Raw genomic sequence first — 72,089 nt, forward strand, 5'->3', positions numbered from 1 at the left:
GAGGAGGGGCATTGTCCAAGGAGGGCCTGAGAGAGGTAGAGGACGAGAAAGGAGAAGAGGTGGAGAGTGCAGACAAGATGTCCTGGGTTTTAGTGATAAAATGAGAGGCCAGGGCCATGCAGAGGCCCTGGGTAGGTGTTTAAGTGGAAGATACTGCAATTTGATTTCGCCAGTTCCTTGCAGATTTTTAATAGTTTGGCCATCTTGTTGGAAGCCGCCGCAAAGATACAGGCTTCAATATGGTTCCTCTTTTTTGAGAAGATGGAGTAGGATGCAGGCCAGTTTTTCAGAGGGTGCACCCAAAGCTCCCCATTTCCATTCAGCAACTCTGCACTTGCATTTCACAGCAGCCAGATCAGAGTCGTACCAAGAGTTGCACTTTTTGGCAGGCTTCATGCAGATCCTCATGACAGGGGCAAGGATGTCCAGAGTGTTAGAAATAGAAAGAGGAAGGTTGGAAAGGGCTGTGTCAGGATGGGAGTCAGCCGCAGGAGTAGGTGGTGGAGAGAAAGTGGTGTCAAAGGTGGCCACTGACACTTGCTTCATAGGACAAATTACCGCGAAGGAAGGTGGCAGTGCTGGGTGGGCTTTTGCAAAGTTGACAGAAAGCTTTGAAGGAGAAGAAAGAAGAGAGGGGTCAGTCCAGGAGAGAGGAGTAGTGAGAGAATTTGAGAGGGGCATTTCTGAAGAGATGAGAGCATCCAAGTTGTGCCTGGCAGAGTGAGTCAAACCAGAGGGTAGAATGGAAAGGGACAGAGAGGGAGAGAGGAGTCTGGAGAGTCCAGGTGGACGTTGAGATCCCCAAGGAGGAGAATCTGGGAGGTAGTGGAAAGAAGAATTAAGGTCAGCCCATTCAGAGAGGAGGAGGGCAACCTTGCCAGGTGGCCTGTAGAAGGGGACGGAGGTCAGAGAGAAGCCAGGAGAGACAGGGAGCCTGCTGACCAGGTATTCAAAGGCAGAGTAGGTTTGAGTGGGGATGATAGAGGCAGGAATCCACTCAGGGAAGATCAGAGCCACTCTGCCTCCTGGCCTATTAGGCCTGGGCTCGGAGAGGATCTTGTAGCCCTCAGTGAGGAGTGTGACAAATGTTGTGACAGCGCTGGCCTTATACAGAAACTGCTCTCCTGAACATCTGTGAAGACCTGCTCTCCAACCTTGACTCCAACATCCCCCTGTGTCCTCATCTTACTTGATCGCTCTTCTGTCTTTGACATGGTCAACCATGCCATCCTGCTCAACCGTCTCTGTGATAACCTGGGTATAACCGACCAGGTCCTGGCTTGGCTGACCTCTTTCCTCTCTGATCAACCCTCCAAGGTTCAACTTGGGTCCTTCCTCTCCTCTATCTCTACCTGTGGTGTTCCCCAGGGGTCTAACCTCTCTCCCTGGCTGTTCAACCAATACCTGGTACTTCTTGCCCACCGAATTGCTGCTCTCTGTCCCAACTTTCAGTGCTATGCAGATGACACTCAACTCATTTTCAGGCTCCCTTCAGCCACCTCCTCTCCTTACTCATGTCTAACTGTCTGCTATCCAGGAGTGGTGTGCTGCCAATGATCTCTGCCTTTATGCCAGTAACACTGAGTTTCTGCTCATCGGCACACCTGCTCCCTCCTTTCCTGTCACTCTCCGGCCGGCCTCTCTTGGCCCTCTTCCTGCTCCCACCTGTGAGGCTAAAATCCTTGGGTCATCTTCAACTCCACACTTTCCTTCTCTCCTCACATCTCTGATGTCTCTAAGAAGTCACACTACCAGCTGCATCTCCTCAGAGGTATTCTTCCTTTCCTTTCCTTCCCCCAGAAGCTCACTGTCTCCAGAGCTCTGGTTCTCTCTCGGCTGGACTACTGCAACAGCCTCTTTCTGAATCTGCCTGCCTCTACTCTCCGCCCTCTGCAACTCTTCAAAACAGGACTGCAAGACTTGTCCTTGGCCTCAAACCCAGAGATTGTATCTCTCCAGGACTGAAATCTATACACTGGCTCCCATTGGTGGTGAGGATTAAGTTCAAAACCCTCTGCATTCTCCACAAGGCCTTCTGGTGCTTGGGGCCTAAATACCTTCAACTCTCTCTTCCTAAATATCTTATGTCTCGAGCTCTTCGCTCATCCGCCTCCAACTCCCACAGGGTCAGTCGCTTCTCCAAGCAATGAGTTGGTGGTAGATCTTTTTGTTCTGCTGGGGTCTCCCTCTGGAACAGCCTCCTTGCCTCTCTGAAACTTGAGGTTCCGGAAGCACCTCAAGACCTTCCTCTTTGCTTCTGCTTTCTCTCCTCCTCTCCCCTGCTGATATCCTGAAACTGAAACTGCATTTGGCTACCTGGCTACCCTCTGATATCAGGGGAGGTCTCCTCCCCACCTGTTGCACACCTGCTCTGCCCCCCTGGCAACCTTTGCACTCTGAGACTGTTTCTGTATCCTCATAGCCCCCTACTAGCACTTGACACGTGATGTCTGCACTTACCCTTGCACCTGCCACCAGCTGGCCGCACTTTTTTATTGTCTTTATTTATTTAAATGTTATCCTATGTACTGCACTGCTCCCTCCCCCTTTCCCCTCACACTTTTCCCTTCCCCTGCACTTGCACAATCTCAATGTCACCTGGCCTAGTAAGATCTTGTCTTCCCTCTGTTCCCCCTCCCTTGCCTCATTGCACCTTGGAACAATTTTGCATAGGTGCATTATAAATGCCATATCATATCATATCAAACCATTTCTTGGTAAGAGTGAGTACATCTAGGTCCAGGAGTTCAGGGAGGTGGCAGATGTCAGAGGAGTGTTTGACAGCAGAGCGAGAGTTGAGAGTAGCAATGTGGAGCAGTTTGCCATGTTTGAAAAACTTCTGTGGAGGGGTACAGGGAAGAGAGGTACCCATCAGAAGTGCAGAGGAGTCTGAGAGGTAAAGGGAGGTGGAGGCAGAGGAGTCAAAGAGGTAGTGGATGGCAGGAAGCCGGAGAGGTGGAGGCCAAGGGTGGCAAGGGAGCAAGGAGAGATTCAGGTGGTAAGGGGGACACAGGTGGCAAGGGAGCCAGACGAGCGGCAGATGGCAAGGGAGCCAAAGAGGTAGCAGATGGCAGAGTAGCGGTAATGGCAGAGGATGGAGTTGGAGGAGGAGCCAGAGAACTGGTAGCAGCAATAGCAGGAGAAGGAAGGAAGCTGATGAGTTGAGGGAGGTGCCTATCAAATAGTAGGATGTTGGGTGAGGCCTTTGGACCATGATGGTACCAATTAGATAGACATTAATGATGACTATGGAGGACTGGTAGGAGGCCAAGAGGAACTCCCACCGGGTGCCAGCATTAATGGTTGAAGAGGCAAATAGGATGTCAGTGAGAGTCTCTCTGGAGGAAGCACTGACATAGGTGTCAGCAATGGGAAGACCCTGGTTGGAGATGAGGGTGCCCTTCTTAAGCTTCTTCTTACCAACCCTTAGTGAGAAGAGTGGAATAGGAGATAGAAAAACAGAGCAGATGAGGGAAATAGAGAGCACCATAGTAGGTGTAATAGAGTGTGGAGAGGGCAGGCGAGAGAGGGAGAAGCGAAAGGAACACTGCACAGAGCTACACCTCACAGGGTGCACAGAAAGGGCATATGGAGGGAGGGGGTGGAGAAAAAGGGAAAACAACAGGCTACAACAGAGGGCAAAGAACAAGTAAACAAGGCAGCAGCAGGCAGTGAGAAACAGCGGTGGGAGTCTTCTCAGAATACCCTAGTGAGGAAGAAAGGCATGGACAGCAACAGTGAAAAAGGGGACCTAGAGAAGAGGAGAAAGGCCTAGTGGGCAAAGCATACCAGATGAAGCACACCCAGGAATGCTTGCCTAGGGGAGAATAAATGCAGGTGTATGCAAAAAAGAGACAGAGGCCAATACAATCACCTAGAGGGAAATCATGCAGTAATTGTATGGGAAATGTAGGGACAGCGAGGGGGCAAAGCACTCACCTAGAGGGAAATAACGCAAAGAAATTGAAGAGAATTTTTTTTTTTTTTTTTTTATGTATCATTAGTTTATTACAACAGAAAGAAAAACTTTTTGTTACATTTGCGCCACATCTCCTCAAGGCTTTTACTGACTAAAATCACTAATTATGTATCAAGTGTTTAACTGTAGTGCGTCCATGAAGTTTATTATTGCGCAGGTTAACTGAGTATTTAGACCTGCGATCAGGTAACACCACCAGGAATCCATGTTTCCTGACGAGGGGGCAAAACGATCCAAATGCAGACTACGCTGCGCTGCAATGGCACCACAGTCCAATATTAGATGTCTCACTGATTCTTGGCCAAATTTGCAGAATCTACATTTTGCCGTCTGCACCAGTGCGTCATTTCTCAGGAGCTGTAACTCCCTAGTTTTGTATAAATTAAGTCTCATCCGCAGGAACATGTTACGATGGTATTGTCATGGGAATTTCTCCAAGTATCTTGGAATTGCATCCAGTTTATTTAGCGCAGATCCAAGGTCTAAGGAAGTTATCATTTTGTTCCGGCGTTCTTCATTTCTTAGCCAATTATGATGACGAATTTTTTTCTTCGCAATTTGGGGGCGAAGTAGTACAGTTTCTACAGAAACTCCAGCATCTTCTAATACAAGAAGTAGTTTTTTCTCCCACTCCTTTATTAACAGTGCAAATGAATGTTCAGAAAAAGTGTGTAGAATTTCATAAGGTTTTACTACCGTCTCCATCCGCATTTTCCTAAACATGGACATTGATTTCCACAGAACAGTTCCATATAAGGCCTCAATACATAGCTCATATCGTATTGCCACAATTGATGAGTTATTTGGTAGTCTCAACACTTTACGCCAAAAGCTACCTTCGAGCTTGTCCCATAGGTCTTTTGGAAGATTCCAACATGTTTCACTCCCAAAAGTTATTGCGGGAACTACTTTTTGAAGGTAAAATGATAAAACCGGTTTTAGAGTAAATTTGCCGTAAGCTGCATGCAATTTTGCTCCTTGTAGTGCAAACATTTTCATTCGGGTCACCAAGTCTTGGCTCCACTCCCATTCTCGAATTGAGTTATTAAACAGAACACCTAAGTATCTTATATTGTCAGTTGTCGCAAGAGGTTCATTGTTTATCTTCCATTCAAAGTTACCTGGCTTCTTTGATATACTTTGACCCACCTCGATGATTTTTGATTTTTTGATATTGATTTGTAGGTCATTTTGTATGCAATACAGCTGAAATTCATTTAGCAACCGCTGCAGTCCAATAGGAGTAGAGTCCATAAACACAATATCGTCGGCATAAACAGCCCAACTCAGTTCATGACCATTCACCAACGGAGGAAAAACTCTTAGTTCACTTAATGTTAAAGGTAGATCAGAGATGAAGAGCTTAAACAGCTGGGCTGCCAAAGGGCAACCCTGTTTAACTCCTCGTTTTGTCAGTATCTCATCAGATAAGTCACCTTGTTCGTTTAGCCGGACTCTAATTGATGTATTTGAATGTAACGCAATCAGCGGGGCCAGCAGCTCATTTGGACATTTCCAAGCACAAAGTTTTTTCCACAGCAGGTTGCGATTTATACTGTCGAAGCCTGGCTCAGATCTATAAAGGCGATATATAGTTTCCTCTTACGCCTTAGTGCGTCAAGTTTTATGCAATTCAGGAGCATCAAGTTAAGCTCAACTCCCACACCTCTTGTGAATCCGGTATGACGTCCATCAACAGCTGCTACTTCTTCGGCCCAGAGAGCAAGACGTTTCTGAAGAAAGGACCCAAATACTTTTCCGATTGTATCCAAGAGGGCAATTGGGCGATAGTTGTTAGGATCGTCTCGATTGCCCCTTTTGAATATCGGAACAACCACCGCCTTGGACCAAGAATCAGGCAGCACTCTTTCCAGAGCAATTCTTTTGAATAGGATACTCATCAGATTTGCCCATATAGAGCTGTGGTTTTTTAGCATCATGTTTGAAATACCATCAGGGCCGACTGCTCTGGAAGAGTTGAACTTCTGAATTGCCTGTTTAATATCTTCCTCTGAGTCTGCCACATTCCATCTCACATCAGGGAGTTCTGGTAGTGAGATCTTGATACAGTTGCAAACATCAAATATTGTAGTAAAATGCGCCACCCAGCTTGCTCCACTTACACCATTTGACATTGCATAGGTATGTTTAAACCCACCGGTGTTTATTATTTCCCAAATGTGTCGACTATCTTTTTGCAAAATAAGTTTCAACATCTGTTCTGCTTGAGCTTGGACTCGACTCAGATTGAAAGATTTCATCCAGTTTCGGTAACGCTGTTTTCTTTTTTGAATTAGTATGTTATTACAGGAGTTAGGATCCCTTCTTAAGATCCTGATGTCGTTTCGAAGATTTTGCTTCTCTTGTTTTATAATTGGGTCAAAAGTATGTTTTGGTTCGACATCATGCCCTTTTCGTTTGTTGGGCCTTGTTTTGTATTGATGTAATAACAATGTATAATTTATTTTTGCCGATATGTCGGTCGCGTTAGTAAAACGGGATTTTATCTTAGCCAGCTTTGGTACATTCAGACGTAGCCTGTTGGCTCCATTGTTTATGGTAATTCTCTCCGGGTATTTTATCGAGGTTGTTTGTTGAACTTTCAACCATTTCAGCATTAGTGCGTCATGGTCGCTTTTTTCTGTCTCAGTAACTTTGAGAGTGATTATTTGGTCCAAAAAGTTCCTAGATACCCAGATATAATCGAGCGTCTTCACGGAGTCTCCTCTCTTCCAGGTAAATCCTGGGGGGATGTCGCCACGAGTGCATCCATTCAGCATAGAGCAATCTCTAAGGGCCAGTTCATTTGCCCATCTTTCACCCCGATCCATCACATGTTCGATGCTCCTTGATGTGGTTGTTATGTTTTTTGTCAGTGGTTTATTTACCCAAGAATAGTTGAAATCCCCACATATTATAATTGCAGGATCAGTATATAAGAGCAGACATTCGTCGATTGCAGACATAACCTCAGAAATGAATCTAGCTTGTGATATCATTGCTGGGTTCCAATAGATATTCACTACCAGAATCACCTTGCCTTTGGAATTTAAGGGCCTGGAGTTTTGAATTGTCGTAACTTGTGCGAACATGTTTGGATTTTTAGTTGACAGAATCTTCCAGTCCTCACTGATATTTATCATGGTGATCAACCCAGAGAAAGGGCGGCCAAACAAGTTCTTTCCTGCCGGATTAAGAAACACAGTATATCCATTGCACACTGGGCATTCACGTAGCTATGTTTCTTGTAAGCATATAATTGAGGTTTTATGTGCTAATTGCCATTGACCTTCAAAAAGGTGGGAAAAGCCTCGTGTATTCCATGACATTAATTGGTTATTAATGTCAAAATCCTCCACGCTAAGCTACTGTCTAATTTGATTTGCGTGACTTTGGCACGGTAATCGCTGTATCCTCATGTGGTCCCAAATTTCTTTCCTTCTTTTTTCATTCTGTGTTAGTTCCATAGTAGAATGTGGGGATTTTGCTTCGTCCTGAGCATCATCACATATAATTTCAAAGCCGAAGAATAGTAAGTCGGCAGCAGCATCCTTTACGGCTTCCTTTAACATGCTTGAATTAAGATGCAGGTTTACCGAGTCCAGATGGTCTTCAGAAATATACTCAACGACCGCTATGTCGTCTGATTTGATAGCTCAGAGAGTAGGTATGCAGTGTAGAAGTGTTAATATGTTCCGACGATTCAGATTTACTTCTGTTTGTTCTGACAGGACATTTTTAATTTGTATTTTCCAGATACCTCTCACAGATGGAGCATTCAACTCAGTGTTTTTCCAATTAGACTTTCTGCCAAGTTTTTCGATTTGTGCTCTTGTTAATTTCGGATTTAATTTAGCGCACATGTCATTTTGTTGGTCATGGGCAGCTGTCAATTTACTACTCTGCTCTTTTGTTTCCATGCCTATTGGCAAAGGCAGAAGCACCTTTTTGTTGTTTTTGTTTGCTTGCCCACTTACTTGTGGTGGAGTGACCATTCGAAGGCTTGGTCTATGCTGAATCTCTTTTGCCTTACTCGAGTCACCCGAAAATTCTTCCACCATAGTGGCAGCCACTTCTTTCTCTTCGTCATCGTCAATTGAATAGGTTGAAAGGTCACATAAGTCAATAGATGACTCAGATATTTCGACATCATTACATACTGAACTGTCTCTTGTTCTTTTCAAGCACCGTTTAGGCACTCTCGTTGATTCAATTTCTTTTATAGCATTAACAGGCTCCTTTAGTTGTTTCGCCTGAAGTTGAAACATAGACAGGCGTGGTGGTGTTGATAAATTCCGTATGAATTTTTTGCTGCCCGTTTTTCGCGCACGTTTGGCCACTTGCCTCTGGGTGGATCGCGTCTGTAGATTTTTTCCCCCTCTCTTTTTCTCCATGGATTGGTTTTTGCTCACTTTCTCTGCTGTTGTAGATTTATTGAAGATCCCAAATGATAGTATTTCAGATAAGTTTCCTGGGACTGCTCTTTCCATGTCAGTCTCTGATGACCGTTCTCCTTGTACTAGCTCCGGCTCCGCCGGTGCTATGATCACGGCACCCTTATTAGTGTTGACAGGTGCCTTTTGCTGGGACAGTGGGTTGAGCTGAGCACGCAACGTTTGCTTTTTGCTTACATCATTTAATTTCAAGCCCTTATCACTTTCGTCTGTGACATTATTCTCAATATTCGTTTGCACCTTAGCTGGACATGCATAGCCCATTTTACAGCTAGCTAGTCCTGAGGGCTTGAAACAAGGGTTTAAAGTCGCGCCGGTCTTACCATTTGATGAATCAGTCAATAAAGATAGTCTAGGTAAGTCGTCGATTCCTGCGCTTCCTGTCCGACTATTGCTTGGATTATTATGACGCATCCATTTTGTGCACTCAATTACTGCATCAATCAAGCCCGCTTTATCACCATTTGCCTGGCGAGCAAGTTCGCATAGTCTGCTTTGCCATTTTAAAGATGTTTCAGCTTCATAATCCATTCTGTGCGTTATTGCTTGCGAAAATGTTTCTAATGATGAGATCTTGGCATTTACAGCAGCCAAAAGCGTCAATTGGTCATTCACAGCATCATGGAGGGATTCATACAATTTCATGAATGGTAATAAGGCTATTGATGTTGCAGCTAACACATTATTGTGAATTTGTATTCCAGCCGCTGTGGATAGCGAGTTTTTAGAGGGGGGATCTGACCTTTCTTGTTCAGAAACATCTTGGTTCTCTACAGGCGGGACTCTTATTTCCTTGCTCCGACCAGACAACTTGGAATTACTCATGATAGCTCTGGCCTCAACGTCCTTTGAGCCTACTGATTCGATGTTTACATCTGATTTTTGAAGTATCAAGTTGTCTATAGCTGACATGGACCCCTCAGACCTGAATGATGTGTTCCAAGATGAATTCCGTACTAATTCATTGTCTGCTGGTTCTTTTCTAGATGAGTGTGGCGATTGATTATGTCGAAAGCTGTCATTCAAACGCTCGTAGGTTGCTAAAAAGTCGGCTTTTAGCCTTGTGGCCAGCCTGGCTTCGCGTCCTGATAGTTCAGTCGATGGTACTGCTGTAGGTATCTTTCCTCTAGAGGGGTCTTGTGAATTTTGTCTCTGAAGTGTCTGTGTTTTATTTGTGCTCACAGCCTCAGGGCAGATCCTTTGTCTAGGGTATTTCTCCGCCGCTGTGGTAGTTCCAGATGACATTGCATTCGGCAATTCAGTCGTCATAGGATCAGAACTCGCCCCCCCACCTGAGCTTATTTCATTTGCTGGAATAGAACCAACTACCTTCATAGTACTGGAAGGTGTTGCTGGCATAGGTGAGTTTTTTGTGCTAAGTGGAAATATTGGAAAGAAGGGTGCAGACTGCATTCCTGCTCTTCTATAATCTGCCAAGGGGGTAGGCTGTGAGACTTCAGACTGAGATAGGACATTTGGAATGTTAATACCCAATAAGTCGAGATCAGTTGGTTCAAAGGGAGAGATTTGTGGGGTTTCATAAGCGTCAATATAGACCGAGGGCGAAAAGGGTTTTTCCGGTTCAACACTGCTGCACTTAAGATTCTCTGTCTGCATATTTTGACAAAGTGCTATGGCATCATTTTTACCATTTCTCGTGCAAGCAGTCTCTGTCTGCTGAAGACCCACAACTGTTTGTGACAGATATGCTAAGGAAGGCACTGTGCCTTTCGACGGTCGACTGATTTCCGATCTGTCCACCATTATAATAGACCCAGTTGATACATTTTGTACAGACAAATCCACCAGGCTTACCTCCTTGTTTTGCCTCAACGGTGGCTTCCTTCGATGTAGCAGTGATTTCTGTCGGGTCTGCGGTCCCTCTTTCAATGTTGTGGTCATCATTTGTGCTATGATATATTTGCAACTCAGCCGTTACCAGGATGTAATCCAAAAAATGAAACTTGTGGGAAGCGTATATGTTCAAGCGTGTGATTCTAGCTCCAGATGCTACAGCGCCAAACAGCCGCACAACAGCCGTTGGCCTTTACCCCTGTCGGGCTTAACGCCGCGAGGGTGGTAGCCTCGGTCTTTTGTGGGCGGCCTGTGTCACGTGATGAGTCACGTGCCTGCCGTGGCCCCGCCTCCTCCAGGAAGCGCAGGAAAGCCGACAGGAGCTTTGTTCTTACTCGCAGTGCCGGGTAGATGAGAATAAGCTATCCGCTTCAACAGGTACACTCCTTCAATTTGCCAGAGCACATCGCTCGGGCGGTAGCCTCGGTCTTTTGTGGGCGGCCTGTGTCACGTGATGAGTCACGTGCCTGCCGTGGCCCCGCCTCCTCCAGGAAGCGCAGGAAAGCCGACAGGAGCTTTGTTCTTACACGCAGTGCCGGGTAGATGAGAATAAGCTATCCGCTTCAACAGGTACACTCCTTCAATTCGCCAGAGCACAGCGCTCGGGCGGTAGCCTCGGTCTTTTGTGGGCGGCCTGTGTCACGTGATAAGTCACGTGCCTGCCGTGGCCCCACCTCCTCCAGGAAGCGCAGGAAAGCCGACAGGAGCTTTGTTCTTACTCGCAGTGCCGGGTAGATGAGAATAAGCTATCCGCTTCAACAGGTACACTCCTTCAATTCGCCAGAGCACAGCGCTCGGGCGGTAGCCTCGGTCTTTTGTGGGCGGCCTGTGTCACGTGATGAGTCACGTGCCTGCCGTGGCCCCGCCTCCTCCAGGAAGCGCAGGAAAGCCGACAGGAGCTTTGTTCTTACTCGCAGTGCCGGGTAGATGAGAATAAGCTATCCGCTTCAACAGGTACACTCCTTCAATTCGCCAGAGCACAGCGCTCGGGCGGTAGCCTCGGTCTTTTGTGGGCGGCCTGTGTCACGTGATGAGTCACGTGCCTGCCGTGGCCCCGCCTCCTCCAGGAAGCGCAGGAAAGCCGACAGGAGCTTTGTTCTTACTCGCAGTGCCGGGTAGATGAGAATAAGCTATCCGCTTCAACAGGTACACTCCTTCAATTCGCCAGAGCACCTTTGAAGAGAAATACAAAGAAAACAGTTAGGAGATGCAGAAAACAGCATACGGCTACCCAGGAGAGGGACGCCTAATGGATGCGTGGGAACAGTGCAGGGTAAGAATCGTATTAAAAAGGAAGTACGTACGAGGTAGGGAAGTTTAGTAGGAGGCATTAATGTCTGCACCACCTGCCCACACCTTTCTTACCTTGTAGTAGCTAGCTGCTGGTTGACGCCTACACTGCAAGCTGAGACTTTCTATTCCGACCCCTTCGTCACCAAACACCTTTTGAAGAAAGACCTTTGCTTTACCAAGCAGGAGACTTTCCACCATTTTTCAAAGTTCTGTTTTTCTTGGCGATGCAGCAGTCTGCATAGTGGCTCCCTCAGTGGCTTGTCTCAGTGTAAATCGCTAATTTTATCTTAATCTGCTGGCAGTCTGGTACTCTTTGGTTCCATTAATCGTTCATGCTGGGCCACTGGGTCACACAGAGCAACTTAGTCGTCCCAAAAACCTGGAAAGCAGCTTAATATCAGAGATTGGTTTCTAAGCGCGGGATCGGAATTCAGACCTGAGTTGCGCTGCGTTGTCTTACTTCCAAGACAATTGTGTTGCCCCTGAACTATCCCGCCTCACCCTTGGAGCCTAAATTCCATATTTTCTGATTGTGAAAAAGAAGAAAACATGTATTAATTTGTATAACACAAAGTTGGAGCAGTATTATACAAGAGGTATACATGTGATAAGACACCAGCAAGATGAAGACGTATTGGCAAAGCCAATAGGTGCTGGCTGGCATATGTCAAGTGAAGACTCAAATGCCATATTAATGACACAATAAGCCTTGTATATTCACCATATGCCAATATATAACCCCATAAGTTGAGGTCCTGCTAAAGTATGCTAAGTGTGGGGTTTATTGCCCCAATAATGTCAAAATAAGGAAAAAGGGGCATTCACTAGGCCCACAGGTTGAGTTACACAATTACGTTCACAGATACATGAGTTCTCAGCAGACTTTAAAGTAGGAGTGAAATAACTGTCCCAGCAATTGGCAAGAACATTTTTTTTTAAATACGGTTAGTTTAATTTGACCTAATGATTGCATAATTCGTTTTCAGTAAGTAATCCAAGGGATACATTAAACAAATAACGACACACAAGGCCGCTAATTATCTTTGTTTATTTAGTATTGGTGTTGTTTAGAGTACACTTTTCAAAGGAAGCACAGCTCACACTGTTGCCTCCTCTCCCGCATCTCAAATATCCGTCTACCATGCCTTTCTTTAGGTCACAAGTTCAGCGGGGTGCAAAATGGAGGATGCTAAATATTATTTAAAAAAACATGTATAATCATCAGATGTATACATTGATATAACTGGTGTATACAACTGGCTGAAAGATGTCTCCATTTTACATCTTCTCATTAAAAAATTACTAATCTTAATAACACCTTGCCTTTATGCAGTGCCAGTAATGGAAGCCATGTGGGGGTCTCCTGCAAGGATAAGTCAATGATACTAAGAGCAGAACATGAAATGGTGCATGCTAGCGGGATACATTGGAATGGTGAGCTATGGAAACATTTGCCTGCAGGTGACGGGGTGGGGTGGAGATGGCAGACAGGGTGGTACAGAGATGTGAATAGTTAAAAGCTCAAAAGACCCCACTACCAAAAAAGAGGAATGGTTTGCCCCAGACATGAATCTTAAACAAAGACATTGCTTTCTTTGTTTAGCATGGTTTGGGGCAGTATAAGTGACTATTATAGCATGCTAATACATCAGACTGTTCTTTGCTTTCTTGGGCAACACTGAACGTTACTGGGGCAGCATTGGGAGTACAGTGTGGTTTCCCCTTGCAGGTCGCATATGGGACATTGATGGAACAACCCTTCATATTCTCTTTACTTGTGTTCAGACACTGATGAAATCACATAAACACATGTCAGAGTGAGGGCAATACCATGACAGAAATTTTTGGAGGCAGTAGTAGGCAGGAAATTACATTCATTGTACATATCTGAGTGTGAATGTTTTTGACAAGCCCAAATACTTGTTGAAGATGAAGTAATGCATACAAAGTCTTCAAATTCTTTTTGCGAATGAAACATTATAGAATTAATTTCTGTGAATGAAATGTCATCGAAACATTCAGTGTATGTGATTGAGTGCATTGTTTTTTGTAACCAGTCCACATACTTTTTGGTTGCATATAGATGCCTTAAATTCTTCAGAGGCAGGAGATTACATGCAGTAGTTGTAGCCGAGAGTGCCATGTTTGTACTCCTACAACTGCTGCCACCAGCTGTCATTCGACTCACTTTGGAGTCAAAAGAGCTTTTGTAGGACCCGCATCAGAAACAGAAAATGCTGGTTCCCATATATACAGATGCAAGTTAATGCAGCTCTGGTTTGGCAGATGAAGAAGCCCTGCAGCAGATTCTGCAAACACAGGACCCATGCGCCCGGAAATGCAGAGGTTGTGTAAGCCACTAAAAAGCATGTGTGGGACAGCCTGACCACAGGAGCCCCTGGAGTCTTGCAACCAGTCTATTATGATCATAAAAGGAAATAGAAATCCAAGAAGGCAAACATCGTGATGCGGGATTGCTCTACTAGACCACAGGTGGTGGCAGGAACAAATAAAATCAGCAAATGTCCCACATTTGAATTTGAAGAAACAATCCTGAGGCTCAGAATTGTGGAAACAGCTGAGTAGATTTCATCAATTATGGGCCCCAAGGTGTGGGTCATTCATAACAACCTCCAGAGTGTCAAATAGGGGGCCCCAATGTGTGGGTCATTCATAACAACCTCCATAGTGTCAAAGAGGGTGCGGTTTGAATGTAGGGTGAGAGAGATGGCAGGTTGGTGTGGTGAGGAGGTGGCAGAATGCATCAATGACTAGAGGCGGAAGCTGGATAGGAAGGATACGTAAATGGTGAATCAGAGCATGGGGGACGAGGTGGGAGAGCAGGAGAAAATCAGAGGGCGCAGAGGAGGGTGTGAGAGATCAGGAATGGGCAAAGAAGAAAAAGAAGGATGAGTACAAGAGCAAAGAAGTTTGGGAAGATCAGGAGACTATGGATCAGAACAGAAAAGGATGGGGTGGAGCAATGAGGGGGAGCAATCGTAGGGAATCTATGTGAAGGAAAGTATGCAAAGAAAGAAAATTGTCAGTTTAATAACTAGACATGGGAGCTGCAGTCTGTGCACAGCATCGGAAAAACACATATGTGAAGAAATGTGTAAGGTTTGCAGCCCATCTGTAATCAGAATACATGCCCAATGTAAGACAAAGCACGAAAACTAATATTTTCAGTCACATGGAAGAAACCAGCAAACCTTATTAAAATGGAGGTCTGTCCAATCTAGGATGGAAAACATAGTTTGTTGCAGCAAAGGCACAAACCTGAATTTGGTATTGAGGAGCAAGATGTGCCAGGAGAAACCGCAGCCATAAAATATATTACATCTGAGAATAATGATGATGATGAAGCAAATAAGGATTATGAGCCATCCAGGTACATTCTTCAGCAGCACGTGATGCTGGAAACAACCGATACAGAAGATGAAGAGGACAATGCCACAGTTACAGAGATGGAAGGGAAAGTCAAAGTTACTCACCCACCTACCAGAAGGGTCTTTAAAAAACAAATGGTACTGTCCGAAAGTGCAAAATATATATGTGTCGTAGTCATACCACCAAAGCCACAACACAACCAAAAGCACCAACTTTGTACCCACTAGCTACAGATGGAATAACCTTGCTGACCTACAAATTAGGGTATATGATAAGTCATTTATATTGCGCTTGTAAACAAGTGTTTCCAAACGCAAGAACAGGCATGGGCTTTAACTTGCAATGAAATGTTTCATCAGCAATGGCCAGCCAAGGATGGACAAAATTACCTCGGCCCTGAAGATCATTGCAGACGTTTGAGGGGCTAACAGTGAACGAAGCATGCCACACTAATTGTAGGTGCACCAAGAGATTCCACAATACTACTTGAAGGTCCAATAGCCACACCCAGGAATTGTACTTTGCATATGTTAGACTAGCTACCTGAACAATAAAGTGGCATCCAAGAATATTGCCACTGTCAAAGGCAAGTTTTAAAGAGCTGATGGTTTACTCTAATACAGCGTAAGCGCCAGGATGATATCTGTTGAATGCTAAAGCCTTTTATTGAGTCCATGAAGTGTATTTGTCGGCACAGTGCGTTACTTAGAGAGGTACTGTCACTGGTGCAACTGAAATAACTCAACCTATTCAAAGTGCTAATGGCCCATGATTTGACTGCCAAGATGAATACAGTGCAGTTGGCGACAGATCTGGTCTCAACCTTGAGTGGGAATACACACATTGCCTCAAAGAAAGATAACTCTGAATGCCTCATTGGCATATTTCTTGACCTTCGTTTTAAGGTCAATCTGGACACTTTTCATCAACATAATAAGTGTGAGAACCCATCTGAAAGACATTGATGTAGCATGAAAAATAAAATTCCACAAGGAACAGTCATGAAGAAATACATGAGCCCCTGTGCTCAGCACATCATCATCAGATCTGTCAAGAACACTGCCTTCTTCATTATCAAGGACTACCTTGATGTCTACACCATGTAACCCATCACTTATGAACACTAGTGATAGTGATAGACTGGAGATGGAGCATCAGTGGGATAAACTACTCTCTCACTTGGGAACCCTCTATGGATATGTGTCTTGATGAACACACAGTGGCCCTTTAGCAACTCAGAAGGTGGATGCATATCTACTTGACACACTTCACATGAGTAGTGATGGTGATTTACTAAAGTATAGGTCCAGTAAACTGTGCATCTGGCCAGTACCACTTGCGAGATACACAGTATAATCCTTAAGCTGCCTCCCTGCCAGAGAACAGACTGAGCAAGCCTTCTGTGCTACCAGAGCTACTGCATCTAACTTCAGGAAAACCCTGACAAGCTAATTGTTAAATAATTAACATTAGTACCCGGCGGTCCATGCGCCATACATGCCTGCGTTTGTTCCTGGCGGGGGGCGTGGCAGCAATGAGGAGGCTCGAAAAGGGGCAATCCCTGCTCCGAGCCCCACCAGGGACTCGGGTACTTTTTTTTCCTCCTCCCCCTTCCCCTGCAAACTATCCCCTCCCCGCCCTTCCAACACCACTTACCTTCTTTTTTCTTTTTCTCGGGAGCGAACACACTGGAAACACTTCTGTTCCCAGTAAGTCCGCTCCTGATGCCTGCCATGGAAAGGGAAAACGGACTGCGTTTTCCCTTTCCTGGCGGTCATTTTATTTGACTCTATTTGTTTTCTGTTTCGAAACGCGCCAGCATTTCAGAACAGAAAAAAATGCCAGTAGTACCCTGGTCTAAGGGGCCGGGGTACTAATGGCTATAAGACCCTCGGCGGCGGGCCAGTACCGCCCACGGTAATGCCCCCGGGGCCTCGTAAAGAAGCGGCCCGGGGTCATTACCTAGGGCGGTATTGGCCCGCTGCCTCGGGTCTTATTGCCACATTAATAAGAAATGAACCAGCAATACAATGAGGAAGACTGTACCAAGAAACCTACAATCATTGGACCAGCTTTGGTGATAAAGACGTTGTGTCTGCTTCAAGTCAAATATTCAAAAGTGGAGTTGGGGGTTTAATGGGGATTGTGGTTGTGTAAAAGAACACTCTAGTAGTGACTACTAGTGTGGGTGAGGTGCGACTCTCATTGCATAAGGAAATGCCATGAACCTTTTTGTTACTACTCTGTTCTTAGGTTCTGCTCCCAAGTGTCTAATGTTATTTTAAATCTTCCAACAGGGTTGAAAGCTGTCAACAAAATAATTCTTCATGCTCTCTACATAACCTGCCAGTCACCGACATGAGAATGATTCTGATATTCCCTGCTACCTGAGGGCAACCAACATGAGATTTTGTTTGTTTCATCTAGCTTCATGTGAGCCACCAATATGAGCATTTTTGTAGGTTTCCCCCTGCTACCTGTACACCACCAGCAAGAGAATCCGTTGGCATTACCTGACACATGGCGATCTCCAACATGAGCCTTTCTCCTGATGCTAGATTAGAGGGTAGGGCTTCCACTGGGAACTGAGAACAGACCAACAGCGGAAAATAGAAGAATATGTACATTGACACGCCCAGCAAGCATATACATGGGGTTGGTTGGGAGCCTCTTCCAAGTATAAGAAATTGGGTTGGAGAGGCAATTTAAAAGAAGATATGTTGGTGTTTTGATGTCAGGAGAGGGTTAAAATGGTGTTTTAGGACGGAGGAGGGGAGAAGAAGCAGAAACCAGAGGATTTCCATGTTAGGTGTGGGCCAGAGAGATGGGTGAGGGCACCAGATTGGAGGGTACCAGGAGGGCAGAGGCAAGAACGAATAGATGTCAGTTGAGGGATCTAGTCCATTTAAAAACATGCAATGCTTGTCAGTCTTCCTCATCTTGCACCATTTTGAGGCGGATGTTGGCATGATGAAGGCAAATGTGAGCCTCCACAGTATCTTATGTGGCATTTTGTTTCAGCTCCCATGGCTGACAACCACCCCACAAAGCTTGCCAGTCTGTGCTTGATTGCCATAAAAGATTATAAAACTGTCTGCTCCTTTATGTAGGTGCAGCCAATCTTTTTTCGAAATTGGGGCAGTGGGCCAAATAAGACAATGGGCCTCATTACGAGCAGTGTGGTAGGGGTTAAAGGCGCCGGTAGAGCTGCTGGCTCTGTTAACCCCCTACCACACTATTACGAGGTCCACTCGTGGGACCCGCTAAGGACGCCTGGCTTTACCAGACGTCCTTAGCGGGTCTCGCGAATGGACCAGCATGCTAACAACGGGCCCATAATTAACGGGCTCGTTGTTAGCATGCTATCCATTCCCATTGAGCCCTATGCTGGCAGAAGCTTCTAGCACACCACTGGTGATGGTTACTGTGGCAGTGGAGGCAGTAGATACCACATGCTTATGAAACATTGGGAGATCCCACAGCCAACAACGGTTATGTATAGCAGGTGTTCCTAATCTGTATTTCTAAATATTTTGGCCTTGTCACACTTCTTTAATGTAGTTGTTTGATAGAACAGTGAAAGACTTTGTATGTGCCTTCACTTCAGGTAGAGGAAATACTGCCACAACCAGGTGGGGCCCACACTAGAAAGTGATGGGGAAATATCCCTTTGTTTTACCCATCCTCTGGCACACATCGCCCCTTGCACAAGACATGAGCCAACACCATCATCTCTGCCAACCCCCCCACCCCTTCTGTGACAGACAGATGTCCTTGTCCTTCCACTCATATTCATGTTCCACCTCCTGCTACCCCTCAAATTCTCTTTCCAGGTGTTCAACCTACTACTGCTTCTCCATCTCTGTCTCTTACTGTTCATGCTCCTGTTGCCCTTTCATTTATTCCTCCTACTGTTCCACCCCATGCTGCTGACCCTGCTTCTGATGAGATGCTCTAAACTTGATCCACAATAGATAATACAGTGTTATTATGTTATGTTATTAGGATTTCTACCTGAAATCACTGCCATTTGCTTGGCCATTGGCCGCTCTGGCGGACTTGAAAAAGAGTGTAGCTTTGGTTAGTTGGGAGGAGAGGAAAGGCAAGAATGCAGTGCTTTGTGTTGAGGTTGCAGGTGAGGAGTACCAGAGCTGTGTGTGTGTGAGTATGCTTTCTAGGTGTGAAATGTAGGTGGCATCAAGGGTTGGAGTCCAATGGAGTGACCCTGTGTGCTCATAGTGTGGGTGTGCATTGGCCACGGACTGAGAATCTTAGTTGTAGTTAGAAGTGAATGTTTATGATTTTTGAAGTCTTAGAAAGGATCTTAATGTCTCTGTGAAAGTGGCTGGTTTGCCTTTTTGTGTTGTGAGTAAGGTGAGCTAGATTAAGGATTGGTCAAAAGGTGGGGAGCGTTTAGGGGATTTCTGTAGTACTTTCAAATTATAGGTCTCGTTGTAAATTTCATTATGGTGAGAGATGTTTTGCTTTAGGGGTTAACGAGTGTTGCGGTTTCGATATTCAAGGAGGCAGGGAAAGCGTTCTCTTAAGGTTTTAGGGAAATGTATATATGATGTCTAGTAGTCTTTAGAGTTTCCTGAGTGTCATGTCTTGTGTTCTAATTGGACGGTCTGGGGTTGGTATGGCATTTCCTTATGTTGTGCCTATGTGTGAAGATCAAAGAACCTAGTGTTCTTTTCACTGCGTTTTGGGTGTAGGTTAAACTTTCTGTCTGTTAGCCATTGAAGAGCCAGGTTTTTAGATGTTTTCTCTGTCTTGGGTCTCCAGTTGCTTTGTAGAGTGACATTTTCTTTTGAAGGAATTCTGCTCCATGACCAGCAAGTGGTGGTCCCATTTGTTTTTGATTGGTGGTCATTTCAGTGATCTGAGGGCCAGTGTAATGCATTTCACCTGTTTAGTCTGAGTAGTAAACCAGCTGATGTGATTTTGATTTGTAGAATTTATTTGGTGAGGTAATCAGGAATCCTAGATAAATGCTGTTTGCATAGTTGATTCTTGAAAGAATCAGAGAGATGACAACAAGCGCTCTGTGTGAAAAGCATAGTTTGCGCATAATCCATGAGGTAGATGGAAGATCTTAGAGGTACTTTTTGATTGGTGCATTGCCATGGGATTCAAGAATTAGTCTGTGATCCATTACTCTACCTACGTTCTTGATCATTTTAAATGGTTTGGCCTTGTTATCAATTTGAAAGAGCACGGTGGAGGTGTTTCAGGTGCAGCGTGACCGGAGTCTATCATTATTTCCATTTTTATTTGATTGAGTTCTAGATAGTTGCCAATCAAAAAGATGCGTATTTGTTTGAGGCTGTTACACTTTTTATATGGTTTGTGTGTCATACGCACATTTGTTACAGGTGAGCCCATAAAACGTTATGAGCTCAATCAAAGGGGTCATATATATGTTAAAGAGGGGTGGCTTGATTCCTGGGAAGTGCACAGGTAATGGACTGTGGGTTCGATCTGAAAGGGGGGAACCAGGTTATTTCTGTTGAGCCAATGAAGAATGATCTCATCCGTTTTAGATTTGTTATATCTAGTCCAGTTTCTTCAAAACTTCTAAAGCATGGACTGTGGTTAACAGTGGTGAAGGCTGATAAGATGCCGAGGAGGATGAGTGCCAAGGTGATGTTGGCATCTGCGGAAATTATGAGGTCCTCCTAAATGGAAATTGGTGCTGATTCTAAGCTTTTCATAGGTTTGAAACCAACTTGTGAGCGATATAGTAAGTAATTAGATTCTACATGCTGCAAAATTTGGGTGTATACGTAGATCTCTAGAATTTTGTCTGGGCACTGTAATTTTGAGACTGGCCAAGAGTTGCTCTTCTGGGTCTTTATTTTTTAAGACATGGTTTGGAGTAGGCAGTCTTTAAAGATGTTGGTACAATTCCTAATTCGAATCAGCAGTTCATTAACTAACGAAAATAGAAAACTTATATTTCATTGCTAGGATCTTGTTGTAGATGTTTGGCGGGACAATGATTAATCAGCAAGCCAGCTTTGTTGCCAAGTTATACCAATTATTTTAAGTCTGGTTTGGATATTGATTTACAATTGTTACTGTTGGTGTTGTAAAGTGAGTGTCATTCCCAGGGTTTGATTGTTGATTCCAATTCCATTACGTATTGTGGCACTGGCAGATTGCGGTATGTTTAGTACTTCACTTCTGAAATAGTGGGTGATATCATCACATCTTTTTTAATTCTTTGAATTTGTTATTTGTTTGACAAACAACCTTTAACAAAATCATCACATTGTTTTTGGATAAGCGAAGACACTTTGCTGCAGGAAGTGCAGTTTCTCCTCTCATTAATGATTTGCTAATGTTCTTTCTCTGGGTGAACTGCTTTAGTGATTTGTTGTGTGTCATACTGTTTCTTCATTTTGAAGATTTCTGCTTTGTAATGCCAGATCTGTCTTTTGTATCAACCTTATTGTAAGGGTTGTAGTGTTGTATTCAATATATTTTTGTCAATGTTTTTAAGTGTGTTGTCATCCATCTTGCTTAAGTCTTTTTTCTCTGCAGGAGTAATGCACTTTAGTGGGGTGAGGGTATATAGTGCTCTGGCTGTCCAGTTTTCTAGTATCACTATAATACCTTCCGGTATAAAGAGTCCCAGCTCGTTGGCACTGTGCTTGGTGTCTTCCATAAGTTCCTCTAAACTTAGAGCTTTTCAGCTTCTCCTAGTCGTTATATTATCTGATGTTATCAGAAATGTGGCATTTGGGTGGTCTGTGGTGAGGAAACTAGTGTATAGTTTCAGGGTTCTTCTTATGTTCATGTGGTCTCTGTAATCTCTGGTGTGATTAGTGGGCCAAGCTTCCAATTTTGGTATTCTAATATTGTATTCTTGAGCTGGTTGTTTGCAAAGTTGACTTTGGGTGGTTTCAAAGTTCATGGTTCTTTTCCTCATGTATTGTGAAGGTCACAGAGCATGTCAGTGGGTGGCGATGTAGGATGAAACAAAGCACATTTGTGATATGGCTTGTAGTGTTTCTCTAGCAACGGTCATGGTTGCTCAGTGTTGTATATACACGCCAGTCAGGTGATTGTTGGGCTGTATTTGTAGTATTGTTGGTGCTCCAGCAGGTTAGCTCCTATCTGACTCAGTTGTTCTTCCATTGGTGTCCTATTGTCACAGAACAGTGTTGTATGCTTAGGCCTGGGGGTCCTTAAAGATGCCTATGCTGATAATATTTCATGAGATATCTTTTACCTGAGGGTGCCTTTGTGCATGGACGAGATAATGCACTGCAGCACCTCTAAGGATGTCTATTTGTGGAATGTGAACTGATGGGGGTAATATGTTTGTCTGTGTTTATGGATATCTAGATGTGATACAAGAGGGCACAATATACAATATGCAAAGTGCTTTTTAATCAATTCCTATATAGGAGCACAAAAGAGTATAACTTGTTACTCTACTGACAAGCTATCCTGCTCTCTCCCTGTGTGGATCAGTCTTGTTCCTGACTCTAACAGCCAAGCGCAACCAGAGGGAACCATGACCTGAGCTGGACCGTCAGGCAAATTAACCTTTCTAGAGAACCGGGACTCTTATGGGTCTGCAGAAGCTGTGTATAATGTCTGGTAGTTCTGAATGGCCTGTTGTGAATGTCCAGCACACTGAACATCTTGCAGGCGTTCAAGCAGTTGGGTTGAATTTTGGGCTACTGGCGAGTGCTACAAAATATCGGAATATCTTATAAGCATGGCTCTCAGATACACCAGGGAATTCAATTTCGGGTCAGGCTACTCCTTCAACACTGCCCATAGCATGGTTTAACAGGTGCTAAATGCATATGAGAACAAGGACTAAATGGCTGGAAGGTGCTTGACTTATCCTGAAGAAACCTTCTGAACTGTCAAAACTTTAGAAAGAAATCTGAAGACACACATTTTCATACAAGACTTCAGATCATCAACAATCAATGGGACAACCCCATATTACTCACTAATTTCCCAACTACCACAATGTTTGAGGATACAGTTAAAAGTAGTGACACATCTCCTTCACTATCCATATTAGTAAATTCCTATTAGGTACACAAATATGGGTGAAACTTAAGATAGCTTTGGCTTCAGTAGTGCTGTGAATTGTCCAAAGGTTGTCGTGATATTTTGCAACAAACTCAATTATGAAAAGATGAAGTGTTGGAGAATAATAAGAGTAATGAGAAATATATATATCAAAAATAAGATGTATTAAAAATAGACTGTAAACGGTACACTAGTATTTCTTTCTGGTTATTATTTTTTAATGTATCTTAATGGGAACATTCAGGCAAGGAATTGAATGAATAGCTGATATAACAGCTATTGTTTATTTGAGCCTGTCCAATTCCTTGCTGCTGTGCTGCAGTTTAAACATGTTAATTAAAGGCCTACAGTTTTAAGAACATGCCAAAAGAGATGCTGTTTCTGTATTTAATGTGAAGCTGAAGAGTAATGACCGAAGATTGTGAATCAATCATAATGACCATAATTAAGCCATGAATTTTAAAAGCATGTACAGTTATTAGTCAGCAAAAGAAAGTTATTATAGCCTTATAGACTGAAGGAGGGGGTCATTATCCTGGGATAATGACAGCCTCCAAGTGATGGTCTGCGGCGAAGACACTGGCCATAAATCGGAGAAGGGTCATTATCCCATGACACTGACCCCTCCACAGGATAATGACCCACCATCAAGTTATGGTCTGAGGCGAAGCAGAGGGCTCTAAGTTGGGTAAGGTCATAATCCAATCATAATGACCCATCCCACAGTCTATAAGGTTATTAGCACATAGTGGTACAGGTAAATCATGTTTTGTAATGTTGGTGGTGAAGTGAAAAACGTTACTTCATTAATGAGAAAGTAAATTGACAAAACCAGTAAATTAAAAGTGGTTTTATTTTGTAAATTTAAATAACAAGGTAGGTTGTCTTCATAAATTAGTAATTTCAACTGAAAACTTGCTTAAACTTGGCGTGGTTTATAATTAGAGTTGTCAGAAGCTGCACGTAATTGTTGAAGGGAACCCGTTCTATGCGGAAATGGTCTAGCATACCACAGGCCACCAGTAAGGGGGTTGGGTACAATGGAGTTTACCACCTGAGGGAGATGAATTGGCAAGGAATGTTTCTGTCCATCTGAGGGCAGGAGATTTGGCATCATGGGAAGCAGGCAATCAGGAAGAATTGGGTGGTTGACATTATTGAAAGGCACTGAAAGATCTAAATGAATCTCAGTGCTGACATGTCTCTTTTCCACCTGCTGGTTCCTGTTATAGAACACTGATGTGACTGTGTGTTGTGGGCGCGGACCATGTCTGTAGCATCCTTGTCCAGAAAAGGAAGCCGCAGAATTGGCTGATTGTTACCAGGGCCTAAAGCAAATAGTGAGGCCTTCTTTAGGAAAGGTATGACAATATCTGGCTCCCGGAATGTGACTTAAGGTGCTGCTGTCAAAGATAAGTTAAGGCTCTTAACAAAGATGCATTCAAGGTTTGGGACTGATCCTGTTGAGCAGCACAGGGGATGAGCACAGAGGGCAGCGGTGTCACTAGGAAAGGCAGATGGAGCAGGCTGTGTATCCCCAAGGAAGGAACCTCACCTTTCCTACCCCGGTCCCAAAATGAAATCCCGCCTCCAGCACTGCCCCTGGTCATGACTTTCTTGACTGGAAGCAGTTAAAACAGTCCCTTGGAGTGAGCAGTTGTGGGACGTGCTGCCTTTCTCACTGGCCGAGAGTAGGCAGATTAAAAGCACTGTCGAATATTGTTAAGAATTTGGTTTGGGTATCCTGCTTATTTTTAGCATCCCAACGAAAGCTGCAAGCAACATGAAAAGAGGACTGCTCCTTGAGTGGGATATTCTTCTTTCCCTGACAAAGGAAGTGCTTACAGTAGCGGATGTCATCTGCTGTTTTCAGTAAAAAACGTTGCTGCTACAAGTGGCAATAAATGTAAATACTTTACCTTGTATTCTGTGTCTTCCCAGTTGATCAATGTACAGTTTATGGACACTTTAGCTCGGGTTCCCAGTGATAACCTCCTATATCCTACCTAAAAGATATCCTAACCTAGGAGGGTTTGGGTGGAGAGGGGGTGAAAATGGCTCTATTCCAAAGGGTGTTACTTTGAAGTTGCTTCATAGCTGTTCTTCCTTAAAGCATTTGACGTTTGAGCACAAGAAATTAGGGTTGGTGGCTCCGTTTTAAAAAAAGAATTCCGAATCGCTATGGATGTGAAGAGTTTTTAAAATTCAGATGGAATCTTTTTGGCATTAGCAACCTGGGCGGGGAGCCAGCCAATCAGGTGGCTAGGAATGTGGGCTGACACTACCAGTGAAAGCCTGCGTTCCAAGCCGTGTGATGGCTTGCTCCCTCGGTCGCCATCTTCCCCGCTAAACTTGTTTTTTTTGTTCACTCTCCCTCCCATCTTCCCAACTACCTGATTGCGGCAGTGGGGATCCGCCGCAGCTCCTTTCCCCGTGTGGCTGCCATGGAAATGAAAGAAGGGCTCCGTATGGAGCCCCGCCTTCGGATTCCCTGGCGGCTATGTTGATATAATATTTTCTCTCTGACAAAGGGGCATTGCAAGGCCTTCCGTTCACAGAGAGAAACCACCTTTTTTTTGCTTTTAACCATTTAGTACCTGTGTAGTGCACTACATGGTTGCTAATGGCTACATGCCCCTAGGTAGCTGGGCCACCCTCTGGGTAACATCCCACTGCCCAAGTGAAGGTCTATAGCAAACGTTAAGAGACCCTCACTTATCTCAGGCCCTTAACTTGGGCGGCGGGCTGTTACTCACAGGGTGGGCCAGCCACCTGGGGCATATCGCCTCATTAAGGAAGCACTTTTTATCCATAGGCAAATTTAAAGAGATGAAGCTTCTGACGTTTTTGTATGGAGCATTCTGTTAATCGAATACAAATCTGGTGCCTTAATAAAGCTAGTGTGGATGGGATGCACTTTGACAGAGATGCCTGGCAGCTTTCCCAATTCGGTGGGTATTGCTGTCACAGGATTTATTACAAATGTAACCTAAATCAGTGCCTGTAACCTGTGTTAAGACAAACTTTCTACAGCAAATAGGTTGGTTAGTTAATTTTAAGTGGGAGTCGATATATTAACGTTTGTATGCAACTTTCTTAAATAAGATGAATTAGGTTTTTAGAGTGGAAATGTTTACAGGTGACATATCAGGAAGGGTAATAGACTGTGTATTTTCTTGCAGAGTGTCCCTCTGCAAGAAAATACACGGCATGATAACCTGTTCTTTGGGAATGTACCCACTCAGAGTCCGCAGCCACATGCTTTAGCTCATTGTATCTTTCACAAACGAGGAATAACCATTTGCATATCAGTATTTGTCCCGCCCACCTGAGTAGTCCAGCACCGAAATGCTATGGCAGTCCTCCTTTGAACAAGAGTACCAACAGCAACACCAGACACGTGTTTCGACCTAGTCGGGCCTCATCAGTGAGGTGGAGCTGTGCCTCTCTGAGCACAGTGAGCAAGGGTTCCACGTCTGGATAACCGTAGGTAATTTACGGTCACCAACCCCAAGTTCCTTATACAACGAAAAGAGGTCAGGGCACCCCTCTGCAAGAAAGAACACAGCATGATACTAGAGTACCAACAGCAACCCCAGACACTAGACCAAAAAACATGGCTGTGGTTGCTGTTGGCACTTTTTTTTTTTTTTTCCTCTGATTTATTTTGTTCAGAAAAGAAAATCTGAAAAATGTATCGAACAGTTTGACGCTTCTTCTTTATCTTTATTTTTTTTTTCCCTTTGTTTCCTTCTGTCGTTCTTTCTTTGTCTCTATATCTCGCCTCGGATATAAGGACCCTGGCTATGTGGCCCTGTTCACAGTGTACGTGCTCAAAGTTGTTAGATATTGTTTGTTGGTTGTTTGTTTGTTGATCCTTGGGACCGGAGTCTCCCTATCATCTGTGCCAGAATCTTCTACTACACTTGGAGTCACTGTTGCAGGGCTTTCTCTTAGCTGCTTAAAAGTTGCCTCAATTAAGTTCGCCATGGCCATCGACCACCTTGTAGATTCTCCCGAAATCAGTATATTCCATATCTCTATTTCTTCAAATATCCATGGATTTTCTGCCAAGGGAAGTAGGTACGTATTTCTGTTCTGTTTGTTATTTTCACAGGTGAGTGTCAGGTGCTTTAAGGTTTCTTTTGTATCTGGTTTGATGCATAATCAACAGTTTGCCTCCTCTGAAGTCGATCTAATTGAAAGTATTTCTTTGGTAGGTAGCCGGTTTAATCTTGCTTTTATGAGCAGGTTTTGTTTCCTTTTATCTGGAAATGTTTTGCAGTATTTGATTGGCGATTTTACTTTATTGAAAGTTGGGGGGAGGTGGGTGAGAAGTTTATTTTTTGTTGCGAGATCTAGCGTTCTGATCCAGTCCATCATGACTACTTTTTTCTTTATTCTGTCGGGGTTTTCTTTCAGTTCTTTCTCTGAGCACGCAATTTCTAGTAATTTTGCTCTTCTTTTTTCCTTCCATACTTCCAAGGGTGCACATTTGGCTAAATCCATCTCCTCTTTGATCATAGCGATGGCTGGAGAGCGCTCCTCCAGGATGATTTTCCTGAAAAAGTTCATTGCTGCTTGATCCACCATGGATTCGAGTGATACCAAACCCAGCTCCCTTCTTATCGCTGCCATTGAGGTAGAATTTGGGACTCCCAAAACTGATTTCCATATTAGGCCTTCCAGTTTTGTCCAGATGTTTGTTGGCATTGAGAGTGATACTTCCATTCCATAAGTCAGAGCGGGATCACTTTTCCTTTATAGAAGTTAATTGCAGGTGTCAGGGAGAATTTCCCAAACTTCTTATCGACCAGTCGGGTCTGTGATGCTAGCCGCTTTGCTTTATCCCATACAGTCCGCTGCATTGTTTGAGCTGTTTTGGTGCTGTCCAGGTCGACTCCCAAGTATTTGATCGATTTAACTGTTTCTAGCTTTTCTTTTTCCAAGTAGAGTATTCGTTGTTTGGATTTTGAACTCTGTGTTTTTTCGAGAACCAACACTTTTGTTTTGTTCTTATTAATGATCAGGCGGTTTTGGTTGATGTACTTCGCCAGGTTATCTAGTTTCCGTTGGAGACCTATTTTTGTCTGGTCTATCAAGATAATATCGTCGGCGTATAGTAATCTTGGTACCGTGGTGTTGCCTATTTTTGGTGGGAAACACCTGATTTCTTTTTCGGCGTGTTGGAAATCGCTCAGAAATGAATTGAAGAGGGTTGGAGCTAGGGGGCAACACTGTTTAACCCCACGTGTTATCTTGATTTCTTCTGACAGAATTCCTTCCTGGCTGAGTTTGATTCTGACAGTGTTGTCTGTGTGCAGCGCTTTTATAGGTTCCAGGACTGACGATGGACAGTTCCAGCTCTGGAGTTTTGCCCACAGAAGGTTTCTATCTATTTTGTCGAAAGCCTTAGATAGGTCGATAAAAGCTAAATAGAGCTTTGGGGCCCCTTCTTTTATCTTGGCCGTTAGGATGTTGATAATCATGATGTTTATTCCAGTCGATCCGTTTTTTTGAAAGCCCACTTGTAGGCTGTCTTTGAAATTGGTGTTTTTTCCCAGACCCTGAAGCTGTCTAGCAGGAGAGATGCATATATTTTGCCGATGACGTCTAAAAGGGCGATTGGCCTGTAGTTTGCCGGGTCTTCGCGGGCGCCCTTTTTGTAGATCGGGATTATAACCGCTTTGAGCCACGATTCTGGGATTTTCTTAGTATGTTCACACTCTTCAAAAATGTTGCTTATTACCTCTGACCATTGTGTGGGAAATTGTTTTAGCATTGCGTTGCTGAGCCCGTCCGGTCCCGGGGCTCTGGAGGCCTTTAGCTTCATGATCTTTGCTTTTATATCTTCCTGACTTGTTACATTTATCCAGTTTGTGCAGATGTTTTCTGGTACGAGCGATGTTGGATTTTCAGCCTCTTCGAATTCTGATGAGATATGGGTTATCCATTTCTCCTCCGATACTGCATTACACAGAGGTGCATATTTCGCAATGGTCGATTTGTTAAGAAGGGACCAAAATGCACTTGAGTTTTTTGACTCCAAAATTTTCATCATCGCCTCTGCATCTATCTGGTATTGAAGTGCCTTATGTTGTTTTAGCCAGTTTGCATATTTCTTCCTCTCTTTATGCAAAAGGTGCCAGTCTGACTTGGCATTTGATTTTTTGGCTCTTCTCCTTAGAGTAAGCTCAGTTTTCTTTGGTTCACCAGTTCAATGTTGAAAGCATGTTGGTGGTTGAAGACCTGATTGGATTTTCCCCTTTGTTTTCTGTAGAGTACTAGGAAAGGTGTGTAGTCCGGTCTTTCTTTTATATCTTCCTTTTTGTTTGACTTAAGTTTGTTTCCCCATGCAAGCCTACATTTCTTTATATCCTTTTCTGTGAGCTTTAATCTGGTGCTCTGGTTATTGGCTTCTGTTTCTAGAGGGTATCTTAGTTTTGTTGTTTTCGTACCTTTCCACAAGCAGGTGACCAGGTTGTGATCACTGTTGCTAGTTTTTTCAACTCTGAAACTCGTCATCGAGTCAATCATGCCTGCTGACATGCAAATATGGTCTATTGAGGCTTTTGACTCTCCACATTCCCATGTCGGAATATTGATTTGGTTTGGGAATAGCGTTGCAATGTTTTGGATGTCTCTTCCAGAAATCAGTTCGTTCCACGCTTTCCCTCGGTTTGAGAGTGGTCTGAACGTTTCAGGGTTGTGCTGTTTGTCTCGCTGCAGTTCGCGTTTAGGTCACCGCATATGATGATATTGATGTCCTTGAATGCTTCATATAACTGATCTATCGTGCTCCCCATATTTAGACAGAAGGTTTCGGTTGACATCCGCTTCGGATTCCAATAGCAATTGATAATGGCAAGGTTTTTTTTGCACTTTCCTCTTTGTTTGTTGTTTTCGGCGGGCCAAGTGGTCAGCGATACCAGCATCTCGTATGCTTCCTTCCATTTCTTTGGCTCATCCATGCCCCGGCCTTTTTTAACCGCTGTCAAAAGGCCCGCTGAGGGTCTTCCCAGAAGGCCTTTGACCGCCGGAGAAATCTGAACCGTGAAGCCATCAAGTGTTGGTTTGGCTGATAGCCAGGTTTCTTGTAGGCATAATATGTCATAACGACCCAGATTTACGTCGCTTGTCTGAGTGAGATGGTTATGTCCTCGGGTGTTCCATGACCCCAGGATGTAAATCTCGTTTGCAGGCCGTTCCTCTTTTCCCACTGGGCTCTGGCTGTTTTGGAGGACTGGCCCTTGTCGTTGCTATTTGGTATTGTTTGCGTTTATCGTTGAGCGTAACCAGTTCCATGGACCTTGTAGTTTGCGCACTGGCGGCGTTGATTCTCTCTGTTTCCTTACTTCTGGGTGTTCTGCCACGTCTTTATTCCCTTGTAGGTGTAGGTCCTGATGATTCTGGCTATTTTCTTTTATATGATTTTTCTTGTTTGGATTTTGTTTTTGTCTGTTAGATAGTATCTGCTGATTTCCTTCATTTTTCGTTTTCTGGTTATTTAGATCTGTTAGCAGAAAGCCCATCTCTTTCAGTTCTTGATAGGCTTTTAATCCTATTTTTTTCTTGCTATCTGCTTCAATGTGTATGTATGCTTTCGGTCTGTCTTGCCTGTGGTAGGGTTCGACTAATTTGATGTCTTTCGTCGTCAGGTGTCTCAACTCCTTTGCACTGTTCATTATCTGAAGTATCTTTGGACGGTTTAACGGTGCTCTCTCCTTCGCTGCGTTGCATCGTTCCAGCTTGAATAGGCCATACCATTTGGTTTTTGCCAGGACTTCGTCGGCTTGATCTACCGATTTCTTTTTTGTTATGTCTTTCTCTGCTTTTCCCTCTCTGGCTCCATGGCCAGGTGCTTGGTAGCGCTCCTTTACCATTTTGTAAGGCGTATTCCCGTCAGTGTCTTCTGTGTGGTTCTGTAGGTCAGGAGTCTGTATTTTCGTTGATGTATTTTCCAAACTTGTTTTCTCTCCTTGTCTTGGGTCATTGCCTTCAGTTTCTTCTTTTTTTTCCACGGTTGCCACTTCTATTAGTTTAAAACCCATGTTCTCCATTTCTTCAAAGGCTGAACCGTCAAGTTTTTCCACTGCTTCGCTTTTGACATGTAGATATGCTTTAGCTAACTTTTTCTGTGATAGGGTTCCACCCGCTTTATGTCCTCTGTTACCATGTTCCTCAGAGATTTCGTTTTCTTCATCAGGTACATTACCGTTGAACGGTTTAGGATCAGGTGATTTTTTCCCTCTTCTTTTTGCTCCAGTTTGAAGGCGTATTTTGTTCTTATTATGTTGAATCTGAGAGGTCGCCTTACTTCTCCATTTCATCCTTGGTTTTTCTTGGGAACTCCCTGGGACTGGTCTTGGCTCTCTAGGCAATGTTGCTCCTAACTGTTCTTTCGTTTTTGCTCCATTTGATTTAACTTGTTCAGTCCCTTGTGTTATTTTGTAACGGCTTGCTCTATTTGGTGATGATTTTCCCGTGTTTAGGGGGGAGTTGTCCTCGTCTGAGCTAATTGAAATGTTCGCATGTTGAGACATATTCATTAGGACGTTATCTAGCAGGAAGTCTTCTATTGTTCGTGGTGAGCTTATGGTAATCTGGTCCGCTTTCTGTGTTTCTTTCTGCTGTACTGTTTGTTCTATGCTAGTGTGCCTAAGATGAACGACTTCCTCTCTGACTCTGCCTGACGCCATGCTCGAGCCAGGGCAAGTGCTTACTTGGAGTTGTTTTGTCCCATGGTTTGTAAGCGCTGACGGCCTTTTTTCTTCCCTTTTTTCTCCCGCCAGCTGTGATCTTGTTGCCTCGTCTCCCGACCTCCTCTGGTCGACTATGCGTCCTTCTAGGTTAACGATCTTTCTTTCCAGCTCTTCGATTTTCTTAGTCCTGAGATGTTTTGCAAATTTTTCCTGGTCTTCGATTGCCGTTATGTAACTCTCCACGTGTGTGATCTTTGCGATTGTATTCATCAGAACCGCTGTGTTGTCTCTGATGTCTTCTTTCATTGCCTCGTATAGCTTGCAGAAAGGAGCTAAAACCACTGACATTGCCGACATGATTGTGATCATATCAGGTTTGTCATTTGTGGTAGCTTTTTGCAAACCTGCTACGATGTCGCTGAGGCGGCGGTTTTTTGGCGTAAAGGGAGTGTTCTCCGTCCTTTTTTGTAGGATCTCATGGTCACGGTTTCCAAGATCAATGGATCTGTTTTGATCTTGTTCAACTCTGTTTTGTTTCTTTGTCGACTTTTGTTTTTCACCTGCCCGGCTCGGTTGTAAGGACTCTGTTTCCCTAGTTGTTTCTGAGGGGTTTATTAGAGACGCTGTTGGTAGATGCAGTGAGGTCCATGTGTATCGTTGTTCTATTGGGCCTGTTTGCCCATTTGCTGATTGCTCGGTTGTAGGGCTCTTCGGTGTCGTGGTCCTGGTTCCTGCTTGCGCTGACCCCATTAGTTTGTCTTGCCCTGGCGTATTTTGAGTTGGTAGGCTTGGCGGTTTATCATTATTTGTGGTTTCGCCCTTGCTTCCCCTTACGGTCGAGGGTACGCTAGCTTGTAGGTGATTGTACGTCCAAATTGATTCTGTGTGTTTCTGTTCGGAGCTCTTTGTTTGTTCAAGAGTTAGTTCCAACATTTCGGCGTCAGAGACTTCTAATTCAGCAGTTAACTTTCTTTTGTATTGTTTAGTGAAGAAAGACTGCACTGGACGTGAGAAGAGCGGTTTTGGTAAGTTTTCCTTTATTTTTCTACTTCTTTTAATGATCTTTACAATTTCATGCTCATTTGGGGGGGAGTTTCTGTTCCTCCCCTACGGTTTCTGGACCTTTTTTGGCTTCTTTCCTTGTTGGTATGGTTCTTTTTCTCGGCTGTTTTTTGTTTAGTTTTCTGCGCTTTGTTTGTGTGGTTTTTCGAGCTGCTACTTGAAGTTTTTCCCTAGAGTTTCTTGCCGGAACTGGTTCGTTTTTCTCCTGACCCTCTGTGGCGATTTCTTCCGCCTCGCTTTGTGAGACTGCGCAGTTATTTGTTAATGTTGATGTCTGCTTTTTTGCCTTTTTCGAGGGGGTCGTCTTTGTGTTGAGCGCTTGGTTTTCCAGTGTTATAGGTAGCCTGGGGTCGCCTATGTCCAGCCCATGGCATTGTGCTATTATTAAATGTCCCTTTCTGGACTGGTCTGTGCCCGTTGGTCTCGGCGCTGAGTCGTTTCTTTTTTCGTTTAGCTTCTCTGTGAGCCCTAAATCTTTGGGACTCTGCGGACTTGGCTTTTTACTGGGTTTTACTCCGCTTTCTTGTATAATGATTATCCCGGGCGTTACCTCTTGAGAGTCCTGTTCGACACCGGCTTCTGTGATGGTTTTAGCCGGCTCCGGACTTTCCCGGTCCATGGCTGGGAGGTCGCCCGCCCCGCCTGCGACGCTCTGGCTAGCCTCGAGCGTGGGCCGTCCTCCGACCGCTCCCACGCTCGGGGCACTCGCCTCTAGGGCGGTGCACCGATCTCTGCTGGCTACGGGCGGGCAGCCTCGAATCTCTGCAAATACGTCGTCGGCGTCATCATCGGTCTCGGCGGGCCTCGCCTCTCTGGCTCCGTCTCCCCTAGGCATCTGAGGCGGGGTCCGGGAGCTAGTAGGTGCTTGCTCCCTCTCACCGGGTAATTTTGCAGGGTCTGTGGGGAGAGTGTTGTCCATCTGGGCCGCACTGGGCCCCACTGGTTTCAACAAGGTTTGCTTTGTTTGGACCTGTCTCACCCCCTTGCTTGCGGGGTGGGATTACCCCCGGCTTCAAACTGCTTTGCTGCGTTTTGTCAATCACAACCAAGTTCGTCTCCTGCACTTTCTCCTCCGTACGTAGGCGTTCAGGCTCGACGAGCAGCTCCTCCTCGATGGTTATTTTGGTTACTTTGTTACCTCTTATGGTGTTATTGGGAGGCATTTTCGAAGCTCTGCCTGATTTCTTCCCCGGCCGGACCTTGGGTTCCATGCCGGTCCTGCTCCGGGTCTGCAGCGGACTGCTGCAGACTGCTCCACAAACTCGGCTCCCGAACTCCGCTCCCCGCTCTGCGGGTTTGTTCGGGTTAATAAGGATCTGCTTCCGCAAAAGGACATCGAAAGGCAGTGACTGCTGCAGACTGCTCCACAAACTTGGCTCCAGAACTCCACTGTTGGTACTCTTGTTCAAAGGAGGATTGCCATAGCATGTTGGTGCTGGACTGCTCAAGTGGGCGGGACAAAGACTGATATGCAAATGGATATTTCTTCTCTGTGAAAGATCCAGTGAAAAAAAGAAAAAGGTGGCTGTGGACTCTGGGTTTGTACATTCCCACAGAACAGGATATCATGCCCTGTTCTTGGTTGCAGGGGGGCACCCTGACCTCTTTTTGACTATGCATTAGGTATTTCATTATTTTAGAGGCTGTTTTTTCTTTTTTTCTTTTAATATTTTGAGATATGTGATGTGTTATGTGTGTTTTAAAGTGATGATTTTTTTCTATATTATCAATTTCCTTTTGTAATATTAAATTTGTACTTGTGTATTGTAAAGGTTTCCTGTTTGGAAACACATACAATAAAAAAAAAACACAGACATATCCTATATCATGATGGACTCAACAAGGTCATGCTGTGGATTGCATTGATGTAATTCGCCAAAACAGGGAAAACAACAGAGGCTCTGGCAGAAGAATGACTAACACGTGTACCCAAAAATGGTGGTGTCTTTTGTTTACAGGTCATGATTTAGTAGGAAGTGCAGCCCAAAGACTCAGATGGAAAACTGATACAAATAATGACAGGGCCCGAGTGCTGCACTGATTGTCGGCAGAACGGGAGTATATTTAATCCTCTAAATGTTTTCAGAAGAAGTGGGTTCCAGAACGTGAGCAGTCATAGGGCTGATTTATTAACGCGTTTTTCAGTGGGGAAAATCCAACTGAAAAACAATGTGTATATCAGGCCCATGGTATGCACACTTGAAGTATTTGTCAGCTATGACCTAGAAGGGAGTGAACGAAGGTTTGCAGCTAAAGTGTTTAACAATAATGTGTATGTCAGAAGTGCAGGAACAGGAAATAGGAAAAGAAAGGTCTGCACATGCAGGAGGAGTGCACAGTATGCCTGCAGAATGAAAAGAAAGCCAAAGCCCAGGTGGCATGGTGTGGCACGGGCAGTGAAAAGCCAGATAAGTACTAAACCACTCCCAGCATAGTCAGGGTCGAGGCATCATGGGGGTCACAGTCCAAAACATATGGAGGGCTGCATGTTGCAGACGTCTGCTGTACTGTCTGCAAAAGGTACCATTTGAACGTAAATGGCACTTGCTTAAGAAACACACTGACATGTTTTGTAAAGCAAGTACATTTTTTAAAGCTGCAGTAGCAATGACGCTCCCGTGAATTATAAGTCATATCTTAGAAATACGCTACCTCCAGGCACCAGCAGGAGCCCCTCCTGGGGACACCTTTCAGTTGCCATTAAAACATGTCTTGGTGAAAAAAGCAGACACCAAAGCTGCAGAAGGGACACATGTACAGGCAAGAGCTGGCCAGAAATCACCAGGCACCCAGCGATTGGAATTATCTACTCTGGGTTCAGCCAATCTTTATCATTGATTTATTTAAGTAGCTCATTCTGGAAATAATTACCATTAATATCTCTCTTAAATCAAAATACCAATAAATCAATGGTCCCTTAACGGCCCAGGCCACGCATTAGCTGAAAGAAAAGCAATGTTTCATAGAGACGCATGCTAAATGCACGTTTTTACTGCTCTTTCCAGCCCGTGAACCCGGTGCCATGGGTTATGGACAACAAGTAAAACCTGCACAAATCGGATTGGGAAACTACCACTACATTAATGAATTTATGCGACCCAGCTTGGCATGTCACCATCTTTTAATGCATTTCCTTGGCTGTGTGGATGAGCAAAGGACCAGCATAGATGCTTCTAAGAGCCCTCATTATCTATCCATCTGTCTTCCTCATCAATATATTCCCAATGTGTGCCTCATTCCACTGCATTTTAATTAGAAACACACAAAATTGTGCATTCAGCACAAAAAACAAAATATGACAAATGTGATATTTCTTTCTATTTTCAAGGCACCAGCTTAGCTAAGCTGTTATCTGATAATGTGCTAATGAGGTACGGGTATGCTTTTAAACCTCTTTGCATGATTAACTCTGCAACTCTAACAGCATAGAGGATGGGTGGAGAAGCGGACAGACGCAGCTGCAGGCGCAGCTGACAGGAATTCTATTCAAACAATTACGCGGCTGTGACAAAATATCACCTTATATTGTGCAATGTTTAGATGTAAACACACACATCAAACAAAATGATGTACTAATCCTAGTAGTGAAAGCAATGAACTAGGCGCATGCTGTCAGGGGGGCACAACTTGTTTAGCTGGAGGGTGTAATGCAACACACCAATGCCATACAGTGGGCCGAACTATCCATGGGAATGAATGAGGCGATATGCCCCGAGGTGGCAGGCGACCTTGTAGGTAACGGCCCACTGCCCAAGTAAAGGGCCCGAATGCAGCGACTGTCCTTTAACCGAAAGAGTCGACCCGCCACCGAGGGGCATATCGCCATTAGCACCTGTGTAATTATCTATACGGGTGCAATGGTGTTTATATTAAACAAATAAACTTACCTTTGAAGCGCGGCCCAACGCTGTGAAGTCCTGTTGGACAGGAAGGCCGTTTTCAATGTTGATGACGTTGGATGTCAACAACATTGAAAACGGGCTTCCAGGATCCGGGCCATGCTTCAAAGGTAAGTTTCTTTTTTTAATTAAAAAAATAGATTCTTAGCACCCACGAAGGAAACTACGTGGGTGCTAAGAGATGTAGTGGGAGGGGGAGTGGGGAAGGAAAGCGGATGCTGGCTGCCCAGGCAGCTCAGAACGCAGGCTTGTACCATACAGTACAGCCCATGCTCGAGCCACCTGATTGGCTGATGCCTCCCTGGAGGGTGCTAATGGGTGTTAGGGGAATCAGTGCGTGAATTTAGTTTGAAAAAATAAAAAAGGGTTTTAAGGTGTGTTTTTTATTCATCACCTTTGAACTGTATGTAACACGTGTTGGGGGTCTGCCTTTGCCCGCCAGGCGTGCCCGTGAGCCTCCAACCCAACAGAGCTCACACTCACACGTCCGTCAGGTTCGGGCTCCCCGGTAGCTCTCTCGCTTCCGGGAACGCCCCGTTTATTTAAGCCGCACGCGGTGACGTGCAACGTCACGCCGCCGCGTGCGCAGCCCTTACTGGGCAACGCCACACTCCTCCTTTTTCAGGAGGACACACAATTACATTATTAGTTAAACACAACATATCACACAACAAACAACTCGGCCAAACTGGACCCAGGCCTCTTTAATGTCAGCCACCCTCACCCCGGACGACTCTCCAACTGTCCCAACACATACTCACTGAGGTAAGCGGGTTTCCCTCGCCCAGTCCTCTGGGGGTACCTCCCGCTCACCTCCGGCACCGGCAGTCCTTCAACAGTAGCCTCCCGACACGGAGAGGCCGGGACACCGAGAGGGGGCCCATCTTCCTCAGGGATCTCGGCGACACCAGGGTCCAGAGGGGGTTCAGTTCTCAAGTCCCCCAGCTTCTTGAAGAAGCTGACGTTACGGGTGACAGCCGTTCGCCCATCGGAGGCCGTCACCATTGACCCCTTCACGGCGACCACATCCAGAGGCGCTGGTTCATAAGGTAGGGACAACTTCCCGTGAGGATGGCGGTTCCTGATGAGCACCTCATCCCCGGGTTCCAGCCGCTGGGGCCGCAGGCCCCGGCGCACGTTCTCTTGGCTGATCCTGGCCAGTCGGTCGGCCTCAACCTGCTGGTCGTTGATAATCCCGGGTTCTCTCTCCTGTACCTCCGGCAGTAGACCCCGGGGGCATCGCCGGAACAGCACTTCCGCCGGGGCGACACCAGTGGAGGCATGTGGGGTGGTGCGATACACTCTCAGGAATTGATACAATGCCCGTTGGAGGGGCTGGCCTTGTCCTTGCACAATCCGAAATGTCTTGTTTAGTCTTTGCATCAGTCTTTCTGCATCGCCGTTGGCCCGAGGCCACAGCGGGGATATCTTTCGATGTTGAACTCCACAGCTGGCCAGGAACTCTGAGAAACGTTCGCTTTGAAATGGCGACCCATTGTCCGAGCACAGCGTCAGGGGAAATCCGTGGGTTGCAAAGATCTTTTCCACGCCGACTGCCACATGCTCGAATGCCACCGATTCCACAAACTCCACTTCGGGGTACCGGGAGTACTCATCGACTATGGCCAGAAAATGGGTGCCCAAGGACGTGGACCCAAAGTCCGCATGCACGACCTCCCAGGGCCTGGTCCCTCGAGGCATTGCTTCGATAGCCGGTTCCCTCTGCACTGGGGAGGCTGCCTGGCACCATACACAGGCTGCCACAAAGTCATCGACCCTTTTCTCCAGCTCCGGGAACCAGACCTTCATCCGCATCCTCGCCTTCGTCTTGGCAGCACCCTGATGTCCGTGATGGGCCAAAGCGATCACCTCACCCACTTTGGAGTGGGGGACCACTATGCGATCCCCCCGGAGCAGGAGCCCCGACTCCGAGAAAGACAGCTCATCTTTCACCTTCCACAGCTGTTCAAGGGCGGTCTTCGCCTCATGGGTCCGCCCTGCGAGAGCTTCCAAGACGAGCTTCCAGGAACCGCTCTGCATCGACTGCTTCAGTATCTGGAAGCACCCATCCTCGGCCGCCGCAGCCTCCAGCTCCGACAGGGGCAGTGCATTTGGTGTTGCTCCCTCCACCACCATCCGGACATGGTCATCCGCTTCTTCTGCGCAGGTGTCTCCCGCCACTACCCCACGCACTCCGGGATGACGGGAAAGGAAATCCGCTGCATTGTTGGCACCTGGCCGGTATACCAGCGTGACCCCGTACTCAAGCAATGCGAGCATCCATCTCTCAATTCTGGCCGGGGGCTTTGATGACGAGCCCGCCAGAATCGGGAGCAGGGGTTTATGATCAGTCACCACAGTCACCGGGCACCCCAGCACATAGAGGCGAAAATGTCGGCATCCCCACAAGACCGCCAGGGCCTCCCTCTCGATCTGGGAGTACCGCTGCTCCGTTTCCGAGAGCGCCTTGCTGGCGTATGCTACGGGCCGGACGTTTCCATCCCGGTCCACCTGGGTCAGGACCGCCCCCAGGCCAAACGGACTGGCGTTGACCACGATCTCCGAGGGTAGCGCCGGGTCGAAAAACGCCATGGTGCCTTCCGTTGTTAGGGCGCTCTTGATGTCCTCGAACGCCGACTGTTCCAATGGACCCCAGTGCCAGGCAGTCTCTTTCTTGGTAAGAGCTCTGAGCGGCTCAGACCTCGAGGCCAGGTTTTGGATGAACCGACCACAGTAGGTCACCATGCCCAGAAAACTTCTCACTTCCGACACGGATTCCGGGGGCTGTGCACTCTTTATGTCCTGAACCTTCCGCGGGTCGGGGGACACCCCTCCCTCCTTGAACACGAACCCAAAGAATTCTATTGATGGGCGCAGGAATTTGCACTTGTCCCTATGGAGGGTGAGGCCCAATGACTGTAGTCTCTCGAAGGTCTTGGCCAGGCGCTTCAGGTGGATCACCTCCGTGTTGGAAAACACCAAAATGTCATCACTGATGTTGAGTACCCCTTCAAGATCAGCAAGTGCACTCCGGATAATGTTCTGAAACACTTCGGCAGCCGACGATACCCCAAAGCTCAACCTCTTGTACCTGTAGAGTCCCCGGTGGGTGGTGAATGTAGTAATGTACCGGGACTCCGGATGGAGGACAACTTGATGGTACCCTGCTCTGAGGTCGAGTTTGGAGAAGAATCTAGCCCCCTGTACCTCAGCAATTATGTCATCGATGGTCGGGGTCAGGTGTCGCTCCCTTTTTATGGCCTTGTTGGGTAGCCTCATATCCACACAGATGCGAATGGAGTCCGGCTGCTTTGGTTTCCTGGCCACGAGAATGGGGGACACCCATGGTGTTGGGCCTTCCACTTTCTCGATGTTGTCAAAGGCCACCAGGTTGTCCAGTTCTTTGTCGACTTGCTCCCTCAGATGAAAAGGAACTCTCCAGTGTTTCAGGGCAATTGGTTGTACTGAGTCGTCAATGTGTAGCCGGACTGGATCACCGGTCATTCTCCCAATGCCGTTGAACAGGGCTGCGTACCTGTCCAGTAGATCGTTGATATCTTCCAGGTATACTGAGTACGCAAAACTCACTATCCCGAGTGCCTCCTCAGCCGCACAGCTCAGCAGGGTGTTGTTGCTTATGGGGGTCACATAGAACCGGGCTCTGATCTTCGAGCCTTCATGCTCCACCTTCGCCACGAACGCTCCGTCCAGCAGTATGGCTCGAATCCACCGAAGGCGAAGATGCGAGCTCTTGGCACAGCCAGGTTCGGTAATGGGTCAAGAGCGTCATAATGTCCCCTCGCCATAACATTGACCGATGCCCCGGTGTCCACCAGCACGGGAACAGGCGAGCAGTTCACCTCCACCACGCACCTTGGCTGTCTCCTGCTTTTGCCTTTCAGGATCCCCATGCTTGAGACGAAGAAGATGTTTTCCTCCTCCTCTACTTCAGCCTCCTCTGCCTAAGCCTCCTCTTCCGCTTGATCCACCTTGGCCACATTGGATGGCCGGGTTTGGCGCGGAGTCTAGATTCGGGCAGGACCTCTGGGTACCATGACAGGTAGAGCCGACTTACACACTCTCGAGAAGTGATCCGGCAGTCCACATCGGCCACATGTTCTTCCTGCGGCTAGGCACTCTGTGGGGTGGGGGAGGTCATAGCCACATTTCTGACATGACTCCCCCGATCTTCCTGCCCTGTCTCGGGGGGCTCCACCAGGCCTTCTTGTTCCTCTGCCGCCCCGCCACACAGCGCACACCTCTTCGGCCTTGATCGAGCGTGAACCCGCTTCCATCTTGTTTGCCCATGCCTCAGCCACTTCGTGACATCGACCCAGTTCTAGTATACGGGACAGAGTGATTCCCAGCTCTCTGAGGACCTGTCTCCTCAGTTTGCCGGAGGAGCATGCTTGGATCAGCATTGTCCGTATCATGTCCTCCGCGTCCCCCCACGTGCACCCTTGGGAAAGGCGGAGTAGGCGGCCGTAAAACGTGTCCATGGTCTCATCATCCTTCTGCTTGGCCGACAGCATCACGAATCTCTCAAAATCCACGTTGGCAAGTGGAAGGAAGTGTGCGAGGAGAGCCGCTTTCGCCTCACCATAGGTCTGGTCCACCGGAGTCAGCGACTCGAAGATCTCCTGAACCGCGGCTCCCGCCGAGTACAGCATGGTGGCTACCATGCTGTCGTTGTCATCCACTCGAGCAGCCCTGAAGTACATGTCCAGACGGGCCCCCCACCTCTTCCATCGAGGCCCCAGACTGGACGGGGGGCCCGTAGGATCGAATTCTGGTATCGGTTGCAGGGCCGCCTGGGCTCTAGCTTGAGCCATAATGGGGGGCCCTTGTGGAGCGACAGGCTGTGCCCCTAGTGGTGCCTGTGGTGCAGGCCCCTGATTCCCCGGTGGCAGCGGTTGCAGAGCTGCAGGCTGGGCCGCCTGACCTTCGTCCTGAGATTCTTCCCCAGGATCCGCGGTGTCACCGTCCTGGTCGCTGTCGGACATGGGACTGAGCGCACAGGCACCCCACTACCAGACCTGGGGCCGCAACTCAGATTCCCACCATCACCATGCAGAAGGATGCACCCCCGTGCCACACACAGCCTGGTGCAAACACACGAAGAACTTCCAGAACGGCCACCACCTCGTGATGATGAAGAGGATCAAAAATAGTGTCCTGATGATGAAGGGGGCGAGGAAGTGCCTTGTTGCCACCTTGCAGCAAAGCACTGCCGTATAGAAGTCCCAAAAATTGAGCCACGTGGATGGACTGGACTAAGCAGGCCCTACCATATTAGTCCTTATCCTGGCTTATACTCGATGTAACAGTCCCAAAATCTGATGAAAACACACAAATTGGGTATGGGCGTGCAGGTCATGCACTCAGCAACCACAAAATCCAAAAATTAGACCCGGATCACCTTCTCGGTCCGAACCGGAGCTCCGAGAAGTTCCGTGGCCTCGTATGCAAAATGGCCGCCAGCCGCGTGTGCGGTCCACAGCCACGGCATGAAGCAAAACGTCTGTGAACGTTCCGATCGTTTGAAAAAATTCCGGACGCCTTTCACCGCCGGGCCCGGGCATCCGACATCACTCGTCGCCACTGTTGGGGGTCTGTCCTTTGCCCCCCAGGCGTGCCCGTGAGCCTCCAACCCAACAGAGCTCACACTCACATGTCCGTCAGGTTCGGGCTCCCCGGTCGTTCTCTCGCTTCCGGGAACGCCCCGTTTATTTAAGCCGCACGCGGCGACGTGCAACGTCACGCCGCCGCGTGGCAAGCCCTTACGGGGCAACGCCACAACACGTAATAAAAAACCTTTCAATGTCATTACCACTTGGATTTATTTCTAGAATGGGACTGAAAACATGTTTTTGAATAGAAGTAAAACTGCATTTATCATGCTTCAAGGACAAAAGCTGGACCAAAGCAACACTTCATCATTACACTCATGTGACTTGGAGGGGCATACATAATGTCCTGAAGGGCCGCATTCGGGCAAGGGGCCGCATGTTGCGCACCGCGGCTTTAACATCAACGTCCGATTTCTCGCTGGTTGCGTGGGAGTGTTTGTTTTTGTTCACAAATCAGATGGGTACATGCTTGGACAAAATACAATAAAATGGTATTTGGGAGCTCTGAAAAGATTGAGCGCCGAGTTGATATAACCTGCTGCCACTTCTTAGATGGATTTGGAAACATAGCAGTGCTTGATTCTCCTGTTAAGCATTGAAAAGGGCAGAGTGAAATAATGTCAGGAAATGCAAAACCACATTGTGTTTAAAATACCAAGAGTGCCACCTATAAGCAAAAACTATTGGCATAGAAAGAGAGGCTAGGAGCGAGATGGTAGCGGGGAAGGTCACACAGCCTACAGGTGTTGATTTGCTATACCCCCACACTGTGTATGTTGCTGTGCATGTTAAAGGCAATGCTCCTCATTACGGGTATAGTGGCGTAAAGGACATTGATTTACCTCTACCTTTACAATGCAACTGTGTCCCTAGTTTGCAGGTGATGTGGAAAATACGTGCAGCACTTTACCTCCAAAAATTCGAGCAAGTAGAGCTGTTAGAATTACTGCCATTGATATTTTCTCCCAAAGCACTGTTTGGAGTCTTCTCGAACATATATATATGGGGACTAAAACCACGCCCATCACATGCAATTATGCCGAATTACAGCTAACATGAGTGGTGTTTGGTAGTTGTAATACGTATGGCAGAACCTCCTATAGAAATGAAGCCACATTCATAAGCTCAAGATAGTTTGCAACTCAGTTGCAGCCCATCCCTGCCTAGACCACAGCCATAATGATCTCCTTTCACTGCAAACTATGAGAAGTTATGGGGCTGCTATTGTTAACTGTTAAGACGCCTTCTACAACAAAATGGGTTAACTGCAGTAGTAAAACAGTGCTTGGTGTAATACAAATGGATTAACCACGTTTGCCTTCAAGCACTTGATTATTACACAATGTCTGCCTACGGGTAGATAACACATACCATATGTGAGTCCTTGCACTTACTTCATGTTCAAATAATCTTTGGTAAAGCCTACAGTTGTCAGTCCTATATCGGTTGTAGCTGGGCTTGTGTCAGGAACTGTCATCATATGGCCAGGTATTCACACCACTTGCCAACTGTTGCAATCTTATGCCTGTCAAATGTCAATCCTATGGCTACGCAAAAACCCAAACCGTTGAATTGTCAGTGCTTGTTTCCTTTTATTGTGATTCATTCTAAGGGTGTGATCATGATGTACTTTTAGACTCTATGGCGTAGTTTATTGATTTTGGTCAGTGTATTTATTCTGACTCCAGGCAGGTAGTCAGATAGAACAATCTCTTGCTGAGAGATGAGAATTCAAATTCTAATTAAAACATTCTGAATTAATTTTAATACCATGACCCTTTTACTTGCCAATACCGTTTGTTCATGGGCAGTAAGAGCTTCCACAATGGGTCAGCCTACTTATGAAGCGTTAGGTTTGGCTGAAAGCAGTCGATTAGTGACACCTTGTTGAGCAAATACTATTGGTAGCAACAGTTATAGATGGCAAATGTATATGAATGCACACCCACCTTAGTGTTGTGGTCAATATTCCCTCCTTTTTAGGTGTGGCTAAGTTCTGCTTGCTTCTAGAACACTTGCAGGGGTTTACTCAGAAGGTTATAGCGATTTCATCAACAGAAAGAGTGGTAATTCACTTTGTGGCAGTTACTTTGTGGCATTTATTCTTTTCTTTTTTTTTCTTTTAATGTGGCATCATCCCCCTTTCCACCTCCAAACCTATCCTCCTCCTTACACTTGCCCAACCCCAATCCCCCTACCTCTCAACATATACCTATTGTAATGCCGCAAAGAAACTACAACAGAAGGGGAGTAGGATGGAAGGCAGGTACATTTCCCGGCTACACTTGTGTGCAGTTCAAATAGGCAAGGATACTGATTAATGTAGTCGTCATAATGCAGAAAGCTGCATGTCCTAAGGCTGCACAGTGCCCTTCGTGTTAAAGGTTGCAAAAGACCGGATGACGCAGCAACATCAAAGATAAGCTCCATCTGACTTTAAGGTATGTATGTATAAATGCACTTCTTCAGTGCACACCTGCAGCAGGCAAGACTACCCATCCACACACTTGAGAATGCAGCTAGGAATTCTGTCTAGCTGGTCACATAACAGATTCGCACTGCAACACCAGACTTGCCTCAGAACCTCTGCATTAGAACACAGCGACCACCTATGACACATTTTGGTCTAGCCGGGTCTCCTGCCCTAGCTCTCTGCCTCGGCGTCCCTCAGCACTTGTCCACATGCCTGATTCTTGGGCAGTTTACCGGAGCCTAGCCAGCCCTCCTATGTCCTAACCCTGGCCAAATGCACACACACATCTTAAGCCTCCTCTTAGAATTTTCCAATACCTGGATTTCGGTCCCTGAGGCATTCCAACCACAAAGTGTGTGAGGCCATGCAAATGGGAAAAAGTGCTATATAAATGGCTACTACAATACAATACATAGTAATTTACCTCTCAGTAATTTTTGTCTATGAAACAATGGCACAAAATTCAGAAGGAGCCTGATCCAAGTCAATTGCTCTGATGCATAATGATTGCAACCTGCTGACATCTCTCTTCCAGCAGTGGCCATGTTGTAGGAGTAAGTAGAGCTGTCTAAGAAGGAGATTGAAAAAAGAATGATGCTTTCAAAACATATAAATACAAAAAAGAAACCCAGCATGTCTATGCATTTACCCTTAAATTATGCAAATTATCAAAAATTCTGATACACAAAAATGAAATATCAACTTAATGCTTTTCTCATATTGTGATGTATTTAAAGCTAATTCAACCAAAATCAGTTTACAAAAAAGAATCTGTTTCTATGATAACACATTACATTTCTTTTCCAGTTCTTTGCTTTTGCACCTAGAAGGATTGAAATGATAACGTGGCCATCATTATTAAGTCCGACTATTCAATGTATCTGAAGGATAGTTCTGTCTCGCGAGATAGCCCCTTACGGATGTGACGACCAGTTGTGTTGTCTGGCATGGAGTAGAAACAAAGTCATGCGCATGTTAACGCACTGTAGGGTGTGCCTTTCGGTTCGCAGAATATTATAGAACGGACTTGACGATTTTCATCCCGCAGTTTGGATTAAGGAAAGGTCCCACTCCACTAGGATTCACAACGACACCTACATCACAATTGCTTAGCTTTAGCGCGTTGATTGGGGTTCTGCTTCCCACCTTTTGCTCTGCTGTAGCTTTTAAAAACGTGTTTTGTTTCTCTGGTGCTTTGTTCGGACACATTATTTCCATGTTGGTGACTATGGGCATCCCTGCATAGGATAAAGGATTACTGCATCACAGTGCATCTCACTGCACAAACTCATATCGTGACCCGTTTCTTGCGGTGCTGCCCTGACACCCCCCAGAATCACATCATCCCCTCTGGTGTTTCACCCAACCCAGGCTCTCTATGTGGCCATGTTCCCTCCTAGCCACACCATCTACTTCTCCTGTTTCTCCACTCTGGCTCTCACACCATTGATGATCAGCATCCCCCCTGGAAACCTGGTCTCATCCTGCCGCCACCTCACCATCATCCGGCCTATCCCCGCTGCTCTCTCTCTGGGGTCAAAACATTGGTTCCCAGAAAGATTTCCATGTAGAGAGCCCTTCCCTTCACTGCTGCTTGCCCTTGACTCAGAATAAAAGTGTCTAACTATGTACACGCAACCAACTCCCCACAACATTGCTTCTTTCCCTCTTTGTGTGCACCCTGCATTGCTGCTACTTTCTCTGATCCCCTATAGTGATCTTAATTTTCCCATCCTTGTTAGCGGCTATTTTTCCATGTGCCGAGCAGCTTGGTGTATAGCATACCATGAGGGAGGGACGAGAAACCGAAACATCGGATAGAAAGGAGGCTGATTACAGCTGGCTGATACTTTCATGCCTGATGTTGGACTGATGGAACTGAGAGAATCTGTGGGAATCTGAGATTCTGAAAACCTGTGACTCAAGAATGTGATAAATCGCAGAGACACCCTCTAACCTTGCACTCTTGAAATCAGTAATGCTGTTAAATTCTTGAGATCACAATATCCACTGATGAAGATCAGGTGATACAAATAGAAGTTAATCTGATCGAATCAGGAATCAAAATTGCTATGCTAGTAGTAGTGGTAGAGAGACAATCTTTAACTCGCTGTGCTTGGGGCGGGGCTGAAGGGAGTACTTTTATAGACCCAAGTAAAACAATGGATCATTTAGCCCAACGAACTTAAAACACTGCTTTAATCCCAATCAAATTCCAATGTCATGGGCCCTTGTAGTCTGCAAAGGGAATATGGCTCCACCTGATGTACCAAAGATGCGCCCCTAAAATCTAATTCTAATGATTCCTTACAAAGTAGTACTTTCCAGGAATCACAAGACACCCATCGTCACTACGACTTTCAATCAACATAAAACTCTGGCTTGGCCAAGATAAAAGAGACTGAAAATGCAAAATGGACCACTGTGCAGGTAAAATCTAGCCAGAATCTAGCCAGAAATCCCAAAAAACACAGTGATAGGGGCTATCTGGGTTCAGCCAATCTTTAGTGTTGATTTATTTAAGTAGCATATTCTGGAAACAATGACCATTAATATCACTCTTATCTCAGAATGCCAATAAATAACTAGTTCCTTAACAGGCCAGGCTGCACATTTAGTTGTAATAAGAGCAATTAAGCATTCATAAATGATCCGGCGGGCAGGATCAGATGTTATCGGCCCGGGGTCCGAGGTAAAGGCCAGAGCATAGCAAGGGCTTGTAATGGGGGTCCCTGGGTGGATAACACTCGATCCGGCATGGCAGAGAGGGTATGAATGCTATTAATACCCTAAATTTCCAATCTGGTAACCCGAGGTTCTGAAGCATTGCATTTTGTTTGAGTGAACAGAATGCCTGACAGCATCCTGTTCATTCAAACTAAATACATTAGTAAGATGGCCGCCATGGAGCTGGAAGACGGAGCTCCATAGGAATCCTCTCTTCCAGTTCCATGGTGGCCAGCGCAGAGAATGGGAGGAGGAAGCAGCAGCAGTGGCAGGCAATGACACCGCAGAAATCCGATAAGTGGGCGGGTTAAAGAAGAAGTAAAGGGAGGGTGGAGGGAAGATGGCAGATCGGGGGAAGCCGCCATCATGTTTCTCAGAATGGGGGCTTCGATCAGTAATTTCAGCTGCATTCCGAGCAACCTGATTGGTTGCTGCAGCCACCCCAGGTACTAATGATCAATAAAAGACATATTCTGGATGCATATCTTTACTGATCTTGGCCACCCATGATTCTAGTGCCGTAGGTTACAATAGCAATGAACAGAAAGTAGAATTCAAGATAGGGAACCAGTATTAGAAACCTGCCCTCTGCCCCTCACTGTAAAATGCTGCACAGGCCTTCAGTCTCCTTGTGCTGCTCTTATTCCTTCAGGTCTGCCTACATTTGCCCCACATTCAATGGCTTGAGTTACCCCAGCTGATACTGATATCTGCACGGACATTTGACACTGTGAAAGTTTGTGCAAGGAATGATGAGCAATGTACCTTACTCCTTTAGGAGAACGGAAAGCAGTGGTGCATCCCTCCACTTAGGAAACAAGCATTGGAAAAGCCAATGTTTCTGATTTTGAAATATAGAGGAAGATCCTTTATTTTAATGTGGGGGAGTACAAAAATATCCTTGTGAATTATAAAGCCCAGCCCATTGCAATACCAATGCGTGTTTATGCTTCCTATTCAAAGGTTAACATTCTGTGTGTGCCTTGTTACGTATTGGTTGCATATGTCACCAAGTTAGTGAAAAGACTCCAAGATGTTAACAGATCAGTGTTTGGTTTGCAATACATGTATTTTTGCTTGAACATTTTGCCTGTTTCGTGTTATGTAATTAGATTAACACTATTCCTGCCTCACAGTACTGGCATAAAGTTTATTGGGGCACTGGAGAATATACTTGATTTATGGCCAAGTATATTAGATTTCTTTCAAAAGCCTCATTTGTTTCCCCGAAAATAGGTGAGCTCGGAATCTCTTGGTTGGGTTATGCCAACAGGATCTGCGTGAAATGACCGAATGCAAAAGTCTGACTACCAAAAGTCTGATGTTTCCGCAAATATATATGTGGGGGGTGACCCCCCATAACCCCCACCTTACCCCTAAACATTTTTATTAACTTTACCCCATATATATCTGCAGAAAAATGGGGGTCAGACTTTTGGGGGTCAGACTTTTTGCCCTTGGTCATTTTGTCCTATTCCATGCTGACAATGTTGTGCTATTTGATCATACTCCGATAGGATTGCATAGATTAATTGGTGCTTTCACACGTTATATTATGGTCAATAATTAAAAATGAACCCTTCGAAAACTGTGATCCTCAAACTATGTAAAGTTAAAAAGAAAAACACATTTTGTTGGTATAGAGATAAAACCAAATTAGCATTTAAAGAGAGTATGGTTTACTTGGGCTATCCAATTATCGTGCACCCCTCGTAAAGTTTCTTCAGGAACCTTCTAAAACAAAAAGCAATTATGTTTGCGGCCCAAATGCGTAAAATAGCTAGTAAGTATGGGAAATGTTCTATAGTACCTGTGTTGAAAAACTATCTAGAAAAGGTAATCCCCAAGTGTATCTATGGTCTTGAAATTTCACCTGGCTGGCTGCTTAAAGAATAGAATGTTTACGAAGCGCTCATGTGGCCGAGGATATTGTTTTTTCTGCCTCATAGCACTACGATGGCTGCAATCCGTCATGCATTAGGGCTGCAGTCACTTGAAAGTAAAGTTGTGTGGAAGCAGCTAGCCCTTTACAGAAAACTGCACTTTTCCCCAAAAGAAAATCTTCATTCGGAATTGGGCAAATGGGGAATGGGTGGCGACGATTTTATTATTCAATTTATGGCACACTGCTCCAGCATCCTGATTGATGTGGGTAGCTCATTAGAAACCTTGATTGCCAATCCAAATAAAGTCAAGAGGTTAATACAGTCGAATGACTGGATTAGTTTGAGTGGAATTTTGTGAAAATCCACCCTGTCTCATTATTTGACCCTTCATTACAAATGTTTGGGGGCTACGGAACTTTATCTTAGATATTTTCTATGGAGAGGTGTCAGAAATAATTGTATGCATTTTAGATAAAATGTTTTGCTTACTAATGAGATCATTGGCTTTAGAGAGGGCCGTCGGGCGGAAGTTGCCACTTAGAGTTTTTGTACCATGACAAACTCAAAGGAGACACTGTTGCACTTAATCCTTCTCCGCCCGACACATAGCGCCAAGCAATGGGATTATTTTGGAAAATATATCACCAACCCTCAGTGGGTACTGATTGATAATCTGTGGTTAAGGTTTTTAAATGTGAAATCTGTTTTCACTGAAATTAGCGGTTTTAAGATTTTAAAAATGTGTGTAAATTGTATGACTAATGTGTGTTTTAACTATGTTTTATTAATTATGAAAAAATTATATTTGAGACTGATTTCTCTTTTGTTCCTAATTTATTTGCTCGATTTACTTTCCTCTTAATGTATTGTTGTAATGTAATGCATTTTGTAAAGGTATTTTATTCTAGCCATATACAATTAAAAAAAGAAGAAAAAAAAGTAGGTTTGCCAAGCCAATGTGTCTTCATTGCTGTTGGAGCAGTAGGTCTGATTTGCCCAGTGACCTTTGACCTACTGTTAAATGGCGCGCTTGATAGCAACGGTTAAACCAGTATCTCTAATAGGGATAGTGTGAATGTACCTATTGTTTGCTAGCCTCGCTGGGTTCCTGTAGCTCAATCTAGCAAGGCCACACAAATTGGAAGAAGGGAAAAGGTCAGGGGCATCGAATAATCACAGGACAATAAAACATAGCCATTTTTGTGATATATTACAGGGCCTACAGTAGCGGCCCTGTAGTTATGGTAACGCTGCTCAACTCATAGAAAGAGCACTTTTTGGGTAGCTTATAACATTGGCCCTCATTAGGACCCTAGCGTTAAGGGCTTAAGAGCGCTGTAAAAGGTGTCGGCGCCGTTAAACCCTTAACACCTGATTACGAGGTCCCTTTGCGGGACCCGACCTGAACGGCTGGTCTAGACCAGCCGTTAAAGTAGGGGCCCGCAAAGGGACTCTCCAGGTAAGTACGGTACCGCAATTTGCGGTACCGTACCTACCGCCTTCCCCATTCCCATTATGCCCTATGGGGCAGAAATGGGGGAAGGGCCATGGTGGCATGGGGAATTACCGCCCTGCCAACCCTGGAATGGGGTGGTAACTCCCCATTCCGCCATGGCGGACTCCGGCATCGACCATGGTGCTAATAGCACCATGGTTTTCTGCCGGAGTCCTAATGAGGGCCATTGACTACCCTGGACGAATCCTCACCAAACTTTGCAGAAAGAATATATGGCCAGTTCGGAATGACTCTGCAAGGTTTGGTGCAGTTTTGTCTGGGGGCTGGGGCAAAGTTATAGGGGGGTCCCAGAATTTGTGGAAATCCTCTGAGACACAATGGAAAATAAAATTTCCTGACGCCTACAGCACAAAACACTGGCCGGACCTTCACCAAATTTGCACAGGAGCGGCGGCCTTGTTCCAAAAAGTAGGTTTTATTTTTACATGGCCAAAAAGTAGGTTAAAAAAAGTGATATCTGGGTTCCGTCCATGGACTCACTTCTGTATTCGGTGTCCGCAGAAAACATCTGGGCCAATCAGGGGACTCTGTGATGTCTGAGAACATTGTACACACCCACAGATTGGATGCTCAAAAGAGTGAGGAGCATTATATTTTTGAAACGGTCACCATGTTGGATCCGTGGACAGCCGCCGGTGTCCACGGACAGAGCAGTGGGGAAAACGTCTGGCAAAACACATTTGGGGTTATTTGGTGGTCGAGAGAGGGGCTGGAAATGGCGGGGTCAAATATACTTCACATGGAGCTGTTTGTATCGGTGAAAAAAGTGGGTGCAGGTGCCACCAAGCCCACAGACACTGCTGTAGTCCTCAGACAAGGCAGTGAACAAACAGTTTCGAAAACACATATGGGGTTATTTGATGGCCGAAAGAGCCACTGGGCACAAACACTACAGTAATATGTGTATAGCAATTATGGGTACTGTAGGGGGAGCAATGAAGGTAAGCTGTGGACTATATGTTTATGTAACTTCTAGAGAGAACAGGGAGGGGATCAGAGTCTGAGTGGATCTATTCTTTTTTGGAATTGCTTTGTAGATTGAGCTGCCATAAGGGTTGATGAAGAAAGCTTCCAGATCAATGCATTTGAAGTATTAAGTTCACATTTTTGGCCTGCAAGGTAGGCTTCACTGTGGATTCTTGGTAATTGGAATTATATTTTTAGAAAAAATACATTATGACATGGTAACACAATCGCTGAGGGTGACACTTCATGTCTCTTTCAGCTTCTTTGTGAGAAATACGGATCCAGTCAAAACTGAACGGATATAGTGGAACAAAGTTAAGAGTCAGGTTAGTGAAACTCTCCTCCATATACTATATTTAATGTTATTTTAGACAATCTGATACAGACGTAATCTTTTGTACTTGTTGCAGGTCATACAGTGGTAACAGCTACACCGGAAGAAGGGGTAGAAAGCCCCGAAACACGTAGGGAGGGGTCACGCATCAGCACCACACGGAGGGAACTCTGGTCTCATCAGTGTGATATAACTTGGATAAAGACACCAAGATGTATCCAATACAGAATTGAGGTTATTTATCAACAGTGTTGATTTTTTTCTCCTGTAGAGCATACAATGTTGAGAAATCTTTGCTGATTTTCCATCATGTTGTCTGATGATGCAATTTTTTGGAAAGAAATGAATGTGAACTATTATGTGTGAATTAACATTTATTATTGTGGGTTAATTATCAAAATATATTGTTTTATACAATAAAGCATAAAGGAAGAGGCTTGTAACTTGGTTGGAATGAACAAGTCTCTCATCAACAATTTGTCGTTGAATGAGTATAATTTATTGCTAAAAACCTTGGAATCATATTTACGTTTTCTCTCTCCTTTAGCCCTTACATTTCGGAGCTTGTAAAGAATGCCCACTTTCAGCTTAACCTCCTTATAGGCATAATACCATTCCTCACCTTCCCCCAAATGCTTAATGTCTCTAGAGCCCTACACCTATGTAGGCTGGACTACTACAACAGCCTCTTCTTTAACCTCCCCCTTTGTTGTCTTTGCCCCCTTCAGCTAATGTAAAATAGGCCTGCAAAATGTATCTTTGGTCTGAAGCCCAGGGATCGTATCACTGCAGCACTAAAATTTGTACAATGGCTCCTGGTGCTTGTAAGGATGAAATTGAAGATCTTCTGTATCATTGACAATGCTTTCTGAGGCCAGGGGATACATTATTTACAAATTTCTCTCCCTAAATACTGCCCTGCTAGAGACGTCTGCTCTTGGAACTCCATTCTCTGCTTGTCAAATGCTTTTTGAAACAGAGATCGGGAGGCATATGTCTCTCTTTGGCCGGTGCCTCTGTTTGGAACAGCCTTCCTGCTGCTCTTATTCCTCAGCTGGACTTCTTTAAGTTTTGGAATCTTAAAAAAAACTCTGCTTTCCTTTCCCTGTTTTACTTAATCCCTTCCCTGCTAACTCATACCACTGAAAATGAGACTGGTGGCCTGGTCCATCATGAACCTCATAGGTTCCAGGCTCCATATCCAGTTGACACTAGTACACCCCCTTTGGCGCAACATGACACAAGAGGGCACTGTAAGCTAAGTTACTGCTCTCTTGGGTCTCTAGTCTTCTACAGGCCCTAGATACTCTCTTGGGATTGTTAGCGAACGGTGCAAGTGAATCATGGATGGGACTGGTGGCAGCGATCGTTTCTTTGTGTTTTTGAGCTTGTGTTTAAGCGTGATTCTCGTGCTTAGCCCAAAATGGTGGGCTGGCTCCCAAAATGGCCAGACCACGAGGCTCGTTGTCCTGTCCGCTGACCGTCTGGCCCCCTTCACCTTCCCCAGGTCGAGCCGACCCGGGGCCTTCCTTATTTGGGCATGTACTTTCCCGCGAAACACAGATGCTTTCGCAGGCTTCTACAGGCCTTGTGTGTGCCTCCAGGATGTGGGCTAGGATGTTTGGTCCTAATACACATCCTGGGTGCCAGAGAGTCTAGGGTGGTGTGAATGCCTAGGACCTCCGTGGTCCGTGATAGGTCCACGTATGGTGTGAGTGTTTTGTGAGCAGATCTCCCATTGGGTCCCCTCCATTTTGGCGCAAAAGGAACCGTGGATAAGAGGGGGCTGGAAACACCACTACCATGTCAAACTTCTGAGTTCTCACGAAAAAAGGAATACAGGAGTCAAGTATCCTGCAACCACGAGGCTGAACCGAGGAATCGCTGGTGACCCGCTGAAGGACTGCTCCTATGCACTGCTGTCGCTTGGTGAAACCCTTTCTACCTCTAATCGAACGAGAAGGCCTGTACTGGTACTTTGACCCTTGGAATAGTGGGAACAACTATTCTCGGCATCTTCACCATCTCCTGCACGTAAGCCTTTGGAAGTGTCTCTGGGCCATCCAGTGGACTGACCAGCCTACCCAGGAGTCTTGCTCTGTAACCGCCGTCAGGTTGTGTTGCATTACGAGTCCTTGTCACTCTCACACGATTCGTACACTTGGCATTCCCAGGTCTGAAGTGAGTAGTGTACATTTGGCTGAAATACACACGGCCGCTCCGTTGCCCTGCTGTGGTAACAAACTGTGCGGGTTCACTGCGTTTGGGACATCCTCAACTCAACTTCTGCTGCTGAGGAATCTACACGACGCTGAGACGTCCCCTGCTCGTATCTGAACCTGCCAGCACTGAAACTGACGCGGAAAAGCCTGGGTCTGCCTGCATCGGGGACCGGTGGTCGCCCTCCTGCAGTAAATGCAGTTTTTAACTATTTTCAAACACGTCATCACACAGCGCGTTCACGAACATCGGTGAACAAAAAACAGTGTAAAAAGTGTTAAAAAGGTGGGGAATAGCATAGTTTTAAGGTGAAACTTTATAGATCTGTCGAAAATGCGGCTATATTGGTGTTAAGTATAATATTAGGAAATTGTAGCAAATTAGGGTGGAGTGGTAAAAATCCATGACATTCAGTGAAAAAATGTTGTTAAAGGGACGTTATGGTTAAGTTGCACTAATAAAAACCTATGAAATTCAGTGAAACAACTTTTTTAAAGGGTCTTTATTGTTACAAGTAAAACCGAAAACCCCCAGAAATTCACCATTTATGTTAAGCTAAGTAACGATAACTCACACCACCACTGTGCACTGCTAAAACTAACACTGAGGACATCAAAGATTACATCACAAATGTCATTGATGACAACACTGATGACATCATATAGGAAATTAATGTTGATAAACAGTCCCTACAAGGGGTTGTGTTTATAATATTGGTAACAGGATGTCAGGGGTGATCGGGAAAGATATCAAAGATTCATAGAATTTCGCGCACAAGTGGCGCACGCGGCTGGCGCACAGTGTGCGCGTGCAAATCCCTGCGCCAGCCGCGTGCGCCAAAACCCATTTCCGCGCACAGCGTATTCATGGATTCCAACTACCAAAACCAGCCGTGGCGCACAGTGGCGCAGCGACCCTGCAGCAGCGCCAGTTATGCCCCCAAGAACGCCTCTCGTGCAGGGAAAAGCCATCAAAATCCCCAATCCAGCGCAAAGGGCTGCGCTAACCCTTTACCAGCACGGCAAGTGGGCTACGTGTATCACTGGGGTGAGCGGGAAGTACCTCACGTCATTTCAGCTGGGTATGTGCATTTCAGGGGTGCGCGGGAAGTTTCACACGCGATTCCATCAGGTTACGTGTATTTCAGGGGTGCGCGGGAAGTTCCACACGCGATTTCAGCAGGGTACGTGTATTTCAGGGGTCTGCGGGAAGTTCCACACGCGATTTCAGCAGGGTACGTGTATTACAGGGGTGCGCTTGAAGTTCCACACGCGAATGTCTTGGCTATGTGTATTTCGGGGTGCGCGGGAAGTTTCACACGCGATATCAGCAGGGTATGTGTATTCCAGGGGTGCGCGGGAAGTTCCACATGCGAATGTCCAGGCTACTTGTATTTCGGGGTGCGCGGGAAGTGTCACACGCAAAGTCAGCAGGGTACATGTATATCAGGGGTGCGCGGGAAGTTCCACACGCAAATGTCCTGGCTATGTGTATTTCGGGGTGCGCGGGAAGTTTCACACGCGATATCAGCAGGGTACGTGTATTCCAGGGGTGCACGGGAAGTTCCACACGCGAATGTCCAGGCTACGTGTATTTCGGGGTGCGCGGGAATTTTCACACGTGAATTCAGCAGGGTACGTGTATATCAGGGGTGCGCGGGAAGTTCCACACGCAAATCTCCTGGCTACGTGTATTTCGGGATGCGCAGGAAGTTACACACGCGAATCTCCAGGCTACGGGTATCTTGGGGTGCGTGGGAAGTTTCACACGCAAAGTCAACAAGGAACATGTATATCAGGGGTGGGCGGGAAGTTACACACGCAAATCTTCTGGCTACGTGTATGTTGGGGTGCGTGGAAAGTTTCACACGCGAAGTCAGCAGGGTACATGTATATCAGGGGTGCGCGGGAAGTTCCACACGCGAATGTCCTGGCTACGTGTATTTCGGGGTGCGCGGGAAGTTCCACAAGCGAATCTCCCGGCTACGTGTATTTCAGGGTGCGCGGGAAGTTACACACGCGAATCTCCAAGCTACGTGTATCTTGGGGTGCGTGGGAAGTTTCACACGCAAAGTCAGCAGGGTACATGTATATCAGGGGTGCGCGGGAAGTTACACACGCGAATCTCCTGGCTACGTGTATCTTGGGGTGCGTGGGAAGTTTCACACGCGAAGTCAGCAGGGTACATGTATATCAGGGGTGCGCGGGAAGTTCCACACGCGAATGTCCTGGCTACGTGTATTTCGGGGTGCACGGGAAGTTTCACACGCAATATCAGCAGGGTACGTGCATATCAGGGGTGCGCGGAAAGTATCACACGTGATTCCATCAGGGTACGTGCATTACAGGGGTGCGCGGGGAGCACCACACGTGAATTGCACGTGTGGGTCCTCCCAGGTGTTCCCTCTACACCCTCCATGGCCCCTGCAGGTGGCTCACACCACAGGGACCTACCCTGCACATGTCCTGCAGACACCCCATCCACCATGGCCATGCCCCCCAGCCAACCCACATGTCAACTTGCACTACTGGCCACCAACGCATGTCCCCCTGCACCCCCAGCCACCAGGGGCACCCTCCACCAGGCCCCCACCCATGTCTCCCACCACCCCCACCCCCAGCAGTGCAGGGGCACCCTCCACCAGGCCCCCACCCATGTCTCCCACCACCGCCACCCCCCAGCAGTGCATGGGCACCCTCCACCAGGCCCCCACCCATGTCCAACTCATGTCTCCAACCACTACCACCCCCCAGCAGTGCAGGGGCACCCTCCACCAGGCCCCCACCCATGTCTCCCACCACCCCCACCCCCCAGCAGTGCAGGGGCACCCTCCACCAGGCCCTCACCCGTGTCTCCCACCACCCCCACCCCCCAGCAGTGCAGGGGCACCCTCCACCAGGCCCCCACCCATGTCTCCCACCACCCCCACCCCCCAGCAGTGCAGGGGCACCCTCCACCAGGCCCTCACCCATGTCCAACTCATGTCCCCACCACCCCCACCCCCCAGCACTGTGGGGCACCTGCCAGCAGGCCCCCACCCATGTCCAACTCATGTCCCCACCACCCCACCCCCCGGCACTGTGGGGCACCTGCCAGCAGGCCCCCACCCATGTCCAACTCATGTTCCCCACCACCCCCACCCCACAGCACTGTGGGGCACCTGCCAGCAGGCCCCCACCCATGTCCAACTCATGTTCCTCACCACCCCCACCCCCAGCAGTGCAGGGGCACCCTCCACCAGGCCCCCACCCATGTCCAACTCATGTCCCCACCACCCCCACCCCCCAGCACTGTGGGGCACCTGCCAGCAGGCCCCCACCCATGTCCAACTCATGTCCTCACCACCCCACCCCCCAGCACTGTGGGTCACCTGCCAGCAGGCCCCCACCCATGTCCAACTCATGTTCCCCACCACCCCCACCCCCCCGCACTGTGGGGCACCTGCCAGCAGGCCCCCACCCATGTCCAACTCATGTCCCCACCACCCCACCCCCCAGCACTGTGGGGCACCTGCCAGCAGGCCCCCACCCATGTCCAACTCATGTTCCCCACCACCCCCACCCCCCAGCACTGTGGGACACCTGCCAGCAGGCCCCCACCCATGTCTCCCACCACCCCCACCCCCCAGCAGTGCAGGGGCACCCTCCACCAGGCCCCCACCCATGTCCAACTCATGTCCCCACCACCCCCACACCCCAGCACTGTGGGGCACCTGCCAGCAGGCCCCCACCCATGTCCAACTCATGTCCCCACCACCCCCATCCCCCAGCAGTGCTGGGGCACCCTCCACCAGGCTCCCACCCATGTCTCCCACCACCCCCACCCCCCAGCAGTGCAGGGGCACCCTCCGCCAGGCCCCGAACCCATGTCTCCCACCACCCCCACCCCCCAGTAGTGCAGGGACACCCTCCACCAGGCCCCCACCCATGTCTCCCACCACCCCCACCCCCCAGCAGTGCAGGGGCACCCTCCGCCAGACCCCGAACCCATGTCTCCCACCACCCCCACCCCCCAGTAGTGCAGGGGCACCCTCCACCAGGCCCCCACCCATGTCCAACTCATGTCCCCATCCCCCCACCCCCCAGCACTGTGGGGCACCTGCCAGCAGGCCCCACCCATGTCCAACTTATTTCCCCACCACCCCCACCCACCAGCACTGTGGGGCACCTGCCAGCAGGCCCCCACCCATGTCCAACTCATGTTCCCCACCACCCCCACCCCCCAGCACTGTGGGGCACATGCCAGCAGGCCCCCACCCATGTCCAACACATGTTCCCCACCACCCCCACCCCCCAGCAGTGCAGGGGCACCCTCCACCAGGCCCTCACCCATGTCCAACTCATGTCCCCACCACCCCCACCCCTCAGCACTGTGGGGCACCTGCCAGCAGGCCCCCACCCATGTCCAACTCATGTCCCCACCACCCCCACCCCCCAGCACTGTGGGGCACCTGCCAGCAGGCCCCCACCCATGTCCAACTCATGTCCCCACCACCCCCACCCCCCAGCACTGTGGGGCACCTGCCAGCAGGCCCCCACCCATGTCCAACTCATGTTCCCCACCACCCCCACCCCCCAGCAGTGCAGGGGCACCCTCCACCAGGCCCCCACCCATGTCTCCCACCACCCCCACCCCCCAGCAGTGCAGGGGCACCCTCCACCAGGCTCCCACCCATGTCTCCCACCACCCCTACCCCCCAGCAGTGCAGGGGCACCCTCCACCAGGCCCCCACCCATGTCCAACTCATGTCTCCCAGCACCCCCACCCCCCAGCAGTGCAGGGGCACCCTCCACCAGGCCCCCACCCATGTCTCCCACCACCCCCACCCCCAGCAGTGCAGGGGCACCCTCGACCAGGCCCCCATCCATGTCTACCACCACCCCCACCCCCAGCAGTGCAGGGGCACCCTCCACCAGGCCCCCACCCATGTCTCCCACCACCCCCACCCCCCAGCAGTGCAGGGGCACCCTCCACCAGGCCCCCACCCATGTCCAACTCATGTCCCCACCACCCCCGCCCCCCAGCACTGTGGGGCACCTGCCAGCAGGCCCCCACCCATGTCCAACTCATGTCCCCACCACCCCCACCCCCCAGCACTGTGGGGCACCTGCCAGCAGGCCCCCACCCATGTCCAACTCATGTTCCCCACCACCCCCACCCCCAGCACTGTGGGGCACCTGCCAGCAGGCCCCCACCCATGTCCAGCTCATGTTCCCCACCACCCCCACCCCCCAGCAGTGCAGGGGCATCCTCCACCAGGCCCCCACCCATGTCCAACTCATGTCCCCACCACCCCCACCCCCCAGCACTGTGGGGCACCTGCCAGCAGGCCCCCACCCATGTCCAACTCATGTCCCCACCACCCCCACCCCCCAGCACTGTGGGGCACCTGCCAGCAGGCCCCCACCCATGTCCAACTCATGTTCCCCACCACCCCCACCCCCCAGCAGTGCAGGGGCACCCTCCACCAGGCCCCCACCCATGTCTCCCACCACCCCCACCCCCCAGCAGTGCAGGGGCACCCTCCACCAGGCTCCCACCCATGTCTCCCACCACCCCCACCCCCCAGCAGTGCAGGGGCACCCTCCACCAGGCCCCCACCCATGTCCAACTCATGTCTCCCAGCACCCCCACCCCCCAGCAGTGCAGGGGCACCCTCCACCAGGCCCCCACCCTTGTCTCCCACCACCCCCACCCCCAGCAGTGCAGGGGCACCCTCGACCAGGCCCCCATCCATGTCTACCACCACCCCCACCCCCAGCAGTGCAGGGGCACCCTCCACCAGGCCCCCACCCATGTCTCCCACCACCCCCACCCCCCAGCAGTGCAGGGGCACCCTCCACCAGGCCCCCACCCATGTCCAACTCATGTCCCCACCACCCCCGCCCCCCAGCACTGTGGGGCACCTGCCAGCAGGCCCCCACCCATGTCCAACTCATGTCCCCACCACCCCCACCCCCCAGCACTGTGGGGCACCTGCCAGCAGGCCCCCACCCATGTCCAACTCATGTTCCCCACCACCCCCACCCCCAGCACTGTGGGGCACCTGCCAGCAGGCCCCCACCCATGTCCAGCTCATGTTCCCCACCACCCCCACCCCCCAGCAGTGCAGGGGCATCCTCCACCAGGCCCCCACCCATGTCCAACTCATGTCCCCACCACCCCCACCCCCCAGCACTGTGGGGCACCTGCCAGCAGGCCCCCACCCATGTCCAACTCATGTCCCCACCACCCCCACCCCCACCCCCCAGCTCTGTGGGGCACCTGCCAGCAGGCCCCCACCCATGTCCAACTCATGTCCCCACCACCCCCACCCCCCAGCAGTGCAGGGGCACCCTCCACCAGGCCCCCACTCATGTCTCCCACCAACCCCATCCACCAGCAGTGCACGGGCACCCTCCACCAGGCCCCCACCCATGTCTCCCACCAACCCCATCCACCAGCAGTGCACGGGCACCCTCCACCAGGCCCTCACCCATGTCTCCCACCACCCCCACCCCCCAGCAGTGCAGGGGCACCCTCCACCAGGCCCCCACCCATGTCCAACTCATGTCTCCCACCACCCCCACCCCCCAGCAGTGCAGGGGCACCCTCCACCAGGCCCCCACCCATGTCTCCCACCACTCCCACCCCCCAGCAGTGCAGGGGCACCCTCCACCAGGCCCCCACCCATGTCTCCCACCACCCCCACCCCCCAGCAGTGCAGGGGCACCCTCCACCAGGCCCCCACCCATGTCCAACTCATGTCCCCACCGCCCCCACCCCCCAGCACTGTGGGGCACCTGCCAGCAGGCCCCAACTCATGTTCCCCAGCCAACATGTCATCACAATCTAGATCCCTGGTCCCTATGGTCAGCCTCCAAATGCAAAACACCCACCCGAGTATTGCATCCACCCACTTTTAATTGGCAATTACATGACAGAACACCAATTGCAAGTTCCGAAACAAACACATTTCCCTCACATACACCCAATGGGTGTCAGTGAATCTCAAAACCCATATCATGATATGCATGAAACCAATGAGATCTTACACATTGAAGTTTAATGAAAAAATATGTATTAAAGGAAACATAAATAGAATCAAAAACAAAGAAACAGAAATGGGAATGTACAAAAATGAAAAGAAGCATGTCCGTGAAAAAAAGCAAAACCAAAAATCATAATCCAAAGTAATGGTGTCCAAAGTCACTGTCCACAAAAGAAAATTCAATGGGAAATAATAATTGAAAGCCATTGCTCCATGGTCAAATTGTGAAAGAAAAATACAATCCAACTATGTACATATGAACAAGCCAGGGTCCATTATTCCAACAAAAGAAATGAAACCTATCTAACTACACTAACTAATAAAATAAACTATATACAAAAATGTGGCCAATGTCCAAAGGGTCCAAAATAAATCCAAAAAAAAGGAAACCTAACACTACCTACATAACTATGTACAAGGGCAGCGGGCTAGTTTGACGGCTCACTTTTGGATGTCCCGGGCCAGGGGATCATTGAACTCCTGCTCAATGTCCCGGAGGCTGGTCCTCTTCCATGGCCCCGAGGGTCCGCAGGGCCGTCGACGTGTCCACCTCCAAACCCCTGCGAATTGCCTCGAGGCACTCGGCCCGCCTCAGGGCCCTCCGCATGGAGTTCTCCGCCCTGACCATTGTGAGCCGTGCCTCTTCCGCCCGCTGCCGCTCCGCATCTATGGCGTGGCCCAACCGCTGCCACACGGAATACACTCTCTGTCCTGGGTCCTCCTGCCCTCCGGCTGATGCCTGCCCCTCTGATGTTGAAGGCCCCGAGCCTTCATGGCTCCCACCACGTTGCTGCTGCTGCTGTGCCTCTGCCCGTGCACTGCCTCCTGCTGCCTGCACATCCTCCGCCGGCTGGGGTGAAGTCGTTGATGTGGCCACCCCTGCTGGGCGTCCGACTCCCGACTGTGGCAGGGATGCCTCCTCCACCAGCCTGGCCACACCGTCAGAGGCAGCTCCACAGGGCACCCAGGTGACTTATGGGTGGGAAGATGGCACGGAGGACGACTGGCGCTTAGGGGGTTCAGTTAAGGAGGGGGTCATAGCAAGCCCCAGCAAACGGAGGAATCCGACTGGGTGACCTGTCCCAGCAGGCTGACGTGTTCAACGAGCCATTCGAGATGACGTGCAGTCTCCTCATGAAAAGACTGCAGGTCACCTCGCATGGCCCGTTGACGCAACGCCACACCAGTCAGGACAGGCTCAACCCGGACCCGGATAGCCACGTCCGCAGGCAGAGGAAGGCCAGTTGTCGTTAGCTCATCCCCTGCCTGAAAACGGGTCTGGACGTAGGCATCCCTGCTGGTGCAAGATGATGCAGGGACAGGATCAGGGACAGGATTGCACACAGGCACCTCTGCGGCGGCCTGTGCTGCCTCCTGTCCCTGGTCTTGCACTGCACCACTAGCACCAGTGGGATCCCCACCTCCAGACCCTGTCTCTGTTGCTTGCATGGCCTCCTCCTCCACCAAACCCCCCACCAACCTGGATGACTCCGTGCCATCTTCCCCCGTTGGGCCCTGTGGGGTCCCAGCTGCCCCTTCTGCTGCCGAGGAGTCCAACTCCAACCTCCGCCTCTTGGACCTCCCCCCGGCAGCTGCGGCCTGGGATGCGGCACCGGACTCCTCACTCCCCGACGAGATGCCAACATGGGAGGGGAGCCGGGCCTTGCGTCTCCGGCTGGCAGTGGGATCCCCGCCGCTGTGCTCCACAGCACCTTCTCCGCCCTCTTCATCAGTTGACGCTGCAGACAGGGAGAAATAAAACACAGGCATCAGGGCACTGTACAATGGACACATACACACATGACAGTTGTACATGAGTGGCATTGGCAAACCTCAGACATGCCATCACAATCCCCAACACACATGTCATTTCAACTTGCACACATGAGCCATACCACAGCCATATCGAAACTGCCAGCACCATCCATACCCATACAACAGCATGAGCAGGCAAAGCTGAGCCAGACATCACATGCAGCACAGGAAGTGCACCACACATGTACACACACCACCACACTTGCATGCATGTGTACACCTCTGCCAAGTGTCGCAGTGTTCAGATGGGCATCCATGTCACATCTGCCAATCAGGCTTCCACATCCGGCTGTCACATGCATCCATGTTGCATCACTGTTGCACCCTTGTCAAATACACACAAATGCACATGTACACAGTGCTGATACATGCAGCTGAAAACAACATACATGCGTGACATCACGGACATGTCTACTTACATACACATTCATCCAAACATGTGTGCCCACACAACTGCATTTGGCATGCAAGCCTACACACACAAGCACCATCCATGTCTCACACATTCCAGCCCTCGCATGTGTTAGCCCCACGGCCCTGTACACCCCCACCCATACTCGACCCCATACAAACAGATGTGCAACCTGCACACTACTGAAACATCACCACACGCACAGCTCACAATCAGGATGCATGTACACTTATCGCTCGACTCCAGACGGGTCTGCCTCTCAAGGACCTGGACGTGGAGCGCTGGGGATATCCGTTCCAGGACCCTCATCTGATCTTCCGACAAGTGGCCCCGGCGCCCCTTGGCATCCGCTGCCTTCAAGAGGCGCTGGGCCTTGTTCAGGGTCCTGGACCTGAAGTCCTCCCAGTGCTTCTTGACATGTTGGAAGTCGCAGACTGCCACCCCCTCCGCGTTGATGGCAGTCACGATGTCAGTCCAGATCCGAGTCTGTCCTTCCTTGTCGGCGCGGGAACTTCCGAAGAGGGCATCATACTGCCCAGGACTTGCTCCACCAGGACACCAACTTCGGTGGCACTGAAGCTGGTGTCCTTCTGCCTCTCTAGCCGGGGGTTGTCAGTGGTCTCAGATGGTGTTTGCCCCGACATGACAACCCCAGAGGCAGGAGTGGGTGGGCAACTGGGTCCTGGGGCTGGGCTGTGGAGCGATGGAATCCCAGTCGGGAGTCTTCGGTTCCAGCAGGGGTGGTCACAACAACAGCACCCCTGGCTGATGTGCAGGCAGCAAATGGCAGGGCACGTGGGCAGCAGGCAGTCAGGCAGCAGCAGATGGCAAGTGGGAGCGTGCTCTGGGCTCTGGGGGGCAGTAGTTCGGCCTTCAGGGCAGGAGCGTGGTCTTCCGTGTGCTTACACGTGGCCAGCTTGATACGAAGTGATTTGGCACGTGAAAATTCGGCACGTCAGCGTGTAATTCGAGGAAAGGCCCTTAGCGCGTAAGCGCGTCTGCACGCATACGCAATTTCATTGGACAGAAGGCCCCTGAAGCGCAAGCGCCCCTGTGACGTGACGCGCACAGGCGTGCATGGGCATTTCAGCGCGCGTGAAAAACTGCACATCCGCGTGTAATATGAGGAAAGGGCCCATGCACGTAAGTGACGTGACGCGCGCCTGCGTTTCCCTCAGTACGGGTTAAAGGTGAGCGGGCCCAGCAGTTCACTGTACGTGTCTTTCGTGGAGACCGACGTGTGTTTCTGCTTCCTGTTGTTTCGTGCGCCATCACAACTTCACAGCTATCAAGGACGTATCTCTTCTTTTGGCGGGGGTATTGGCTACGCGTGTTTTTCTGCATCGCGCTAGTCAGACGGTGAGTCACACACGCTTTTTTTCCCACTGCGGGTGCCCCTGTGTATCGCACCCATTTTCGATGTCATAGTAACCTGCGTGTCCCACGTGTACGCGTAATTCGTGTTACTGGATGCCACCGCGTACTGCGGGAGGTTGAATCCACGCACGTAGGCTGCAGGGTTGCGTGCACGGTTTTACTGCAGTTTTGGGGTGCCTGAGCGTTGCGTGACCCGTCACCACATCACCGGGGTCACATACAGCCTTGCAGGTGCAGGGGGGCTGTTAACATCTTGCTTCCCACCCCCTTGACCCCAATTGCCCAGGTCAATTGTGGTGTACACCTCCCATTGGCACCACTCCATCTGTGCCAGCACTACTACATCTGTGCCATGGTTGGGAGGGCACCAAAGGTGAGGGGCGCCTCAGCTGGGTGTCCTCCTCGTGGTGGGCATGGTCGGGGACGTGGCCGTGGTGACCAGGGAGTAGGGGGACTCCACGGTGTCCAGGGCCGCCACAGAGGGGGAAGAGGCAGGGGTGCGCCACTTGAGCACAATGTTGTGCCATGTGTCGGTGCAGTCATGCCACCACCCCATGTGGTTCCGGGGGATGCAGCTTCTGCATCTGGCACTGGCGCCCGTGTGCCCCGGCAGTCCGTTCCATCGACTGCCACAGGCCCAAGGTTAGTGGTAGCTGCAGGTGCAGCTGTGGACACCGCCACCCAGGCTCGGGGTCTGCCAGCGCAGGCTGCGTTGGCACTTGAAGAGCCCTTGGTAGATCTCCAACAGGCCAGGGGGGAAACCATAGGGGCAGGCCGGGCCGCTCAGACCAAGACACGTGTCCCTGGGGCAGTCATGTCATCTGCTGCCCCGAACAGCCGGGTGTTGGCAAGTGCAGGGGCAGATGCACCCAACTGCACCCCGGTTGTGAGTCTGCCAACCAGGACCGTTGCGGTCAATGACCCAGCCACAGCTGATGTTGCTGCGCAGGGTCCATTAGTGGGCACCCAGCTGCCACTGACACAAGTCAGGCCTTTGGTCATCCCTCCACATGCCACTCCCTTGGCTCAATCCACCGAACCCACTGGCCATACTGGTCAGGGCGGCATTAGCCAGCCAGGGTCTGTGCCACAGTCCAAGAGGAGGAAGGTTGCACCTGCAGCAGAGGCTGGGACCCCACACACAGCCACGACCTCCTGCACGTCGAGGAAGAAGCCTTTCTGTAAGCAGGAACTGGACTTCCTCGTGGACTACGTTCGGGGCCACAGCCGTGACATGCTAGTGGGTGCCAATAGTCAGACTACGGCTGCCCAACGTGACACCCACTGGAAGCATGTTGCGGAACATGTCAGTTCATTCGGCCATGAGGTGCGCACGGCACAAGAGTGAAAAAAGCGTTGGAATTACATCAAACGCAGCACTAAGGCTAAGCGTGCCTCTAATTACAACTTGACTCTGGTGACTGGCGGTGGGCCTGCATCAGAGGAGGAAGAGCTCACTCCGCATGAGGCACTCGTTGCGGAGTTCATACCACCTGAATTGGTCGAAGGAGTAGGAGAGATGCTGGACTTTGATGCCCAGTCCAGTGAGTGTTGATGCGTGTTTGTTGAGGACGTGTGTGTTTCACTTGTGGGATGTGTTGTGCATGATTGCCGCTACATGTGACGTGTACATGGTTCTGATGTGTAAGTAATGCAATGCTTCCGTTATGCATGTCTCCTCTGCCTGCATGCGGGGACTCCATGTAGGCATGCTCCCTTGCCCCTCCTCCGCCACTCTGCACCCCAGTTCCACCTTTGCACTGGTGTTCTTCAATCTTGCCAATGTGTGCTTTCTTGTTTATGCGTCCTGTGTAGATGCTAACTTCCAGCGTAGAATCTGCCAAACATATGCCGTGTGGTACAGCCTTAGTATTTGATGCAGGGTATCTCACTTGTACTGTGCATAGGTCAGATCTCCCGCAGGGACATGAGTGCCCATTCATGCTCCATGTGCATTGCACGCAAGCCCCTATGTGTCCTTGACTGGATGATCACTGTAATACAAGTCCTTGGTTACATACATTGCCTGCCATCTCATCAGCCTTCCCATGTCAACTATGGCTCAGTCCTGCATTGCACACATGTTTAGGGTCTGACAATCTGTGTGGCTCACAGGCCTCAGCCTGTTCAATGGCCAATGACTCTGTCCAACTGTTGTTGTGTCTTCTTCACACATGGGCGGAATGCAGAGTTTTCATCATGTGTCCTGCTTACTGTCCCTCCATCATTTGCAGTGTTGTCACTTGAATCACATTCAGCTGTTGATGCCAGTCAACACTGCCTGTCAATACACAGGTGTATGGTCAGCCTTCTGATACCATGCTAGGCATCCCTGCTTTGGTACTGGGGTGGAGGGGTGCTTGGCTTCTAGATATGGTACACATTGAATGCACAATTCACGTGATGTCTGAATTTGACATTGCACTGCCTTCACATTTCCTGGCACACACCATGGAGTCCTTGTACATGTAGGTAGTGAGTGGCGTACACATTTTCTGCACTGCATAGACCCACTTCCATGGAAACCGCCACCTTTCAACAGGTCTGATCACAGAAGCAATTCATAGTTGACCCAGCATGCATGGCAGGTTATATGTTGTGTGTCACATGTCTGCCTGATGCATTTGCTGTCGGTGTGTGTGTGTGTTGTGTGCTTCTGACATGTGTAGTGACCTTTTTTCTCTATATTTTTCAGGTGATGACGCAATGGAGGCGGAGGATGGTGTTGTCATGCCAGACACAGGGTTGGTACCGCTACATCAACCCGGCACTAGTGGGGGTTGTGGGGTGGTAGGCCACGAAACCCCCCAAGTGCTACAGTCCATCTTGTCTCTGGCTGCCTATGAGTCCAGCCTTGATGATGACTCTGACGTCCATGTTGAGTTGGATGAGCATCAAGTCCATGTGTCAGGGGTGAGTGATTCTGATGTGGACACTCCTCTGTCTGCGACACCTGCACTGAGGGATCAGACAGTCTTGGTTCCTCTGCCCGTGGCGGATCGGGACGCAGGGTCACCCTCCACACCAGTCACTGATGTGCCTGGGATATCACGTCGACGGGGGCATGCAGTCGTGCAGCCGCGGGCGGTGCCAACACAGCGAGGACCCCCGGTCCTTGGGTCCCGCAGGGGTCAAGCCCGGCAACGCAGTCGCCACGCGCAACCGCAGTATACTGAGTGGCAGCAAAACATGAGATGCCAATTCAGAACGGCAGGGGGCAGCAATGGAGAACATCGCTGAGAGCATGGAGCGTGTGGCCTGATCTGTGCTCCCCCCTGCTAGGCAGGTGCTTCTCCAGCAGCAGGCAGCACGTTCCACGGCCCGCTCGCTCAGGCTGGGCATGGCGGCCGCAGACAGGGCACGCCAGGCTGAAATGTCGTCTCTGCGTCAAGCAATTGCTGCTCACGGAGAGGCGCACATGGATGCCCTGCGGGAGGAGTATGCTTCCCTCAGATCCACTCTGGGTGTCCTTATGATGTCCCAGAGGCAGCAGGCAGAGGAGAGTTTGCACAGCTTGAGCGTACCATCTCGGCTGAGCTACAGGCTTGCCGGGAGGTGCAGCGGTTGTCCAGCCAGGCCTTGCAGGAGGAACTCCGTGTTACATGTGCTACCTTGCAAGAGGAAGCACGTGTATCACGTGAGGTTCTGCATGCAGACCTACGTCACATCGCCACACAGAACAAGGCTCACCCGTCCGGCAGACTTGCTGCCGACGAGGGGCAAGCTGTGGCTAGGCGTGGCCAGGCTACTATGCCACGTCCCCCTTTCCAGGATGAGCCAGACTCGGACGACCATCTATCTCCCACATAGGTGGGGCTGTGCAGGCGTTGAGCCCATGGAGGTTTTTTTTTGGCTCAGCATCATCGCATGTGGATGTTGAGCAGCACCCTGTACCTCCCCCCTCCTGGGTGCCTCCCCTCCCCCCGGGTCGTATGTGGCCATTTTTGATTTTTCTTTTAGTTTAGTTAGTTAAGTTTCTGTTTGATAGTTAGTTTAATTAGGTAATGTAGGTTTTCCATAGTTAGTGTAATTAGTTAATAGTTACTATAGTTTAAAATTGCCTTTCTATTGTGCTTTCATGTGACGGTGCGGTGCTTTGTGGCTTTTGAAGGCATCCACTGTCTGTTCCAGCTGGGCCCTTCAGGCTTGTCTTGTGTATGTGTTTGCTGCTTGGGGTCCTTGACTCACATATGCCACTCCTGCCTCCCTTATCCATGTGCTCGCAAGGATGGTTCGGTGTTACAAAATTTTACACAAGGGCCTTGGACTGTCATATCTGTGGCATGTCTGGTGCTGTGTGACTTGTGTTTACACCCCTAGTGGGGATGATTTTGGTGTTATTGTCCACTGTTCAGCTTTTGCTAGAGGGGGTGTTTCATGATTAATGTGTACATTCATTGCTATGCATTGTGTAGTATGTTTCTTATCTTTACTGTACACGTGCTTGTTGCAATTCATGCTGTAGATAGTGTTACACACTTTGGATGTGAAAGACGGACTGATGGTGTGATTTATGCTGTGACTCTCTGACATGGTCAAGTAATGAGATGCCTGAAGAGACACACACAGATGACCTTAAAGCATTAATCATGTGTTTCATGCCCTTTCTGCAGGGGGATGAACCTCCAGAGCACCTTAGCCAGCAGACGTGGCCCATTGGACGACGGAATTCTGGACACGTTTGTTGGTGCCCACATGCACATGTGTGCACAAGCAGAGGCACAGGGATTGCAGACCTACATCCTAGAACTGCTGACGTGTTCCAAGGAACTCCAGGCAAGGTGAGCAGCACAGGGGGGCCACTACACAGCAAAGCTTGCACCAGGCGGGTTGCACATGCAGGCTTAGTCACAGCACTGAGGGTGAGCTTGGACGAATATTGGTGTTGAAGCACACAATGCAGCTCAGATGTGTTGGTGGACTGATGGCTGTTGATTGTAGGGTTGTCTGGGACACCTGCAGGGGCAGTTGCACATGCCCTTCGGTACACCAAGGTCCATTGAGGCACTTGTATCAACCATGTAGCCTTTCCAAGACATGGAAAGGGGCAGCTCACAGGGACATACAGCAAGGGACATACTCGGGTGCAGTGCATTTCATTTCCATGTACTTTATGATAAATGCACTGCCAACTTTGTTTCGGTCATGGTGGTACGCAACTTGCTCTGAAGTCATGGCTTGCTATATGGGTCTGTCTGCTTACCCAGGGAACATTGCATTTTGTGTGAATTGTGACACATTGGTGTTCCATTTGCCACGCACCCACCGGCGGCTGACTTACTGCATTGACTGTGTATGACCCGTCACAGGGGTACTGTTATATATGGGTACGAAGCATCTACACCAGATTGTCTGTTTGTAGAGTAGTTTGTTGCTATGGGGCATGTTTGGTGGTGTGTTTTTGTGTAATTGGCACGTACAGGTTGTTGACTGTGGCTCTCTTTGCAGCATTGCAGTGCTCCTGTAACTGGACCTGAGAGTGCGCAGGCAGGAGGCTAGTACTCAAAACCAGAGTTAAGTGTCTTGTTGTTTTTCTTTCAAACTGCTCTGCATAGGCTTGCTGGGGGGTGCACTACTGCATGGATGTATGTGTGATTCAATTTGGTATGTTTTTTCCCCCTAATCACCCGGAATCCTATGCAATTTTGAACCCTGTACCCTCTACCCGGTGTTCCTGCTTCCCGTACCTATCCAAGCAACGTTCCCTAACCCTCTTTCCCCGCTGGGGTTGCGGATGCCTGTGTAAGCCCCGAACTTGCAGGCACCAAAACCCTAGAGGGGGTGGTTGGTTCGTACCACTCCTAAGCCTGGACTACAGAAGGCCATGACAATAATGTCCAAGTTTGTTTGGATTGTGTATGTGTTCATGCAGGTAGTACATTTTCATGCATTCCCTACTTTCATGTGTCATTCCTCCTCCCCTCTCCTGCCACTCATTCCAGTTATCCAGTGTGCCAACACCTGTCCCGACTGCATATCCCTGAACCTCCTTCCCCACCAGGGTCTCAGGGGCCTGTGTGAGTTTGACCTTGCAGGCACTCGGGACACGGTGGGGGTGGTTGTTTCATGACACTCCCGCGCCTGTACACGGGACCTGTGGCAATACACACCCGTTCATGGTGCATCATCCTATGTTATGTACCACACATGGTTCACATCCTTTTGTGACATTGTTTTACTGTGCTACCTTGGTTGTTGCATCATTGTGCTAGTACTTGGCCTTTGTGAGGTACTGCTACGTCAAGTCATCTACTGGAGGGTGTTCGGGTTCGATTTATGCCTTGGATTTTGTGATTTTGGAAATGAGTGTGGATTCTGAGGGTGCAGGCATCTTTTTACACACAAGGTGGGAGATGGTGACGAAGGGTAAAGGTGATCCTGTGGCCAGGTGGAATTGAGGGTTGAGGGCTCCATGACCCAGGTGCAGTTGTTCAGTGGGTCATGGTCATTTGTGAGGGAGGGGGGGGTTGTTGTTGATAGATGCCTTGCCCTGCAGTGTGATGGGAACTCTGACATTGTAATGGTGGTATCCTATGTACATGTTGTGTTCTGCTGATCAATGCCTGTTCATGTGTTGTGTTTAGCTTTCAGGTGCGAGGGGATAGTTGTGGTTTGACATGCTGGGGTGTACACATGGTGAATGTTCACATGTGATGTGCAGAGAAGACTGATGGTCACTTGAGTGCACATGCATATGTTGAGTGCATGTCCTTGCAGACCCACACACTTGCACTCTGATGCACTACATGTACTCCCACCCTTGCATATCCATGTGTACACTGTTTGCCTTCTGGTGGCCACTGTGTCCCTGCAGCACATGTTCTGTGACCAATTATGGATCCTGTACATGCCTAATTTGCTTTTTGATGTGGTCTGTCGCTTAGATGTGATGCTCAGGGTGTGCATCACACACAATGGCTGTTCACTGTGCTGTGCGCTGAGCAGTGTGTTGCAGGAGTAGGACACAGCACACAGAAGCTGCAGTGTTGATTTTGCAATGCACAATGTG

This window comes from Ambystoma mexicanum, chromosome 1q (assembly GCF_040938575.1).
Source record: "Ambystoma mexicanum isolate Mex_15411 chromosome 1q, UKY_AmexF1_1, whole genome shotgun sequence".
NCBI lineage: Eukaryota > Metazoa > Chordata > Amphibia > Caudata > Ambystomatidae > Ambystoma > Ambystoma mexicanum.